Genomic DNA, 72,089 nt, shown 5'->3' with positions numbered 1-72,089 from the left:
TCTAAACTTACCCATGTAACTCTACCAGTTATCTGGCGTATTTTCCACTGTTACAGAGTAAAAATCATAAAAAATATAAATTTTACATATAACATAAATAATACCCTTAGAGTTTAATAAAATCTTCGGAATTGAAAAATTATAACTCTAATGCCCATTTTCTAAAAATGGGTCCAACAACAAATAAAATCATGCATAAGCATAAAATATCAATAATTAATGCTAAATGCCTTTACTAATCTAAATTATAATCATGCAGCCATTACATGATACTAACATAAAATAATGTGAGGAAATTTTTTTAAAAAATATTAGGAGTAATTTTTTAAAATTATTTAAGTTTATTTTTTTTAATAATATGCGTACTTATTATTTTATGGGGTGCAAATAAAACTTTTTTTTATTTAATAAATATCTAAAATTCTTGATAATGTTTAAAATAATTTAAAATATAAATATGAACAATAATTTATAAATATCTGTACATCTATAAAGCAAAACACAATTTATGTGAGTACTTTTGTTATAATTATTTTGCTCAATTTTTATAATTTAACTATATTTTTATACTAAAACTCAACATTTTATATAAAACTAAAAAACCACAAAACATATAACTAATAAAAAAATTATCATCAATATCAAATGGTGTTAATTTTAATAATTTATATCTATATACCAATATAAAGGATGAAACATAGAGTGATGATGTGATCCCTTCTAAAAAATTAGTAATGTTAAAAAATTTATACAATTTTAAGACTTAATTATCATTAAATAAAAAATAAAATTTATTTCAACTAAATAATTTATATTTTTTAAAATATCCCTTGTACGCAAATTGTTTACCAGTTATTAAATTATCTAACATAAGTCAAATAATTCAATATTAATGCTTAAATATGTCTAAAGTTTGTTTGTAATCCAACACTACATTTTTTGTAACGATGCGAAAATTGATTTTTTATGACATATATAAAATGTGTTGAGAATTGTAGAGTTCTATTTCAAAATTAATTGGTGATGAATATATTTTGCTCAAACTATTATATTTAATTCATGTGGAATAATGTTCTCAAATAAAATGAATAAGAATAAACAGACTAGACACATCCTTACAAATAATTACTAACTCTAGCATAAGCAAATTAATCAATACACATTTTTATATATAAAATATACTATTTACTAGAAATTATTGTTTTAATGTTATTTTTGTTATAAAATAATATAAAGTAGATAAAAAGAAAGAAAAAGAAGATGAAGAGAGAAAGAGAACGTGAATGGGAATTTCTGAGTTGTTTATTCCAATGGGGTGAACCCCTATTTATACAAATACAAAAGTGAAATATTAAGAAACTAAGACAAAGGGAAACTAAGAAAAAGAGGAATGTTGATTACAATTAATGGTAATAAATAAAAGATTTGGACATCCACATAATTATTAATATTTATAACACTCCCCCTTAGATGTCCATAATAACTGCCTTATTAAAAATCTTGCTGAAAACTTGATCAAAGGAAAAATAGTATATTGTAAACTAACTCCCCCTCATTTAGGCATTTGTGGATATCTTCTAATCGACGAATTTCGATTGTATCTACCGTCTTCTCAAATGTTGATGTTGGTAATAACTTTGTGAATAAGTTTGCAAGATTGACACTTGATTAAATATGTTGAACACCAATATGTATTTTCTTGAAGCGTATAAAGAAGAATTTGGTGAAATGTGTTCTAACTCTATCTCCTTCAATGTACCATCCTTTTAGTTGAGCGATGCAAGCAGTATTATCCATAGAGAATTGCTTGGGTTGATACTTCTTTATTGAGTGCAATCCATATGTTTCCCGAATATGCTATGTCAATGATCTCACTCACACACATTCTCTACTTGGTTCATAAAATGCAAGTATGTTAACATGATTTATAGTTGCCTTGTTAAAAACCTTGCCAGAAAAACTCATTGGGACAAAATCTGAGCTAGGGAAAAGAGTACAATATATATTTCATATTCATAATTATTTGTAAGTTGTCTCGTTAAAAACCTTAACAGGAAAACCCAGTGGGAAAAAACCTGAACTAAAGGAAAAAGAGTGCAACATAAATATGTCTCCCCCTCATGCACATATGATCCATAATTCTTTTGGTTATAATAGATCTCATAAGATTATTGTTATCACTTTTAAAATATCACCATATACAATCTTTGATCATATATTTTCTATAACTCTTTCAGAGTATGTGTGGACTTCTAAATTATAGATGAGGGGTTTGTAACATTAATCTTTATCCAACTAATTGTATCATTCATGTGTGCACACAACTTTGTTCATACTAAAATTTAAAATTTTAAGTAGATATGAACATAACACATTAATAGTACTATAAATTTTCATTTGTGACAATGATGGTACTCCAAGACCATATATTTGTTCCATCTTGTTGTATGATCTTAATTTCCATATCAAATGATCATACATCTATAATTCTTGATACATATAAAGTACTTCAGGACTTCAATACTAATGAACAAACTTTAATATTTTTCGATATACAAAAGAAATAAAAGTTTGTTTTGCAATTAATGAAAAACTCTTCAAGAGTCTATCACAACGTATAATTTATGTATTTATACTGCACAGACAACCATACGTATTTTTCAAACAATAATTTACTTACATGTCTTTATTTCATACAAAGATCTTTGTCATATATTGCGTGCGACTTAGAATTTATATCACTTAAGACATGTATTAAATTCTTCTAGAATTTTTAGATAAGGCTTATTTCAAATTCTCACTATATTAGGAGCTCCAAATAAATAACTTTTTGTTGCAACATTTATGTGACACTTATAAATCCTCATAAAATATATTCCAGGCTATAATCAAATCATGATTATATTTTCTCAATATTTAAGCCTTACTTCAATCAATCTCATGTCTATGCAAACTTTGTACAACAATTCATTATGTACAAATACATATATGGAAATTTCTCATTAGAAATATTTATTTGCACACTGTAACGCCCTTACTTATATAAAATAAGATGCCATAAATAAACTGGCGTTAAGATACTAATGTTGCCTTTATTAAAAAAAAAACAATTTTCAAAACATGGGTACCCAGTTGAAAATAAAGTATTTCCACTTAGGGAAAAGTAGTAGAAAATTTAAACGACAAAATCCTCGATAAGTTTAATAAATTAAAAAAAAAAACTTTCAGCGGAAGATGGCCAAGACCACACGCAGTTACATGATCACACGATATACACCCCATGCTACCCAGACTCAACTTGTCACCGAAAGCTTACAGGCTTACTTATCTGCACATAGGGGGTAAATAAGGGGTGAGCTGCAAAGCCCAGTAAGGAAAAACAAAATACCATGTACCAGCATTCACACATCATAGCACAAACATATACATCAAACATACAACAAACTAATCATAAGTATAGATAGAGGCAGCCACACAAATACTGAAATACCACACACTCACACTCCAGCTTCCATACAAATCTGGAGTGTCTTACGTTCTTAATCGGAACGCAGTACCAATAACCAGTGCACCCTTACGTACACTGCCTCACTTTCCACATCACCATACATGTGTGGTTTCCAACCACTTCCAAGTACCTGGAACATAATTAAACAGCCATATACAATCCATCGACAAAACACTAATATTTCACCGAAACTATCACATTTCACAGTTTCAATACAATTTATTCAAGCAGTCATACTAGATACTCAAACCATATAAAAAGCAAGTATAAAGTATAATTATTTTTCCTTACCTCAACTCCGCTGTAATTAACTCCTACGATACCTTCTAGGCCCTATAACAATTAGTGAAACCCTTAGTCCACCGATAAACTCAATATATTTATTACTCTTACTGTACAGCAACTTTAGCCTAGAATTTGACTTATAAAACGTTTGAATTAGAAGTCCTACTGTTCACAAAGTTTTAAGTTAATTGAAAGACCTTTCTAACGGTATAAAGATCATCAAAATCGGAGCTATAACCTAGGAGTTATGCATGTTTTCTCAAAACAGTTTCTTTAAAATCCTGGATCACACCGATTTCTGAATACAGCCTAAAAATAAAAGTTTTAAAAATAGTTACACCCCGATCTAGACAATACTTTCTTCATAAAAAATGTAGCTATGTTTTTACGCTTTAAAACAAGATAAAGATCTTTTAAAATCGATCAAAAGTGAGAGAGATATTGAATTTTTACTGAAGACACTTTTTCTAAAACAAAACTTAAAACGAAATACCATAACCGAGTAAAGATCCTAACTTTTCACTGGTAAGAACTCCGAACTAGGGAAAGGTTTCTTCAAAGAAAATATGGATTATTGAATTATCTTTCTAACAGTACAAGAATCGCTGTAAAATAATAGATATCGAGAGAGATATCACACTTTTACTAAGGCAATATCGGAAAGAAATTTTAAAAAGCTGTAAATCGACAGTCAGTGTAAAACATGAATTTTTTTGACATCGAAATAATTAGAATTAGGAAAGAGTTTCTTCATAAAAAATATAGATCATTAAATTATCTTTAAAACGGTACCTAGATCACTGAAAACGGACCTATGGGGAGAGAGATATGATAGTTTTATGAAAGTCTATTTTTCTGAAAACGAAAATAAAAACAACTACGAATTTTACCTGAAGATTTCGAAGACACGGAACGATGATCGGTTGATTGCTAATCCCGAAGCTCTTAAGATTAAAACAATTGATTTGGTTCAATAGAGAGGATAAAAAAAAATTGAGAGATGGTGAGAATAAAGGAATACGATACTATCTGGCTGCTAGGGTTCTAGAGTATATACGTATATAACATATCGTATAATAGGTTTAAATTTGAAAATAAAAATCTAACTAATCAGATAAAATTATGATGATTTAAATTTAAATTTTAAATTTTAAACTAACTAACTAATCTAATGCTTCACTATTTATTTATCTCACTATTTAATATATGTATCATTTTTTTTCCCAATCACACACGCACAACAACAACAACAACAACAACAACAACAACAACAATAATAATAATAATAATAATAATAATAATAATAACAACTGAAAAACCGAGTTTTTGCAAATGTCAGTTGTATATAAGAAAATATAAAAACTGTAAGCGTTTGCAGCAGCAGAAAGTAATTCTGCTACAGCAAAACTGAACAGGCAGAATATAAAATATTTTGCAGAAAAATAAATAACTTGACACAAGAGATTTATACGTGGTATCAGTGTTCTCACGAACACTCCTAGTCCACGGGGCCACGCCCAGAGAATGAAATCAATTAATAAAGTATCAAAATTACAAAGACAATTGACTTAAACAAGTTTAGACTCCCTCTAAAGTATTGCCGCAATCCTTTGTAATCCACTTTATGAATCTGACTTCTTGAAACACCTTCAAGCCCGAACTCCCTTCGTCTTTGAAGTGTGAGTGCTTACTTCCTCCCGAAGTAAGGCTTTAGTAAGTCTTCTCCCGAAGACCAAGTGCTTACTTCCTCCCGAAGTAAGGCTTAATCAAGTCTTCTCCCGAAGACCAATCTCTTGTTCAGTCAAGTAGTTCTTCACAACCTCTAGGATAGAGTAAGAACAGAAATAGAACAACTAGAACCTAGATGAACAACTAGGCTCTCACAAAACAAAGAAACACTCTCTTCTCACAAAAGATAAATGCAAAAAATGAATAATGGAAGAGGTCATTCGAATGGTTGCTCTCTAGGCTCTATTTATAGATCATAGAAACCAAAGAGGCAACCACAACTTCGAATTAGCAGCTGTACAAAAACTTTCCAAAAACAAACACGATCTGCTACATCAGATTCGGTTGCTGACGAAGCAGATCTGCCCAGAAACGGGAAACTTACTAAAATCGGGTCCGATCTTCTTTCAAAGCTTGATTCCTGCCAAAAACAGATTAGATATTCTGATTGTATCAAGATACAATCGAAATCAATAAGGAAAAAGCAATAAACAAAGTTTCCCTAAAAAAGGACAACTTTCCAAAAGAGAATTCCTTCTCTTTTGAGAAGTTTTCAACAAAGGAAAGTTCAGCTGAAAGTGCAACTTTCCAAACAAGGAAAATAGCAACTAAAACCGAATAAAAGAGGAAGATTTCGAAAATGAATGCAAGGCAATCTTACCATAAAAAGGAAAAATTATTTTGTCACCTAACTTGCCAAAAAAGGACTTTACAATCTCCCCCTTTGGCACTTTAGATGAACAAAATAATTTTTTTTCATAAAGTACCTGCAATGCAAAGTTAGCAAGAGCAAACGATACTACTCCCCCTGAGTAACACAATCGAATAACACAACAGAACCAAAAAACATGCTAACTTTAAATATTAAGAAACATTAAGTTCACAGGTACTAACACACCACAACTCCCCCTGAAAAAGAGGGTCCAGAGTTGGGCAACAAACCAAAAAATAAATATCTCTCCCCCTTTTTGTTTATCGGAGGGCCAAAGTAAACAAAGAACAAAAATAGACCAAAGTTTAAGTAAAAAGAACCAAACTATAAAACTTTAATTTTTGGAGAGTTTAATCAAGGTGGTCAGTTGCCTGGACATGTCAAGCTGGACATCAGCCATTGCTTCAAGACGAGTGTACACATTCTGAAGTTCAGACTTGACTTCCAGGAGCTCTGCAGCAGCAGAGCCTGAACTTGCACCAGCAGAAGCAGCAGCAGCACCAGCCTTTGGCCGTTTTTGGAACACACCATCAAAATATTCAGAAGGTTGGAATGTAGGGCCAGTGATGGGAGGCTCCAGAGTTTCATGTTCTTGGGCCACATTCTTCTGAGAAGATAAAACCTTATAGATGAGATTTGGAAATACAAGTTTGAAGGTTGGCTTTTTACCTCTTCGAAAGGAGACAATCTGGTTGAGAATATGAGAAGCTAGATCAATGGAAGTTCCAGAGGTGATGCGGTATAGGAGAGTAGCCACTTCTTGAGACACCACGGTCTTGTTCGAATTTGGAACCCAATTGCTTAGTGCAAACCGCATAAGGGAAGCATGAGCAAAAGTGAGGTGAGTAATTCGAAGACTCTCCCCTGGTTTCAATTCTGAACGAGCTCCAGTGAGTTCAGAGTGCATCAAGTCACGATCCATGGACATCACAGCATTGGAAACATTCTCAGGCAATTGCAGAGCCTGAGCAATGTCCTTTTCAGAAAATGAGAACCAGTGACCTCTAACATACACTCTTCTATACAGTCTAGAGTTCTCATCAAGGAAATCATCAGTAAGATTAGCATAAAACTCTTTAACAATGTTAGCAATGAATCCAATAAAACCAGTAAGAGTGTGTTCCCATTGATGAAATTGAATGAACTTGACAATACCATATACTCGATGGGCATGCAAATCATAATTCCTCTCACTTTCAAACTTACGAGTTGCATAAAGATTCCAGTCACGCTCATTGTCTCGATAGTAAAAAGTTGGACAGCCAGAGATAGAGGAAGGGATATTACCAGATGGAGGATCTTCCAGGGGCTGCTTGCCTTTGGCAGCAGCAGAGGCCTTTGCTGCAGAAGCAGTTTTTGAACGAGGAGGCTCTGGCTCGAGTTCTGTGTCTTCACTGTCCTTCTCGGCATGCGGAGATACGGATTTGTCTGAAGAGACTTCCATTGGATCCTCTTCTTCAGAACTGGAACTTGAGGAAGCCGAGGGAGGATTAGTCTTGAGTTTCTTCTTGGCTGGAGGAGCAGTCTTCTCTCGAGATTGAGAGGCTTGAAGTTCTTTCTCAGCCGAGGCTTGCTGGGCTCGAGTTCGAGTGGAAGGGCCTGTTGGAGTGGTGCCGCCCATTGATGCGACGGGGAGGAGGAACAGCCAATGGAGGAGGAGATTCCTTCGAGGATTCAGAAGAGGAAGTCCAGGTGCGATAGGGCCTTACAGATTTGCGAGCAACTTGCTTGGGTGGACGTTTTGGCTTCACGGCTTGAGATTCACGCTGGGGAAGCGATGAATCTCCAGGCTTTGCAACAGCAGGAGGAGGAACTGAGGCAGCAGGGGGTGCACTAGATGGAGTTGGAACGGATTCTTCTAATTTTTTAGAGTGCCCTAGATTCTTGGTTCTCACCATTTTGAAACTGAAAGAGAAGATGAATAGTGTTTGACAGAGAAACAAGAAAGGGGGTTCGGGTAGGTGGTGAAATAAGTGACAAAATTTGGTTTATATAACCGTGGAATCAAAACAAGAAAAAGGAAACCAATTTTTGAAAATTCAAAAGGAAACCGCCAGCCCATGAACCAAAAGAGGAAACCGCCCACTTCTCAACTCCTTTCCCCTTTTTTTTTTTTTTTTTTTTTTAAAAAAAAAAAAAATAAAAGGAAACTAGAAATACCAACAAATTTTTCCAAAAATAAAGCAATCTTTCAAGAATAAAGACACATTACCATATAAAGATTAATCTTTACTTGGAAAAATATCATAATAAATCAAAGAAAGAATGAATGTTGATACTTACCATTTATGCACAAGATTTTCCTTGACCCATGAAGCAAGTCACACGCCTCCCTCTTTTTTTTTTTTTTTTATTTATTTTAACATAAAACCGAAACTAAAAAAATAATGTGTACAGTGAGTATATGTGATTCGAATCAAGCAGAGAAATCAAATATCATTGACAATTGACAAAGTAGATTACATGTTATGCTTTCAAGGAAAATAACTAATTAGAATCTCATGAGATGATCATACTTAATTGATGTTGAGGAAAAAGATATGCATGTTACTGAGAATTGTGAACCAGGATTATTAATTTAATTTTAATAGAGGAGACTTACAGAGTTGAACACACTTGTCAGACATAAGTGTGTGCAGTGAAAATAGGATCATTGTCCTTGGCATGATTTTTCATTTTCGCCTTTTTCAAATTGATCCCGCAACTGGATGCTTTCACACCATACTGAAGGTAGCCCTTTTCTATGGTAGTGCATCCTCATCATAGTTGCTAATTACAATGTTCCAGCTTACTCATCAGATGGCTTTCACACTTCAGTATGGGTAGCTCTATTCCAGCAAGGGGCCTGACAAGCATGAAACAAAAATTGCTCAACTCGGTATAAGAACATTATTTAATCCTGCATACACAAATAAAGAGTAACATGAATCTTTTAACACAACACCACAAAGAATGATCAGACAGAGATCCTAACTAATTATATTCCAAAAGCATAAACATGATTTGTCAAAAACAATGATAGAAGAATTAGAGCTAGAGAAGAATCACACAACACTATTGTACATGAATGATGAACAGATAAAATTAAACAATGCAAACTCCCAAAGACTTTCTGAGGGAGTCAAAGCGACTTGCATCTAGGGCCTTTGTGAAAATATCAGCTAATTGTTTTTCAGTATCAACATATTCTAATTGCAATGATTTATTTTCAACAAGTTCCCTAATAAAGTGGTGTCTTATATCAATGTGCTTTGTTCTAGAGTGTTGAACAGGATTTTTGGAAATATTTATGGCACTAGTATTGTCACAAAAAATAGTCAAAACACCCAAATCAAACCCATAATCAATCAACATTTGTTTCAACCACAATAGTTGAGTGCAACAACTGCCAGCAGCTATGTACTCAGCTTCGGCAGTTGATAAGGAGATGGAATTCTGTTTCTTGCTATGCCAAGATACTAGATTATTCCCAAGGAAGAAACACCCTCCACTTGTGCTCTTTCGATCATCAGCATTTCCTGCCCAATCTGCATCACTAAAACAAGCAAGATTTGAATTGGTATCTTTCGAGTACCAAATTCCATAATCAGGAGTGCTATTAACATATCTAATAATCCTTTTTACAGCTGATACATGAGATTCCATAGGATTACTTTGATATCTAGCACACACTCCCACACTGTAACATATATCAGGGCGACTAGCAGTTAAATACAAAAGACTTCCAATCATGCTACGATAGAGTGTAGTGTCTACCTTTACTCCATTCTCATCTTTTGTTAATTTCAGTGTGGTGCTCATAGGAGTACTTACCTGCTTAGCCGATTCAAGGCCAAATTTCTTGACAAGGTTCTTAGCATACTTGCTTTGAGATACAAATGTACCTCCTTCCATTTGTCTCACTTGAAGACCAAGAAAGAAATTAAGCTCACCAACCATGCTCATTTCAAATTCACTTTTCATTTGATCAACAAATACCTGCACTTCATGGTTAGATGTAGACCCAAAAACTATATCATCAACATAAATTTGAGCAATGATAAAATCAGATTTTATATGTTTGATGAAAAGAGTTTTATCCACACTACCTCTGTGATAGCCATGAGAAAGTAAAAATTGAGTCAACCTTTCATACCAAGCTCGAGGAGCTTGTTTCTGACCATACAAAGCTTTTTCAAGTTTGTATACATGGTCCTGAAATTGAGGATCTTCGAATCCTTTTGGTTGCTCAACATAAACTTCCTCATTCAAAATACCATTAAGGAAGGTAGATTTCACATCCATTTGAAACAATTTAATATTGAGAATACAAGCAATACATAAAAGTAAACGAATTGATTCTAATCTTGCAACAGGAGCAAAAGTTTCATCAAAATCAATACCTTCTACCTGAGTGTACCCTTGTGCCACCAAACGAGCCTTGTTTCTTACAATTGTACCGAACTCATCACTTTTATTTTTAAACAACCACTTTGTTCCAATAACATTTATACCTTTTGGTCTTCGGACCAAAATCCATACCTTGTTGCGAACAAATTGGTTGAGTTCCTCTTGCATTGCATTGAGCCATTCCTCAAAGGTCATGGCTTCCTTCACATTTTTCGGTTCATATTGAGAAACAAAGCAAAGAAAGCTGATTAAATTAATATACCTTCTGCGAGTTACCATGCTTTCTTCAGGATTTCCAAGGATGAGATCTTTTGGATGATTCAGTTTGACTCTGGTGCTTGGTTCTTTCGAATAGAGTCGGTGATGATGTTTGGATGAGTCAAGATAGGCGGTTCGTTCTTCGGTTTCGGTTGCAGCAACGGATTCGTCATTTGCGGCATCGGCAATGGGTTCTGTTGCATCGGGACTGCTTTGTTACAACTTTTGGAGGAGTATCCATGAGACTATCTATCTTGGCTTCGTGGAAAATTCTGAAAATCTCTAACATCATCAACAACCACATTAGGCGATTCCAAAACAGCTTTGAGTTCTCATGTTATAAACACGATAAGCTCTCTTGTTTAAGGAATATCCAATAAACACACCAACATCACTTTTAGCATCAAATTTACCAATATGCTCACGATCTCTATAGACATAACACACACATCCAAAAACATGAAAATGACTTACATTGGGGCGCTTACCTTTCCAGATTTCATAAGATGTTTTTGAGGTACCTGGACGAATAAACACTCTGTTTATTATGTAGCAAGCTGTGTTAATAGCTTCAGCCCATAATCGCTTAGTCAACTTCTTGCTATTTAACATCACTCTTGCCATTTCCTGCAAAGTTCGATTCTTCCTCTCAACAACTCCATTTTGTTGAGGAGTTTTGGGAGCTGAAAATTCATGAGTTATACCTGTAGACTTGCAAAAATCATCATACACAGAATTTTCAAATTCCTTACCATGATCACTTCGAATTCGAACAATTTTCCCAATATTACAACCTTTCTCAACTCTTAATCTCAGACAAAGAGTTTTAAAGGCATCAAAAGTGTCAGATTTTTCTCTTAAGAAATCTACCCAAGTAAAACGAGAGAAATCATCAACACACACAAAGATATATCGTTTACCATTCAAACTTTCAACTTGGATTGGACCCATAAGATCCATGTGAAGCAATTCCAATACCTTTGAGGTATTGATATCGGTTTTCTGAGCTTGTGAGTGATTTTTAATTGCTTTCCAAGTTGACACGGTTCGCACTTACCTTCACTTTCCTTACCAAGCTTGGGAAGACCTCGAACAATACCTGCATTTGACAATTTTTTCAGGTTTTTAAAATTGATATGCCCAAGCTTGGCATGCCACAGATCTGTTGTGTTGTTGATAGCTGAGTGACAAGTAAACACAGGGGTTAGAGTGTAACAGTTATCATTGGATCGAAATCCTTGCAAGATACATTCATTGTCATCATTCATAACATAACAATGATCACTATCAAAAGAAACAGTAAACCCTTGATCACAGATTTGATCGATGCTAAGTAAATTAGCCCTCGGTCCTTCAACTAACATCACATATTTCGCTAGGTAACCCTTCAAAATTTAGAGTTCCCATACCAACAACTTTTCCTGATAAGCCATTACCAAAAGTGACTTCTCCACATTGCATAGGCCGTATGTTAGTCAAGAAATCCTTGTCACCTGTCATATGTCTAGAGCAACCACTGTCAAAGTACCACATTTGAGATGCAGCAGTTTTATCAGAAAAACCAGCTAGACACTTCTTTTTCACCCATATTTGTTTCAAACCTTTATGTTTCTTTTGAGATTTTTTCAAATTATCAAAATAATTTGTTTTAAACAGGTTGTTCAATGTGAAACATTTAGGTCTGATATGTCCTTTTCTACCACAAAAATGACAAATGGGAACAAATCTTTTTACCTGAGATCTTACCCTTTTCGAAAATCCTGGAGATTTTACAGCATCAGAAGCTGTTCTTGCTGCCACAGGCTGTGAAACTGTTACGGCAGAGTTTGTAGCCTCATGGTGATTCGTTGGAACACTAGATTTTACAAACTTCGTGACTCCAGAACTTTCCATTCCATTAGAACCAAGGCCTGCAAAACCTCTCTGACCTGTATTCTGAGCTTTTTCAAAAATAGAAGATCCAGGATTAAGCATTTGAACATTTTTCTTAAAGTTTTCAAGTTCCTTCTTCAATAGAGAGATTTTTTCATCTTTATCACAAACACTTGTCTCATATTCTTTTATTTTCAACTCACACATTTCAATCTGATGAGACAATTTTTTATTCAATTTATTCAACTCTCTATTTTCAGAAGCAACCTGAATCCATTTTTCATACATGACTTTGTATGATTCAGCAAGAGATTCTTCACAGATTTCAGACTCATCTGAATCTGATTCCTCTTGTTTGGTGGTATTATTCGTACATACCAATCTATCTTTCACTCCGTGAATCACACAACACATTAGTCATAACAGAGGTTAGGGCAACATTTTCAGTGATATCTTCATCACTTTCGGTTTCATCATCACTCCAAGTGACATTGAAACTTTTCTTATTCTTTTTCAAAGTGTTTGCACACTCAGATTGAATATGCCCAAAACCTTCACATTCCCTGCACTGAATTCCCTTTTTGTTAGAGACAGAAGGTTTAATGAAAGTATTACCTTTTGAACCTTTCGAAATATTCTTTTTATTTCCCATCTTTTTCATATATTTCTGAAAATTCTTAGTTAATAAAGCAATCTCATCATCACATTCACTATCAGAATTTTCATTATCAGCAACTTTCAAAGCAATACTTTTACCTTTATCAGCAATGGATTTGGGTTTGTCCTTTTGTTTAATCTGTTGATTTAATTCAAAAGTACGTAAGGAACCCATCAATTCTTCCACTTTCATAGTGCTAAAATCTTTAGCTTCCTCCATTGCCAAAAGTTTCGTATCAAACCTTTACGGAAGAACTCTAACAATTTTTCTCACAAGAACGAGTCATCAAGCTTTTCTCCAAGAGCAAAATATTCATTAGCAATGTCGAATAATTTTTCATAGAATTCGGTTAAAGTTTCATTATCGGACATTCTAAGCTCATCAAATTTAGTTTGAAGCATGATAAATCTAGATCTTTTCACATCAGAAGTTCCTTCAAACCGAGTTTGAAGAATCTCCCAAGCTTCCTTAGCGAAACACAAGATGATATAAGTTTAATGTAACCCTCACCTACACCATTAAAGATAGCATGCAAGGCTTTGCTATTGTAGGCGGATAGTTTATCATCTTCAATAGACCATTCCGGTTCGCATTTTATAATAGTATTACCTGAAGAATCTGTCTCAACTGGAGGAGACCAACCTGATAGAACCATTCTCCACGCCTTCTCATCTTGAGATTTGATGAAGGCTCTCATTCTAACTTTCCAGTAAGGATAGTTAGAGTCATTAAGCAATGGTGGTCTAGAAATAGAACTTCCTTCTGCAAAAAATGACATTCTAACAAAAACGTTATAGGACCACACTAAGAGTTTAGTGTCCTGCTCTGATACCAATTGAAAAACCGAGTTTTTGCAAATGTCAGTTGTATATAAGAAAATATAAAAACTGTAAGCGTTTGCGGCAAGAAGCGAAGAAAGTAATGCCTTTCTGCCAAAGCGGAAACGAGCAGAATATAAAATATTTTGCAGAAAAATAAATAACTTGACACAAGAGATTTATACGTGGTATCAGTGTTCTCACGAACACTCCTAGTCCACGGGGCCACGCCCAGAGAATGAAATCAATTAATAAAGTATCAAAATTACAAAGACAATTGACTTAAACAAGTTTAGACTCCCTCTAAAGTATTGCCGCAATCCTTTGTAATCCACTTTATGAATCTGACTTCTTGAAACACCTTCAAGCCCGAACTCCCTTCGTCTTTGAAGTGTGAGTGCTTACTTCCTCCCGAAGTAAGGCTTTAGTAAGTCTTCTCCCGAAGACCAAGTGCTTACTTCCTCCAGAGGTAAGGCTTAATCAAGTCTTCTCCCGAAGACCAATCTCTTGTTCAGTCAAGTAGTTCTTCACAACCTCTAGGATAGAGTAAGAACAGAAATAGAACAACTAGAACCTAGATGAACAACTAGGCTCTCACAAAACAAAGAAACACTCTCTTCTCACAAAAGATAAATGCAAAAAATGAATAATGGAAGAGGTCATTCGAATGGTTGCTCTCTAGGCTCTATTTATAGATCATAGAAACCAAAGAGGCAACCACAACTTCGAATTAGCAGCTGTACAAAAACTTTCCAAAAACAAACACGATCTGCTACATCAGATTCGGTTGCTGACGAAGCAGATCCGCCCGTAAACGGAAACTTACTAAAATCGGGTCCGATCTTCTTTCAAAGCTTGATTCCTGCCAAAAACAGATTAGATATTCTGATTGTATCAAGATACAATCGAAATCAATAAGGAAAAAGCAATAAACAAAGTTTCCCTAAAAAAGTACAACTTTCCAAAAGAGAATTCCTTCTCTTTTGAGAAGTTTTCAACAAAGGAAAGTTCAGCTGAAAGTGCAACTTTCCAAACAAGGAAAATAGCAACTAAAACCGAATAAAAGAGGAAGATTTCGAAAATGAATGCAAGGCAATCTTACCATAAAAAGGAAAAATTATTTTGTCACCTAACTTGCCAAAAAAGGACTTTACAACAACAACAATATAATTGTATCACACTTAATATACCAAATACCAATATATGTATATAAACTGGATATTACATTCTACCCTCCTTAAAGGAAATTTCGTCCTCGAAATTAGACTTACCAAAAAGTTCGGGGTACTGTTCTTTCATGTCTCCCTCCATTTCCCACGTTGCCTCCCTTTCTGAACGGTTGCTCCAAAGAACTTTTACTAGAGGAATACTTTTGGACCTTAACTCATTCGTTCCTCTCTCTATAATGCGAACTGGTCGCACTTCATAACTCAAGTCCTGCTTTAGCTCCATTCTTTCATAGTTCAGCACGTGTGATGGATCCGACACGTATTTTCGTAGCATAGAAATATGGAACACATTATGCGTCTCAGCTAATACTGGTGGCAATGCCAGTCGATAAGCTACCTGTCCCACTCTGTCCAATATCTCAAAAGGACCTATAAATCTTGGACTTAGCTTTCCTCGCTTTCCAAAACGCATAACCCCTTTCATAGGTGACACTCGAAGGAACACTTTATCACCCACTGCAAATTCCACATTCCGTCTCTTTGCGTCGGCATAACTTTTCTGGCGGCTTTGTGCAGTTACCATTCTATTTCGAATCTTTTCTACCGCTTCAGTGGCCTCTCTTACTAGGTCTGGGCCTAAGTATCGCTTTTCGCCAACCTCATCCCAGTGTAGTGGTGATCGACACTTCCTCCCATACAACATTTCATAGGGTGCCTTTTTCTATTGTAGATTGATAGCTATTGTTGTACGAGAACTCCATTAGTGGCAAATAGTTACTCCAGTTACTTGGGAAATCCAACGCACAAGCTCGTAGCATGTCTTCTAGTATTTGAATAGTTCGTTCCGATTGTCCATCAGTTTGAGGATGGAATGCTGTACTCAACTTCAGTTTTGTGCCCAAAGCACTTTGCACACTTTCCCAAAACTTAGAGGTAAAAACTGAACCTCTATCAGATACAATGGTCTTTGGGACTCCATGTAGCCTTACAATTTCTTTTACATACAGTTCAGCATATTGCTCTGCGTTGTAATTAGTGCGCACAGGCAGAAAATGTGCTGATTTAGTGAGTCTGTCGATAATCACCCAGATAGAATCCTGTTGTTTGCTGTTCTTCGGTAACCCCGTCACAAAATCCATAGCAATATCTTCCCATTTCCAACTCAGGAATATCAAGAGATTGCAACAACCCTGCAGGTCTCTGGTGTTCGGCCTTAACTTGCTGGCATGTAAGGCATTTTGCCACAAATTCTGCTATATCATTTTTCATACCCGGCCACCAATACCTACCTTTCAGATCATTGTACATTTTGGTTGATCCTGGGTGTAAAGAATAGGGTGTAGTGTGCGCCTCTTGCAAGATTTTTGATTGCAACTCCGCTTTATTAGGTACACACACCCTTGCCTTGTATAGTAGAATACCATCTTCATTAACTGAGAAGTCTGCGGCTTTCCCATTTTGTAGTTCGACCCGCTTCTTGATTAAAAACTCATCTTGGGCTTCTTCTTCTTTGATATTCTCTAATAAATTTGATTCAATTGTGAGGTTAGCTAGCTTTCCTGTTACTAACTCTATTCCAGATCTCTCGATTTCCTGTTGCAACGGCACTTTTAATGCCCTTAACATTGATAAGCTTGCATAGTTGCGTCTGTTAAGTGCATCCGCCACTACATTTGCCTTTCCAGGATGGTACAGTATCTCACAATCGTAATCTTTTACCAGTTCCAACCACCGCCTCTGTCTCATGTTGAGCTCTTTCTGCGTAAAGAAGTATTTTAGGCTTTTGTGATCTGATAATATTTCACACTTCTCTCCATAGAGGTAGTGCCTCCAGATTTTTAATGCAAAGACCACTGCTGCCAACTCTAAGTCATGAGTTGGGTACCTTGTCTCATACTCCTTTAGCTGCCTAGAGGCATAGGCTACCACCTTCTCATTCTGCATCAACACACAGCCGAGCCCTTGCTTTGATGCGTCGCAATATACTACAAATTTGTCTTTGTTAGTTGGAACACACAGGACGGGTGCTGTTATGAGTTTATCTTTCAATGTCTGGAAGCTTTCCTCACATTATTCTGTCCATGCAAACTTTTATTACTTTCGAGTCAGATTCGTCAACGATGTGGCTATTTTCGAGAATCCTTTAACAAATCTCCTATAATACCCAGCTAGTCCAAGAAATCTCCGAACATCACTTGCAGTTTTTGGTTTTGGCCAGTTTTTCACCACTTCAATTTTCTCAGGGTCCACCTCTACTCCATCTTTGGATACTATATGCCCTAAAAACGCTACTTTCTCCAACCAGAACTCACACTTTTTGAATTTGGCGTACAATTGGTGCTCTTTGAGTCTACTTAGAGTTAGCCTTAAGTGCTCCTCGTGCTCTTCCATTGTCCTTGAATAAATGAGTATGTCATCAATGAATACCACCACAAACTTGTCAAGATATTCCTTGAATACTCTATTCATTAAATCCATGAAGGCTGCTGGGGCATTGGTTAACCCAAATGACATCACTAGAAATTCATAATGCCCATACCGTGTTCGAAATGCCGTCTTTGCTATATCTTCCTCTCGGACTTTCAATTGGTGGTACCCAGATCTCAAGTCGATCTTTGAAAAGACGATCGCCCCTTGTAACTGATCAAACAAATCATCGATGCGAGGCAAGGGATACTTGTTTTTTATAGTCACTTTGTTCAGCTCTCGATAGTCTATACACATCCGCATACTACCGTCCTTCTTCTTGACGAACAACACTGGCGCACCCCAAGGTGAGTAACTTGGTCTAATGAACCCCTTGTCTAAAAGATCTTGTAGTGAGCCTTCAATTCCTTTAATTCATTGGGAGCCATGCGGTATGGAGCCCTCGAGATTGGTGCTGTGCCTGGTGCTAACTCAATCACAAATTCTATCTCTCTATCTGGGGGTAGCCCTGGTAGGTCTTCCGGAAAAACTCTTGGAATTCACATACTATGTGGACATTCTCTGGCTTGAGGGTGGTTTCTCTTGACTTGTCTACTATGCTGGCCAAGTATGCTTGACATCCCGCACGTATCATCTTTTGTGCCTTCAGGGCTGTAACTAGCGGTAAGCTTGACTTGACTTTGATTCCTTCAAATATGAATGCCTCTCCAGATTCAGGGGTGAAAGTCACTGTCCTCTTTCGGCAGTCTATTGTTGCTCCATGTCGTGATAGCCAATCCATACCCAAGATAAGATCGTAATCCCTCATCTCCAGCTCTATCAGATCTCCACTAAGTTCCTTGTCTGCAATCCTTATTGGCGCATCCCGCACTCCTCTAGATGATATCATAACCTCGCCCGAGGGCAACTCCGTCATGAACTTATAACTAAAGTTTACATACGGTAGTTCTAACTTATCTATCATCTTTAAAGCAATAAATGAGTGCGTAGCTCCAGAATCAAATAAAACAGTACATAGTTTTCCAGAGATAGAAATCTGACCTGCAACCACAGTGTTACTAGTCTCAGCCTCCCCTCTGGTTAGTGCAAATACTCGAGCTGGGACAAGTTTGTCATCCTTGAGTTGATCACCCTTTTGTGGACAGTCCTTCTTATAGTTGCCCACACTTGTAACAAGTCTTGCCTTTCAGTCGACATTCTCCCGGATGTTTACGACCACATGTTGGGCATAGGGGGTACTCCACATATGGCTTCTTCCCTTTGTAGTTATTGGACCCTATCTTGTTTCTCTTGTCGGCTTCGTTGTGTTGGTTACTTGGCAGTTTTCTTTTGTTATCACCACCTCCATTACTGGCCTTTCTGGCCTCCCACCTTGCTGTATTGTCTTTCTGTATACGACTTTCACACAACTCAGCTTCTAGGGCTTTTTCCAGTACCTCAGCATACGTGGTTGCCCTTATTCCTGACATCGCTATGTCCCGACTTATTCGGGAGTCGAGCCCTTCAGTAAAACGATGAATCCTCAAAAACTCAGTAGGAACCAGATCTGTGGCAAACTTTGCTAATCTGTCAAATTGGCGAGCATACTCTGTAACTGTAGACTTACCCTGCCTCAGGTTCGTGAACTCATTAACTCTAGCTGAGCGTATTGCTTCACTGTAGTATTTTTTGTTAAAAACTTGTACAAAGTCAGCCCAGGTCATTGCGGCCACATCCTGCGTTTGTTTAATAACATTCCACCAGGTGCGGGAATCCTTTTTCAATAAACTAGCAGCACAAGCTACACTATCTCCGTTACCGAGCCGCATGTACTCAACAATACCTTCCACTGTTCTTAACCATTCCTCAGCTTCCATTGGATCTGAGCCCCCTTCAAAATTTGGTGGGTGTTGCTTGCGGAACCTTTCATATATTGGTTCCCATCGACCCTCCGGCACAGGCATGTATTGCACCGACAAAAATCGATGTTGTCCTTGATTGGATTGTTCCTGACGGTTGTGAGCCTCTTCATCTCGCTTCCTAATTTCTTCCCTGAGACGAGCAACTTCTTGCGCCAAATCTTCTTGTTGTGGTGGCACCACTACAGGGGTGTTTTGGTGTTCTTGACCAACTACCCCAGCAGGGACTTCGTGGTTGCCCCCACCTTGACCTGGTTGTTGTCCATTTACTGGGGCATTTTGATTCTCCTGGATCACCGCCTCGGCAGGGACATGCTGGTTTCCCCTGCCTCGACCGCGAGCACTTCCTCGCCCTTGACCTCTAGCTCGGTCTCTTACAGCCGCTCTTTCATTCAACCGGGTTGATCTTCTGGGTTCACCGCTTTCCATCAAATCCCTTAACTTGTTCTTCAAACGAAAGGAGATGGTATGGATAAGAAAAATAACCAAAGATGTATCTCGCTCAAAAAGAAAATATCTATACACTAAATTATATAAACTTAAAAAAACGTAAATATCCAAGCAACAATTCACCATGTAAAATAAATAAATAAATAAATAATCTTCACTCATATAAAAAAAAAATTACACTAATAAGAAAATTGTTTGAGTTATACTAAAATTCTAACTCCGAAGAATCAGTTAATTATTTCGATTAACCATACCCTAAACTTCTAGCTAACTAAAGGAAAATCAAAAGATAAAGACTAAACCAACTTTAACATATAAGACATAACATATATAAAGCATACATACTTGATGACAAGTTGATCCTTTGCAGCGATGGTGTGTATGTCGCGTGAATTCAAGATCAATGTAACTGTGGCTCTGGTACCATTTGTAACGCCCTTACTTATATAAATTAAAATGCCATAAATAAACTGGCGTTAAGATACTAATTTTGCCTTTATTAAAAAAAAAAACAATTTTCAAAACATGGGTACCCAGTTGAAAATAAAGTATTTCCACTTAGGGAAAAGTAGTAGAAAATTTAAACGACAACATCCTCGATAAGTTTAATAAATTAAAAAAAAAAACTTTCAGCGGAAGATGACCAAGACCACACGCAGTTACATGATCACACGAGATACACCCCATGCTACCCAGACTCAACTTGTCACCGAAAGCTTACAGGCTTACTTATCTGCACATAGGGGGTAAATAAGGGGTGAGCTGGAAAGCCCAGTAAGGAAAAACAAAATACCATGTACCAGCATTCACACATTATAGCATAAACATATACATCAAACATACAACAAACTAATCATAAGTATAGATAGAGGCAGCCACACAAATACTGAAATACCACACACTCACACTCCAGCTTCCATACAAATCTGGAGTGTCTTACGTTCTTAACCGGAACGCAGTACCAATAACTAGTGCACCCTTACGTACACTGCCTCACTTACCACATCACCATACATGTGTGGTTTCCAACCACTTCCAAGTACCTGGAACATGATTAAACAGCCATATACAATCCATCGACAAAACACTAATATTTCACCGAAACTATCACATTTCACAGTTTCAATACAATTTATTCAAGCAGTCATACTAGATACTCAAACCATATAAAAAGCAAGTATAAAGTATAATTATTTTTCCTTACCTCAACTCCGCTGTAATTAACTCCTACAATACCTTCTAGGCCCTATAACAATTAGTGAAACCCTTAGTCCACCGATAAACTCAATATATTTATTACTCTTACTGTACAGCAACTTTAGCCTAGAATTTGACTTATAAAACGTATGAATTAGAAGTCCTACTGTTCACAAAGTTTTTAGTTAATTGAAAGACCTTTCTAACGGTATAAATATCATCAAAATCGGAGCTATAACCTAGGAGTTATGCATGTTTTCTCAAAACAGTTTCTTTAAAATCCTGGATCACACCGATTTCTGAATACAGCCTAAAAATAAAAGTTTTAAAAATAGTTACACCCCGATCTAGACAATACTTTCTTCATAAACAATGTAGCTATGTTTTTACGCTTTAAAACGAGATAAATATCTTTTAAAATGGATCAAAAGTGAGAGAGATATTGAATTTTTACTGAAGACACTTTTTCTAAAACAAAACTTAAAACGAAATACCATAACCGAGTAAAGATCCTAACTTTTGACTGGTAAGAACTCCGAAATAGGGAAAGGTTTCTTCAAAGAAAATATGGATTATTGAATTATCTTTCTAACAATACAAGAATCGCTGTAAAATAATAGATATCGAGAGAGATATCACACTTTTACTAAGGCAATATCGGAAAGAAATTTTAAAAAGCTGTAAATCGACAGTCAGTGTAAAACATAAATTTTTTTGACATCGAAATAGTCAGAATTAGGAAAGAGTTTCTTCATAAAAAATATAGATCATTAAATTATCTTTAAAACGGTACCTAGATCACTGAAAACGGACCTATAGGGAGAGAGATATGATAGTTTTATGAAAGTCTATTTCTCTGAAAACGAAAATAAAAACAACTACGAATTTTACCTGAAGATTTCGAAGACACGGAACGATGATCGGTTGATTGCTAACCCCGAAGCTCTTAAGATTAAAACAATTGATTTGGTTCAATAGAGAGGATAAAAAAAAAATTGAGAGATGGTGAGAATAAAGGAATACGATACTATCTGGCTGCTAGGGTTCTAGAGTATATACGTATATAACATATCGTATAATAGGTTTAAATTTGAAAATAAAAATCTAACTAATCAGATAAAATTATGCTGATTTAAATTTAAATTTTAAATTTTAAACTAACTAACTAATCTAATGCTTCACTATTTATTTATCTCACTATTTAATATATATATCATTTTTTTTTCTCAGTCACACACGCACAACAACAACAACAACAACAGCAACAACAACAACAACAACAACAACAACAACAACAACAACAACAACAACAACAACAACAACAACAACAACAACAACAACAACAACAACAACAACAACAACAACAACAATAATAATAATAATAATAACAACAATATAATTGTATCACACTTAATATACCAAATACCAATATATGTATATAAACTGGATATTACACACACCCTACAGGTCTTACTTCACTTTATGTGAGTAAACTTGCCTGGACTGCGTCATAATATTTTGGCCAAAAAAAAATGTATGTCGATGATTCTCGACAAATCTAATACCATGATCCTTGCTATCTCATGTTAGTTTATTGCATATGCACACATTCAACATCTATTGTCGACAAAAAATTCATTATATGATAATTTCCTCCCATATTGACATAACTTATGGAGATCTCTTTAAATTACATATTTTTCAAATATGTTTATCATTTATAGGTACCTATATAGAATCACTTCAGGGATTCAATTATGATCAAATGTGTTATGTCTAACTTCTCTTGGGAGTCTCTTCAAGTACCGTTTTCATCACGGTTATTATTTTAATCATCAATACTTTATAACATTAATGTATCTCCATGAGTACTCCTAGATTTAACAACTTCAGGATAAATCAAATGAGCATTTATTAATAATTTCTACATTGTTCATTTACGCTTCAGGCGTTTTCAACTCATTCTATCTCAACTTTGAATAATATTGATTTGCAGTTGGTATATATCATTTTGAACTATATTGTTCTTATATACTTTGTGCAAGAATCATTTTTCAAAAATTATCATCGATCCCAACTGCTTCTCTCCCCCTAATCGAGAGAATTTTAAAAAATTATGATATCTAATAATATTAATATAGCTGTAGGGATTTCAATATATCACAATGAATCAATATTTATTTAAACTCATATATATTATATGACATTGAACTTCAGGTTCAATAAACTTCAATTTCAAGTTCAATCCTTATGAACTTAATTCATTTCTAAGAATGAGTCATACGTGTATAATTATAAATACATAAATTTACACATTTTGTAAATGCATGATCATATAATCTTATCACATCGATAAGAAATTATGCAATAAAAATATAACAATGGCTCAAGATTGTTAAAGAAATATAATTTAAATATTTTCTATGTGCGAATATATGCACATTCTTCTTTTAAGCCTTATAAATTAACAATGAGAAGAATCTTCTAGTTCTTCAACAAAATTTAGTCAAATCATTTGACAATTTATTGCATATGATTGATCATGTAAAAATAATTCAATTCATGAACTTCAAGTTCACTATAATTTGTGTTTCAATGAAACTTTCAAAAGGTAATGTAAATTCATTACAACATAATCATTACAAGTTTCATTTTTATATACACGAATAATATAATTATATTATTCTCCAAAACATATACACTCTTCAGGAGTCACTATTATGTTTATCAAACTTTATATTTCTTCAGGAATCACTATCATCAATTCAATAATGTGTATAATTTAAAAGATACATGACAACTTTATCATGTTATTGTAATGGTCAAATAGATATAACCATAATATATCATTCACTTTTCTTGGTATCTTTTTAACAAGTCGTTTAATTTATTAATAGACTATTCATTAGTCTAATTATCATGACTTGATATATTATATATTTAAATGTACAACCAGTACATATAATAAGTTATTTCTTATTACTTTCATAACTAGATAAAAGTTATACATCTAGGTACATACAAATATATTTTAATACTCAAAGTAGCAATTGTATGTAAGACTTCTTCAGGAAGCTTTTCAAATAATCATTTTGTGATTCTTTATCACTTTGATTATATTAGATCACTAATAAATATTAGTAAGTTATATATTCACTTCTGAGAATATGCAAACTGAATTAAATAGTAATTGCATCTATACATATCTTGTACCAACAATAGTTTGAAACTATTGATTTCAAGAAATAATAAAATATGTATATATTAATTTGCTTCTGGCATTGCCAATATATGTGAAATCTATATTCTTTGAAATAGAATTTCATATATATTCATTCTCTTGAGGGAATGATATTTAAATATTCTAAATGTACAATAAATTTCTACAATTCACATTCTATTAAATAATCAAATATACTTTTATCTTGATTATAAGTGTGTCCGTACTACAGTTGCGCGACCACTATTATTCAATTCCACACATGATATATAGATTTCATGAACTTTGATTGGGTGTGGTATCTCATTTTTTGGTTGTTTTCACTTTCTTCTGGAAATATTTGAGGAGTAAATAATGTTATTGATTATTTAAAATCATTACATTCACTTCAGAGAATGACGTTGAACAAGTAGAACATTATTATAATATTTCTTAAAAATTTATTACTTGTTCACCCATAAAAATATAAGAAATTATTCAGTAATTTCTTTTACGATATTTCAAAAAATATATTAATTTAATTTTTGCATAGTCTCCGATATGTATGCAAAATTTAATCTTTAATATATGTCAGATTCAATAATTTCCAACATTGCAAGTAATAACAATGTATAATAAGATGACTAATACGAACAATCTTTAAAAGTAATTGACTTCAATTCGTATCATTCTCTGCAGGGAATGATGGACAATAAATACATACCTCATATATTTAAATAACATTGGTCATGCTCATTGCTATTCTTATTTTAATACAATTTTCTTAACATTCTTTTTGGGTATTCAAAACCCACTATAAAATTGCATCAATAATAATTATTTTTAATGATTCTTTAGTTGTATTCACATAAATACAATCATTTTTTTCGACAAATATAAAACATTTACTTCAGGAAATGTTTGTCAAAATCTATATCGATATTAGATTACTTTTCATTGTCCTCAACGAATACAAGAATATATATATATATAAATATGTATTCTTATCTTTCATTATATATCCATCAACTATATAATGAATATTACGTTTGCATAATCTTCAGGATATATGCAAGATTTTATTGAGGACGCATAATCATTAAGATATATGCAATATTTTATCGAGGATGCATAATCTTCAAGATATATGCAATATTTTATCGAGGATGCATAATCTTTAGGATATATGCAATATTTTATCGATGATACATAATCTTCTAGATATATGTATAATTTATATAGATTTTCTTTATCATATCATAGACACACATATATTGTAAATATTAATGATAAGAACATAATATATATATATATGAAATCAATAATAAATATATAAAAACATATACATACATATATAATATATAGATATATACATAAAAAAAAAAACAAATGATTCTTGAAATTGTTTCATAGATAAGTATATATATAAATTATATTTAGTGTATCATGACCTTGAAACAATTCAAGAACTTTAACAAAATGCTTACATTGGGGCTTGGGCAGAGACTCATGCTTGAAGCTTGAGCAGAGACTCAAGCTTGAAGCTTAGGCAGAGACTCGTGCTAATAACGTGTTATAAAATAATGTTGTAATTCAACAACACATTAATTCAACATGAACAACACCAATTTAAAACAATAAACATCATAAAAGAATGAAACTTAAAGCAAGAAATCAAGGACAAATTTTTATCCAGGTTCGGCCAAAAACAATGCCTACTTCCTGCTAACCCCTTTGGTATTCATTCCATTCATTTGGTTCAAAGTTACAATGAACATCAAGTTAGATACACAGCCTCAAAGTTTGTACAGGAGACAACCCGATTCTCTCACTCAAGCACTCCAAGAAACTCGACTTGGACAGTGCCTTACATCAACTTTGCACTCTGTTTTTCACTCTCCAATCAGATCACTCACTCTCTGATTTTCTCTCTCTCGCTTTTTTAATGAGTTCACATGCCTTTATATATAGGCTTACAAGATGAAAAACTGAACACCTAACTAACCTAACTACCCAACAGTGAGGACTGTGAACATAACAGAAAAAACTAACTTTCCAACAAACTTGGAACTTGTCAAAGGTCAACTTGTTTACTTGCTTGGATTACAAAAACCTACAAATTCCACCTTAATCCAAACACAGTGAACAAGATGAGAAAGACCATAGGGGGTATACCAGTCAACTTAGGTAGAAGTTATGTTAAGCAAATCCAAGCAATGTTTGAATTTGCTAACAGATAGGACTTTGGTGCCTGCATCTGCAGGGTTTTCTTCACTGGGAATCTTTTCCAGTTCAACTTCTCCTTCTTCTACCTTGTCTCTGATCCAAAACAATCTAACATCGATGTGTTTTGACCTCTCATGGTAGACTGGATTTTTGCAAAGATGAATTGCAGACTGACTGTCTGAAAATACAGTCACTTTTCTAGGCTTCATTTGAATTTCACTCAAAATTCCTTTTAGCCATACTGCCTCCTTAAAGGCTTCAGTTGTGGCCATGAACTCAGCTTCAGTTGTTGATAGGGCTACTACTGGTTGGAGCTGAACTTTCCAACTGATGCAGCATTCATTTAATTGAAAGCAGTAGCTGGTTATGGACTTTCTAGTGTCTCTGTTGCTGGCATAGTCAGCATCAACAAAACCTTCTAGTTTCATCTTAGAACCAGTTTTGTTGAACTTTAAACCATAGCTTGCAGTGCCTTTTAGATATCTCAATAGCCACTTTAGTCCTTTCCAATGCTCTTCTCCAGGATTGGACATGAATCTACTTAAAACACTCACTGCATAGGCTATATCTGGCCTTGTGCTTATCATGGTGTACATGACACTACCAATAGCTTCAGCATATGGCACCTCTTTCATTTCTTTTTGTTCTTTGTCAGTCTTAGGAGACTGATCAGTAGATAGAATGAAATGGCCAGCAAGAGGCACATTAACCTCTTTAGAGTCTGACATTTTAAATTTCTGCATTAATTTTTCAATGTAGGGACTTTGAGACAGTGTCAGTTTCTTGTTCTTCTTGTCTCTTGTGATGTCAATGCCAAGTATTCTTCTTGCTGGTCCCAAATCTTTCATATCAAACTCCCCATGAAGTACTTCCTTTAGCTTAGTTATTTGACTTGAATCCTTTCCCATTATAAGCATATCATCAACATAGATGAGTAAGAAAGTGGCTTCTTCAGTTTCAGAACCTTTAAAGTAAAGACAAGTATCATACTTTGATCTGGTATATCCAACTTTAGTCACTACAGAGTTGAATCTTTTATACCATTGTCTAGGAGATTGCTTTAATCCATACAAGGATTTTTTCAGCAAGCAAACCAGTTCTCCTTTATCAGATTCCACCTCGAATCCTTCAGGTTGTGTCATATATATTGTTTCTTCAAGTTGTCCATTTAAAAATGCTGTCTTTACATCCATTTGCTCGATTTCCCAGTCATTCTGAACTGCAAGGGCAAGCATCATTCTGATGGTCTTCATTTTAACCACAGGTGAGAAAATCTCTGAGTAATCCACTCCTTCAACTTGTGTGAACCCTTTTGCTACAAGCCTAGCCTTGTATATAGTTTCTTCATTCTCTGTAATGCCAGGTTTGTGTCTATAAACCCATTTGCAGCCTATTACTTTCTGCCCTTCTGGTTTTATAATCACTATCCAAGTTTTATTTTTCCTTAGTGAAACCATCTCTTCAGACATAGCTTTTTTCCATTTCTTAGCATCTTTCCCTGATATAGCTTCCTTGTAAGTTCTTGGAGTTGTTTCTGCTTGCTCAGTGACAACAGCCAGTGCATAAGCAATAATGTCAGCTTCTGCAAATCTAACTGGAGGCTTGATTTCTCTTCTGCATCTGTCCCTAGCAAGTTGATAATCTTCTAGATTTTCATCTTGAGAGTCACTTTCAGTTTCAGAATTCTTCTCAGTTTCTGTTTGAGTTTGCTCAGGTTCCACCTCAATTTGCATACTGGTTTTTGACTTGATTTCATTTCCTGCAGCATCAGAAAAACTACCTTTCTCATTTCCTTTAAAAGGAAAATCAAGTTCATTGAAAATAACATCCCTACTTATGATTACTTTGTTATCCTCAGTTGATAATAGCCTATATCCCTTAATACCATTTGGATATCCTAAGAAAACACATTTAACAGATCTTTTCCCTAGTTTGTCTTCAACTTTGTGTGCATAGGCTGCACAACCAAAGATTTTTAAATGAGTTAGGGAAGGAGGCTTACCTTTCCATAGTTCTTCAGGAGTCTTTGCATCAAGTTTTCTGTTTGGACTTCTGTTAATGAGATAGCAGGCTGTGTGTAATGCCTCTCCCCAATATTTCTTGTTCATTCCAGCCTCTAGTAGCGAACATCTAACCTTATTTAGCAAGAATCTGTTCATTCTTTCAGCAATGCCATTTTGCTGAGGAGTCTTTATCACAGTTCTATGCCTTTCTATTCCACACTTCAAACAAAGCTCATTAAATTCATCATTAACAAATTCAAGACCATTATCAGTTCTTAGCACCTTAATCTTTGAATTTGTTTGAGTTTCTACAAGTGTTTTCCAGTTTTTAAAAGCTTCCAAGCAATCATTTTTATGTTTCAAGAGAAAAATCCAGACCTTTCTACTATAGTCATCAACAATGGACATGAAATATTGATTACCTCCAGTTGTTTTGATCCTACTAGCTCCCCAAAGATCTGAGTGTATATATTCAAGTACTCCTTTGGCTCTGTAGTTGCTGTTTGAAAATTTTATTCTGTGTTGTTTTCCCTGCACACAGATTTCACAAAATGGTAAGCTTGCATGTGAGTAATTATTTATTAGACCTTGCTTTGACAACTCTACCAGTCCTTGTTCACCAATGTGTCCCATTCGAGCATGCCAAAGTTGAGTTTCAGACACATTTTTGTTCACTGTTGCAGCATAGGCAGGCATGATTGTTTGACCATTCAAGAAATACAATCCATGCCTTTTGGTGCCTTTCAATATCAGCATAGAACCTCTAGTTATTCTCATAACTCCATTGCTTGTTTTGTATTCACATCCCTCATCATCAAGGGTTCCAAGAGAGATTAGGTTTCTTTTTAAATCTGGTATGTGCCTGACTTTGGTGAGAGTTTTCACAGGACCATCAAAGCTTCTAATGGCAATAGATCCAATTCCAGTTACTTGACATTTGTGATCATTTCCTATAACTACACTTCCTCCATTGATTTCCTCATAATCAATGAACCAATCCTTGTTAGGACTCATGTGGTATGTACATCCACTGTCTAAAATCCATTCATCACAGTTCTTTTGCTGCAGAATGTTGCAGGCATCACCATTTTTCTGACTAGAGTAGCATTCATTTATCACAGCAAACAGATCACCATCTGAGCTATATGTCTCATCTACTACAGCATTTGAATCATTTGACTTATCTTCTTCATCCTTCTGTCTCTTTTTCTTGTTCTTGATTTCCCAGCAATTCTTGATCAGATGACCAATTTTGCCACAGTGGTGACATTTTCTTGTCTCCTTAGGCCTGGACTTTGATCTTGAATTTGATCTAGAGTTGCCTCTGAATTTTGAGTTGCTCCTTCTATGCATTCTGCCTCGAACCAAAAGTGCATCATCGTTTCTTGATTCTTGCTTGGCTGCTTTCTGCCAATTCAATTCAGCATCACTGGACCTGAGAGTGCTCATGACATCTTCCAAGGTCAGTGTGTCTCGACTGTACATTATCACAGTCCTCATCTCCTTGAATTGATCTGGAAGACCATTCAATATGATCACAGCTTGATCTTCTTCCTTAACTGTTTCACCCATATTAGTAAGAGACAACACAATTCTATTTAACTCATCAAGATTTTGTTCTAAAGAATTAACAGGATTCATTTTAAAACCATAGAACTTCCCTTTCAGAAAAATCTTTGTTGCAGTCGATTTGGCCATGTAGAGATGATTTAGTTTAGTCCAAATTCCTAGTGCAGTCTTTTCTCCAATGACTTGCCTTAGTACATTATCAGCTAGATTCATGATGAGTGCTGATCTAGCTTGTTTCATTACAGTTTCTGAGTCTTCTTTCTTGACTCCATCTGAACCTTTTTCTGGTTTTTCATCCTTTTCAGTTCGATCTTCAATGGCTGAATCTAATCTCTGATAGATTAATATAGCCATCATCTTCTCTTTCCATAAACTGAAGTCTCCAGTCCCATCGAATCTCTCTAGATCAAATCTTGTTGATGATGAAGCCATTGCAGCCAGCTTCTTTGAGTTCTTGAATTCTTGGTGTTCTTTAGATGTTGAATCTTAGAGATCTTCTTCTCCTTCCTACAAAACCGTAGCTCTGATACCACTGTTGTTTCAACATGAACAACACCAATTTAAAACAATAAACATCATAAAAGAATGAAACATAAAGCAAGAAATCAAGGACAGATTTTTATCCAGGTTTGGCCAAAAACAATGCCTACTTCCTGCTACCCCCTTTGGTATTCATTCCATTCATTTGGTTCAAAGTTACAATGAACATCAAGTTAGATACACATCCTCAAAGTTTGTACAGGAGACAACTCGATTCTCTCACTCAAGCACTCCAAGAAACTCGACTTGGACAGTGCCTTACATCAACTTTGCACTCTGTTTTTCACTCTCCAATCAGATCACTCACTCTCTGATTTTCTCTCTCTCGCTTTTTTAATGAGTTCACATGCCTTTATATATAGGCTTACAAGATGAAAAACTGAACACCTAACTACCCAACAGTGAGGACTGTGAACATAACAGAAAAAACTAACTTTCCAACAAACTTGGAACTTGTCAAAGGTCAACTTGTTTACTTGCTTGGATTACAAAAACCTACAAATAATATAAAGTAGATGAAAAGAAAGAAGAAGAAGATAAAGAGAGAAAGAGAAAGTGAATGAGAATTTCTGAGTTGTTTATTTCAATGGGGTGAGTTGTTTATTCGAATGGGGTGAACCCTTATTTATACAAATACAAGAGTAAAATATTAAGAAACTAAAAAAAAGAGAAACTAAGAAAAAGAGGAATGTTGATTACAATTAATGGTAATAAATAAAAGATTTAAACATCCACATAATTATTAATATTTATAACAAATTTATAATTTTACCTATTAATTAACTTTAACCTAATATATTATTATTTGTTTCAAAAAAAAATATATTATTATTTAATAGAATATTCTTAATCAAAAATTATTATATATCTAAAAGTAGTAATAAATATTAGGAGTTGCATTTTAGACAACTGATCGAGATTGTTCAATGGCAAACTCCTCGAATCTCTTTCTCAAATTCTCAATCCATGATCGAATTTTGGTTTAATGTTTTTATTCCTTCATCTTCTAGCCACATTCTTCTTGTTTTCCATATAGTATCTTGTGTGGCCCCTTCGATGGACGATGATATACCTTTGGTCATGTGGGGATGGGCGACATTAAGATCCAGGTTTTATGAGAATGGAACTTAATAGAATCGATCTCCACGATCGCTTCATTGCCGATAAAATTGTTCCAGAAGCTCCTCAATCGACCTCTCTCCTTCTCCTCCTCTGCTGAATTTCAGTCCAATGGATTTGTCCCCAGGAAGATCAGAGAAGACAGCCAAGATCTGTTCAAGTTTTCTGGAATCAGCTACATGATCATCCTTTCTCTGTGTGTTTACAAATTTGAGGTGTTTATATATGATCAGGCTTATTCTCAACAAATATAAAATATTTAACTCACTAAAATTAAATTAAATAACGTGTACTTTAATCTTTTTTGTTTCGATCAAATAATATAATAACAATAACATATATATATATATTATTCCTCTCTCCAAACACAGATTTTTTTTTGAAAGCAAACTCCAAACACAGATTAATTTTCTTATAACAAAGAAATTAGTAAATTTATTTGTTCAATCGCCACAACAGCCATTCCTCCGATCAAATTAACCAAAGAAAAAAAGCTCAATAATTCAAGGTTGATTTCTCTTGCAGGAATTTAAATAATTATTTACAATTTTTTTCTTAAAATTATGAAGTGACTTAATAACATTGTGACATGTGACTACAATAAATTCTCTGAATCATTTCATAAAACCTTAGGCATTATTTTTTAATTTAATTATTACTATATATATATTTTCATCACTTTATGTTAAATATCATTTTATTAGGAAAATAAAATTTATTTAATTAATTAATATTTTAAAAAATAAATATTAATCTAATATATATAATCATCTTTTAATGATTACATATACATACCTTTTGAATTACATGACACCCATCAAATGAAGAAGATCTAACCAATAAACTTTAGGCTCAACCTGCAAACTATCGAAGAATAGAGGGTTTTCATATGATTTAAGCCGAAATAGATGAAGGGCAACTCTCCTTTGGCGGGTCATTAATTACATTAATTAATATAATATTATAAGTTATATATATATAATATATATATACACATTAAATATATATTTACAAATGAATTTCATTATATAATTGCCTGCCAAAAGAGAGAAGCCCTACAACTAGATCGCTCAGCTGCTAAATATGTTGATGATTTGGCTTGTGGAGAGAGGAAGAGAGTCATGGAAGGCCTTATATATAGATGTTAATTGAAAAGATATATATAATCATCAGAAAGAGGAAAGGTTTGATTAGAGATAAAGAGATATAAATATATATAGAATCTATGTAGCATATGCTTATGGATATCCAATATAATTTGGTGCGATCTGCTTTCTAATTAAGCATACATTCTTCTCCATATTTATGAAAGTGGCAACCATATTACCTTTCTCATATATCTTCTCGAAAAGCTATCTATCTAATTCAGCTATCTCTCCTTAATTGTACGAAGAGGAAATAAAATTGAGATTCTGTTTGAGCATTTTCTTTTTGATCTCTTTATAATTCTGTCCATGATTGAAGGCAATGGAGAAGAAAAAATAAAAGTCAAGAAATTATATGCTTTGTGGCAGAGAAATATGGGACCTCTTTAGGGGATATCCATTATTCTGTGTCATATCCTTTACTCTCCCATTCTATTTATTTATATTTTATGACTTTTTATTTTCTCATAAATTTTTGGTCCAATTAGATCATGTAATTAACATGTGCCAAAGACTACTATACATATACAGTAGAATTTCTATCCAAGAATACATCTGAACCAAGAAAATAATATTCTAATTGAGAGGTTATAACTAAATAGAGTTATACTTAAAAAAAATCAAAATATCAAAAAATATCAATGTAACAAAATTACCAATAAATAATTCTTAATACTATATTATATTAGAATTATTTTCGAATACATATAATATTTATACATGTACTATAATTTGAAATAAAATTATTAATTCTACATAAATAAATTTATAAAATATATGTATATATTTTTTTAAGATGTAATTATTCTTATATAGAGGTATATTTTATTAATACGGGACTTAAAAAATGTATAACTAATTACAATATAAAGGTTATTCCTATTTATAACTGGTCCAAATTGGGACTTCATTTTTTTATAACAAATTAAAAGTTATTTTTGAATAAAGTATTCTTAAATAGAGTTTCTATCCTATAATATATAGGTAATAGTTTGTCCTATTCAAATAAAAGTAGATATTTTATCTACATTCATCACTTTTAAGTTTATGTTAAAAATAAAAACAATAAAATAAAAAGCTATATAAAAAAGGAGAGAGTAGAACAATTTCTGAGGGAAAGAGAGTTGGGTAAATTTAGTAAGCCAATTAAGTAATATCTATTCTATATAAAGTGTGTCTATATAACTGAATTCTTGGTTTATGAGAAATTCGTGGGAGACTTTTTATTTATATTAAAAATAAAATGATTTATTATTAAAAATAAAATAGTTTATGAGAAATTCTGGGTCACTTTTTATTTATATTAAAAATAAAATAATTTATTATTAAAAATAAAAAAGTTTATGAGAAATTCATGGGTCACTTTTTATTTATATATAATAAAATAAATAAAATAAATCCCATTAAATCTAAAAAAAAAAAACAATTGAATTTTTGTTGTTGTACATTTATGATTTTTCTCTTCTTCTTCTCTTCTAGAATTACCATTTTCCTATAAAAACACTCACTAAAAGAAAAAGTTATATTTTAGCACATACAGTATAACTAAGAAGTCATAAAATTTATAATTTTGTCTTCTGTTAAATAAAAATAATAGCAACTTGAAGCATTATTATAATTATGCTGCTTTGTACATGCTGTGACAAAAAAGAATGTCAATCTTATTAATTTTTCCATGTTCTAGCTATTAATGCAAACCAGAAAAAGAAAAACATTTACTAAAACCCACCAAAATTTATCATAATTAAACTTGAGGCATTAGATGCAAAAAAAAAAAAAAACAAATCAGAGAGTACATTACAACACTGTTTTTGATCACGTGCTCATAAATTAGAAGCACAATTAAATATATTAGCGAAATAGTGACTAACATCCAAATTTCAGAGTTGATGTAGAACTTTAGAAGCACAATTAAAGTTTTATATTTACTTTATAAAACTTTTGTTTTAATATCTTACTATTATTAACACCATTTAATTTGGATGTAGAAAAAATATTTTTGGATTGAGGCGGCAATAAAAATAACTGATACTGTCCAGAGTTTTTATTACATGTTATGTGACGCATGTCATAAAAAAATAGATTTATACAATCGCAATGAAAAAATTATATGTGACAAGCCATCATGCAGCCAGGAAGGATTTCTTACACCACGGTATATTACAAAAAACATATGATGTTATTGAAATTAAGTTAAAATAATAATAAAAAAAAGATACTAACAATCTTATTATGCATTTTACAGTGCTATAGCATATGTTGAACTTGATGACAATACAAAGAGCCTATCTGCTGTCATGTTCGCAGATATTGTGGAAAAAATATTTTCGTGTACTGCTGCCCAACTAATGAAATATACCGCAAAGGTGTAATTTTAAAAAAAAAATAAAATAGTTTTACATGCCTTTCATAAATTGATTTTTTTAATTAAATAAGCTATGCACACCATGTCTAATCATTTTAAATGAAAATACATCACGATTTGTAGGAACACCGCCGCTTTGTCGACACTACCATATTTAATTTATCAATGAAAAAATGGACAATCCAGATATATGCGGACCCGGCTAGAATGAAAAGTGCAAAATACAAAAATTACACTATTGTCTCTATCGAAGCAAATGAAGATTGAAATCCACCAATGACTATCATTAGTTTTCTTATCTACAATTTTTAGACAAATACTATCTTCAATTATCAACAATTTAGAGATTGATTTTTAATTTTCTTTCTATCTTACACCCATTTAAGTAATGTTTCTTTAAGTATTAGAACATCACCTTTTAATTTATTTTTGGATTAACTTAAGAACATATTTAAATCATTAAGCTTTCTTAAACACTAAATATATTACATTCGGTATTCACTTTTAATTGACAACATTATAAACTATAATATTTAAATACACATAATAATAATCTCACCTAATAATTAATAATATTTTTTCTTTAATTTTTAATTGTATCATTTTCAAATAACATAGAAAAAAACTAGCATAAAATTTAATATACGTGCCTCGCACGTAATTTTTGCTAGTAATAATAAAGTATACTATCGTTCCGAGGGAGAGTGATTATCAATTACTAATTAATTTATTATTTTTTTATTTAATTAATAAAAATATTGAAAAAAAGTAAATAAAACAAAACAATAATTAAAGCTTAAAGAAATAATAATAATAAAAATGAAGATTATTATGATCTCCAACTGTCATGTCCATATTTCTAATTAAATATGGACATGACACATTGATACTGGCCTCAAAAATTAAGGGAATTTATAAATATAAAAGTTATCTTATCTCAGAAAGTGTGGCAATCAATGAAGTATTGTCCCACATTATATTATGCTATAGTTGTCAATTAAAAGTGATAAGATTACGCGTACAATGATTAGTGAAGATAACAATATCATTAGTTTATTTCAGAACCCAACCAAAATGAACGAGGCTTGCAAAAAAAATATTATATGATGTGTTAAGAGGAAATGGTAGATAAGGAGTTTCTTAAGAGGTTGCAACTCATTGACGCACATGAGTATATTGAAAGACTAAGGGCCATGGTCTAAATAGAATCTGCCTCACCATCTTCCATCAAATGCGAGAAAACCAATCAAGAGAAAATTGCTTTGGATCGTTTTCTAATGATACGATGGGGGAAGTATCAAGTTATCTCGTGATGTTCATCTCAATTACAAAAGGACACGTTGTTTTTAACAAACGACCTGTCGTTTGTGTCGTCTTCAACAGCCAAACTGGGTCGTTTTGACGCGTTTTTCAGTCACGCGGGTCTGACGTACCCGAGCCAAACCCGATCGGAAAATGTGTTTCCGACGACCAAAAGACTCCAAATCAATTCCAAATGAATCTAAATGCAAAAATTAAGACATTCATATAGATTTCATGCATCGAAAACACGTGAAACAAAGTCTTTAAAATCACCAAAAATCTTTGGGTCCGGAAAACGTTTTCCAGAAAATTTTTGAGATTTCTTTGTTTTTCAAAATGAGTTTTCATGCTTAGAACAATATATATTAATATATGAATATATTGATTCAGAATGTTTAATGCATATATAAACATATATACATATATATACAGAAAAATAAAAATATCGTATGTATATATATAAACATGAAATGCATATTTGTATATAGCATTTAGGTATAGAAACAATATATATATACAACATATATACGTAATGAAATGAAGAAAAATATATATATGTATACTGTATATGAATATATATATATATGAACGAATGAATAAACAAGTATATGTATGAAAATATATATGTATACATAATTGGGATTAAATGAATATGAATATATATATACACGAACGAAAATATATATATATGAACACTGAATTAAATATATATATAAACACTGTATATACGAGTATATATATATAAATGAAACTCAAACTAAAATCAAGGCAGAGATAAAAACTGCTCTGATACCAACTGTTATACTATAATATAATATATGAAATAACATATATATAAACGATATGTAATGCGGAAATAAACTATAAACATATCGTAAACATATGCAATGAAAGATCGATATACCTCCAGCCATTGATTCTTGAGCTTCAAACCCACATAAGCTTTGATCTGCAAAGGAAACTAGTTGATGTGGGTAATCGGGCTTCCTCGCTCTCTCAACTCTCTTTAGATGGAATTTTGCTGTTATGAACAGAATGAGTGAGGAGCTCGGGGACCGAGACCCTATATTTATAGGTGAGATACTCTATCAGTATCTGCGCCACATTAATTGTCAGAATATTTTGACAATTAATTCAAGAAATCAAATCGAGTAATGAATATAGAAATCTGACCATATATAGAATATTACATAATTGATTTTGTCTAGATTCAATGAATATAAAATATTCATTTATCAGAAAATCAATTATTTATTTTATTTCCTTAAATAGAAATTTATTTCATTAAATAGAAATATATTTCCCAAAAAATAAAATATTCTTACACCATGGTCTAAATAGAATCCGCCTCACCATCTTCCATCAAATGCGAGAAAACCAATCAAGAGAAAATTGCTTTGGATCTTTTTCTAATGATACGACGGGGGAAGTATCAAGTTATCTCGTGCCTCAATTACAAAAGGATATGAGACAACTCTGATCATGCCACTTCAGCAAAAATTCGTTACTTTTAGATAAGATTAAAAAGCGATTATTATCAGTTATTTTATTTATCCCACGTGTTGTAAATATAAAAAGTGAGGATCATCCATATTTCATAAGGTCAAGAAGGAATAAGTTGTTGGGTTTTATGCCCTAAATAAAACTCTTGACAATCTGATTAGTAATCAATATAAGAAATTTGAAGTGATTTATGTTTGCATGAATTTTACATGCTAATGGTTTAATATGTTTATTACATTTACACACAAAATCAATTAAATCCAGATCATATGTTTATTCACAATTACAGTATCGTCAACACAGTGGAATGTGATTGTGATCATATGAATCAAAAGTTTTGGTCCCTGTTTCATCAGTGTTATTGGATTTACACTAATGTGATAATCAGCGATGATGTATACTTACACTTGGAGTAAGTGTTATGTTCTTTCCAGGACATTAGTAAAGTATACTAGTTTCGAATGTATGGAGTATACATTGGACTGGACCGATATTGCAACTTAGTTAAGATATTACAAACTTACCGTTATATCTTTCCAAGTCAATATCAGTAGTTGATCTTAAGGTTAAAAGAATCTAAATCCTGATATGCTTAGGCTCAACTCAGGAGTACTATTAATGTTCTTTGATTTATTAGTTAAGCCTACTTTTGGGTTAGGGTGATACGTATATTTTGGGAACATGATAGTATGATTGAGTGGGAGTGCTGAACATAAATATGAAATCTATAGCTTCTACTGGTGTATAGAAGTCAAGTGATGATTCCCTTCGAGCTTAGCTAAATAGAAGTAAATGGATGAGCTCTTGTTTAAGTGACTAATTCTTAGATCACTAAACATCATTTACAGGTAGCTAAGTGTTTTAAGGGGCAAAATACATTGAGGGGTGAGAACGGTAAAATTATCCCATCTCGATGTAAATCATCTATATGGAAGATCTTTGATCACAATAAGATTATAACAATGGTTAAATGAGATAGCATATCTATATCGTGGAACATATAATATGCTCTATATAAGTCTGAGAGTGCAATTCTAAGTTCTAAGAGTGGTTCACTTATTGGAAGCTCAGCATATAGATCCATGGTCCCCATTCTAGTTGAGAACATACTGCTTGTAAGACTCAATAGTTGATTTGTGATTAATAAATTATAATTCTAAAGTTAGACTATGTCTAATTTGTGAATTTTCACTAAGCAGGGGCAAAATTGTAAAGAAAAGAGATTTTAGGTTTATTTATTTATTAATAGACTTTATATGTCTAATTAATAATTAAATTAAATGACAATATTATTTAATAGTCTATTTTGGTTATTAAATAATTAGTTTTGGCATTTAAATGGTTAGAATTAGAAAAATTAGCGTTTTTGAGAAAATAGAAATAAAATTTGTGAAAATTGGAAAACCAAGTGGGGCCCATTATACACACCATGGCTGGCCACTTAAAGTGGTTTTTCAAATTTATATTTTCATTATTTTAATGCCAAATAATTTCTAACCTAAACCTAGTAGTTGCCTATAAATAGAAAGTGATGGCTCAGTCAAAACACATGCTTTCATAACATCTTCTGACAGAAAATTCTCTCTTCAGAAAAACTGAGCCTTCTCTTTCTCTTCTTTGGCCGAAATCATTCCCTCTCTTTTCCTCTTCATAAATTTCGAACCTTAGTGATAGAGTAAGTGCCCACACACAGCAAGTGGTAACTCAATCATATAGATTGGAAGACTGTGAATGATCACACACAAAGAGAAGGGCATTCGGGCTCAGATCTTGATAATACTCTGCGACAGAAAGGATACAAGGGTTAGAGATCTGAGTGGAAGGAGACATTAATTCCGCTGCATAAATGTAAGGTTTTCTTAACTTTATATGTGTTTATTTTATCGTTTTAGAAAGTTCATATTTAGGGTGTTAAACAACATACTTGTGAGTAGATCTAAGATCCTGGTAAAATAAATTCCAACATAAGTGTCATATTAAAGAATCCTATAAATAGGAACAAAGACCTATGAAGAGGGCAATCTATTTTTTTAGAAGCAAAAACTTTGAGAGATTAAGAAAAAATCCAGAGACATTCTCTTGTATTCAGAAATATTATAAAAATATAATCAGAAATAATATTGACTCGTAGAGTATGTAGATTTAACTACAAAATTACGTAAAATTTCTTTTTATTTTATTTAAATTTGATCTAATTAATGCTTTAGTTTTATTTAAAAGACTTCATTATTGTAAACGAATTTTTATGTTAACAATTTGGTACTTTAATTGAAAGCCTTTTGTTAAAATCAAAAACTCAAAACACATCTCCCTAATATAACAAAACTTCCTCATCATGGAAAATACTCAACATGATGAACTAGTCATGGAAGAAGAGATAATTCATCGATCGGTAAAAGAGCCCCAAGGAATACAAACTAAAAACAAATCAAGCCAAAGAAAGGGTTATGCGAGCAGATAGTATTGCATCAGATCTTAGAGAGAGATTAAATAGAAACTCTCGCCAAAAATATGATTAGGTTAACCAACCAATTGATAACTCTATTCAACGAAGGGTCATTCAGTTGGAGGACTGGTTTAGAAAATACCGAGATAGGGAATACGAGAAGCTCCCAGAGTATCATTCTAATGACAACCCTGAGCCTTTCCATCCTAAAATTTTGAATTTACAATTTTCAAAAAGATTTAAAAATCCACATGTGATTCCTTATGATGGGACAATTGACATAATGCCTCATATAAAAAATTTCAACATAATAATACGAGCTAGCAAAGTGGGAAATAACTTGCAATGCATTCTATTCCCAACATTCGTCATCGGAGCTGCGAGCAGCTGGTTTGACAAGTTCATCGAATATTCTATTACCTCTTGGAAACTGTTGTCTTAGGACTTTTATGCCGCTAAAAATAGAAGACCTGAGGCATCATCTTTAACCAATTTATAAAATAACAACCTGATGAATCCTTGAAGGCCTTCTTGAGTTGTTTCAACACCACGACAGCCAAGGTTAAATATTTGAATAATAGCACTCACCTAACTACCCTACAAGCGGGAATAACACCAAGAAGTGAGCTTTAGGATGATACACAAGTATGCCCAGTAAGATCAATAAGTGAATTCAACGACCGGACACTTATATACGTCTAAAATAAAGAGGCTTTATCCGAACTTAAGCTATTAAAAGATGGCTCGAGAAATAAACCTAGCTCTAGCAACGCCAAAGAAAATATTGAAAACACAAGCATAAGCAATGAGCCACATGGGAAAATAAAAGATGAATCCAATGAGTAATCCAAGGAAAAGAAGCAAAAAAACATGAGAAAATTTAAGTTAAACAGAAAATCCAATGAGTCCAAAGTCAATATATTATCTGTATTTACCCCATCAATAAGTAATGTGTACATACTAGAACTCTAGCACTATGAATATGAGAAAATTCATTCATTCAATAGGTTAGAATCTCATTCTTTGAATGCTCAGGTAAATTCTAGAGTTTAAACACTTGGCAAAATACTTGTATCAATTAATAAGATTTTTCTAGTCTTATCTTGACTTAATTATAGACTAGAGGTTATTAATCAATGCACCATAATGTGAAATTCAAATACTTTGACTTGTTCCATTTTGTAATGTAATCAGTACAAAAAGTATTAATATTCTCATCAAATATATTTGGTAGTAGCAAATATACTAGCTATCATATATAATGGATTCATTAGATGGTAAAACTAAACATATTTTGTTATGTAAAAGGTACCAATTTTTTTGTTGGAACCATTCAAGTTAAATATATAAGTACTGTAATCTTGAAGCTTAACATCAAATAGAAAACATATTGAATGATCACTTTGACTCCTCCATAGCAAGTCTCTCACTTAATATCTTCATTCCCATGTACCTACAATATAAAAACATTATTAATACGAATTAATTGGAAAAATATATTTTTCATCATATTTTTTCTTAAATAAAATAAAATAAAATGTGTCTATTTACCTTCCAAGCATCATAACAGTGGCCTGAGGATTGGTTCCAGGAGAGTAATTAAAAGTAGAACCATCAATAACTCTTAGGGCATCAACTCCAAGAACCTTATAATCTGTATCAACAACCCTACCAACTTGGCAACCTCCATGGTAATGCCATATGGTCATCACTGTGTCCTTACAAAACTGCTCCAAAGAAGTTGATGAGTTGACATGTTTAGGCAACAAATTTATAGGTGAACTGGCTGTCATGTTCAGCAATGTAGGCACTGACATGTAATCGTATCTGAAACTAGAAAATGATTTTGAGTCTATTATCTTTTCTATGATTTGAATGCCTTGTACACATCTTTGTAAGTCTAAGGGCTCTTTAAAATAGTTAAATGTCACACTCGGGTTATCATTCGGGTTTCGGGTTCGGAGCTCCAAGTGCCCGGTCGATACTGGGCCCATGATTTTTTCAAGAATGAAGCCTCCCATAAAGGCTGCATCCACAAGACTATCCATTAGCTGTATAGCTTTGGCTAAGGCTTCTGGGGTTCTTTGTTTTGGTGGCACAGTAGAAAGTTGCCCTATCTGCAAATATCAAACAAAATATCACTTGTTTTAACAATGCCACTTATTTTCGCTATTAGATTTATACCATTTTTACGTAATTTTATGGTTTACTGGTCAACGGTATATTTGGATTGTTGAATGGACCTAATTCAATAAAAATAATTGAAGAAATTACATTGTATACCTATTTTACTTTATTAATTTTAATTTTTATCTTTATTTCTATATTCTTTATAATGTACTCACTTTTATTGATGATGTTTCCATTATACCCCTTTAAATTATGTGCTAGACTTAAGTGGATCGTGAGGGTATGTTGGGCAACTTACTCATAAAAGTAAATACTTTTTAATGAAATATAATATAAGGGTATTTTTGATTAATAAATACATAAAAGAGGTATTCTTCAACTTATCCAAAAAAAATTAGGTATTTTTCAAAATGACTATTTTCTATGTTGTTTGAACATTTTTTTTACAATTTCTTCAAAGGATTATATGTTTCAAAAATAGTACTATTATGGAAATATGTATACCTCATATGTTCTAACAAAAATGTACTTTTAATGTAAATCATATAAAAAGTTATTGTTTATTTATTTTATCTTGGTATAAATTTGTGATACCTTAGGAGAAAACATCCCATAATCTCTTCCGGTACCACCAGCGAAGTTCTCACCACCGGCGGCTTCAATGTAGCTACCAAAGCTGGTGATGCCAACTACTTCAATGAGTGAAACCTCTACAGGGGAAGGAGATGGGACAAAGATTGCATTCATGGGATTGTCTGACATTCCTTGGCCAATCATGGGCTGATCCAACACCAGGGTGATGTTATGGGCCCGAAGATGCTGTGCTGGGCCCACTCCACTGAGCATTAGAAGTTGTGGGCTTCCAAGTGCCCCAGAGGATATGATAACCTCGTTATTGGGCCCATTTCTTAGGTAAGCTTTGTGTCGGTTCCCTTCTGAGTCTCTAAAGATCACTCCGTGGGCCATGGGCCTTGCTCTCCCTTTTAATGGTTTATAACCAAAAAAAAATTAATGAATTGATTAAGCTAGTACCCCAAATTAAATAAGGATAATTCAATGAAGTATAATTTTTTGTAAAAAGAAAATACATTTTTACATTCAAAGTTTTTTTTTTATATATTATTATGGTTTTTTTTATAAAAACAACACGAAAACAATAAAAAAATTACATAAAAGTAACAGGAAAATAACATCCAAACAATAACAACAACCAAAAATAATATACAAATAAAAAAAAATTAACAACAAAGTAACAAGAGTACAACATAAAAATACCGTATTTTTCTGTAAATAAAATCATAAAAATCGTAAAAATATTTAAAATTTCGTACAATCTTATTTTTGTAATTTTTGTTGTTTTTGTGTATTTGTTAAATAATTCCAATTAAATAAGATTAATAAATTCTTATGCAGACCACATATCATAGCATAAGTTTTAATTTTGAATAATATAAGTTTTTCACAAAAAATAAAATGAGAAAAATATTTTTAAAAAATGGATTAAATTTGATATTTAAAATTTTGTTGAATTGAAAATTTTTAAAATTTATTTTTAGTTTCGGAAAAACTAGTGGAGACTTATTTATTTAAGAATTTCTTTTGCAAAAAGGACACTTCTTGAGATATTAAATACCAAATCCTCCTATATTAGTATATGATGCTCCTAATATACGTTAGAGATAATAAAATAGAATAAATAATTTTCATTTCATTCATTTATTTAGTTGTATATTAAAGTATTGGAATATAACATTCCAATTGAATGGTCTTTCCACTATTTTGGTTGAATGACTAATCCATTTTAAAATCGAAAGAAGAAACCATTCAAATGTATGATGAGAAAAAATTTAATAATTTTTTTTTGTGCATTTTTAATTTTATTCTATTCTATTCTTACTATTCTCATTCTCATTCTTATTCTTATATTTTCATTCCTCTCAACCAAATGTCACCATGTTAAAATATAATGAATATTCTCATTCAGTCCTTTTTTCGTGTCAGGTTCTCATTCAATTATTATACAGTAATCTTGTCCACTCATAAATTATATACAAACTTAGTAAGTAAATTGAGATGAATACCTCTAATTCTAAAGAGGATCTTATGAACAGGAGCATGCAAGAGGACAGTGAGGCCTGTGGGGTTGGCATATTGAAGTAAGTTAGCAGCAGTGTGCCTATGACCCTCCCTGTCAAAGATAGTGCCTCCAACCTTTGTGCCAGTTATATGGTCAAAAGTGAACCCATTGTAGGGCCCAACCCCTACCTCCAATAGACCGTTCCTCACCGCCCTCTGCCACCGTCCCATTGGCGGCTTGAACGCCACCACCCTCTCCACCCACCGGTACGACTCGTTCACCAGCCGCCCATCCCATCCTGCTGCCCTATTCTCACCATGTTTCACAAAAACCACACATATGTGCTTATTCATTTCCTTTATATAATATTGAAGTTTTACTATAGATTACTATTTTCTGATTCGATAAACTAATATAGCTGAATACAAATCACTGTACGTACACAAATTTATTTTCATACAAACTCCGTATAAAAATAAAAAGTCATCTAGCCTATAATGGACTCATTAATTGTACAATTAGAGATTATTGTTACATTGTTTAATTAGATTTCAAACATATATATTATTTTGGTGTCCAACTCCACGAGTACCATTATAGTATTTTTCAAATAAAATACACCAATAAATATATATATATATAAAAATTATATTAATATTTTAAAGCTTATATAAGTATAACTCTGATGTTGGATCATATTTTTATTGAAAAATATATTTAATGTCAAATAGTAATTATGAGCACCTTGAAAAAAATTTCTTTTTTTTTTTTGAAATGGGAAGCAATGATTTTGTAATTTGTATTTGTACAACTATTATTTTGAGTTTATATTAACTTTTTAATTATTTTATTAAAATATATGACGAATAATTTTTTCGGACGTCGATATAGTTAGTGATTTAGTATTTGTATAAAGTTTAGTTGAATAGTTAACTGATCAAAAGGGGTTCAATCTAATTAGATTTTATTACTAGGTCATCTATCTAACTCTATAAATATATACTCACATCAAAATTATATATTTTTGTTGATCTAATGATGATTTGCTTCAGATTTAGATTTAAAAATCTAAGAAAAAAGACTTAAATAGTAGGTTAGTTTTGCGCTATCAACCTTCATTATCTTTTAATTATCCTAGTAGATAAATATTCAAGTATGTCTTATATATTTTCAAAAAAAAAAATCAGAAAAAAGTATGCCTTTTATATTATTTAATTAAATTATATTTTGTGTTTTGTGGTGTTTTATACATTTCTAACACTATCGTGTAATGTATACCAACATATAATCATAATTGAGAAGAAAAAAAAAAAAGGATAAATATAAGTAATTAAGTCCTAACTTGCTAACAATGACCCAAAATAAATTAGATTCCACTAATTACACTAGAGGTATTATACACTGAAAAGTAATATATGATCCCAACATTATTACCTAAAAAAATAATTATAAAAAAGCAACTTTAAACTTTACTCCTTTTTAATAATTTTCTTCATCTTGTTTTCATACTTTTTTTTTATTTAATACAATTTCATAAACAATAAAACTTCTATTTAAAAATACTCTTAGAACTAAATTACTTATATTTTAATTGAGATGTTATAAGTAATTAGAGGTATATTAGTAAAATAAAATCAAAACATCAATTGTAAAACATTAACAATAATAAATTCTTAATTAATATCTAATATCAATAAGAAATTCTTAATATTTAATAAAAATAATATATAAAAGAAATTAATATTTGATATGTATGTATTGTTGTTTGACACATTGATTTTTTCTTCCTATAGTTGAGTAGATATAATATAGACATAATATTTTTTTTGACAATAATATAGACATAATATTATACATATATTATTACATGTTATTTAAATATGGAATAAGTTTTTTGATTCTACACATATATTTGATTAAGAAGTAATTATACTGGTTATAAAAAAAAATGAAAAAAGATTAACAAAGATTAACAAGTAATTATATTGTTATCTAAAGATATAAATTTTTAATACAAGTTTTAAAAAATGAGTATAATTAATTATAATTTAGAAGTTATTTTTATTTATAGGTTATTATTTTTGTCTTAATATTGAAAATACATGAGTATAATTAAATTAAAAATATTTTCAAAATAAAAATAAAGTGGAGGTGATATATAATTATATATATATATATTTGATTTAAGTGTATTTTCTTTTTCAAAAAATAAACAAAAATTATAGAGAAGCATTTGACTTTCTTAATTAATGATCATAAATGTAAAACCACTAATACTAGCTTAGTGGTGAGGGAGGAATGGGAAAAAGGGGAAGTCATGGGTTCGAACTCAAAACTTTTAAACTATTAAGTTAATATATAATTGTAAAATACCATTAAGCTACACTTAAAAAAATTATCACAAATGTATGTTATATAAGGTACCTAACATAATCAGGGGCGGCGCGTGTATAGAAGCCGGCATTGAGACAGCTGCCGCCACCCAAGACACGGGCGCGTGAGTTGATGACGCCATCCTCGGAGATGAAGCGTTGGGCGGGGGAGGTGGGAGAGAGGTCAGATAGGGCGGCGCCAAAGGCAGATAGGTTGGTGATGTTGGAGTTGCCATAAGGGGATCCACCTCGTTCAAGCAACAACACATTGTAATGCTGTGACAGAGTCGCCGCCAAAGGACACCCCGCCGTGCCACCTCCCACAATTATGTAGTCGTAATATGATACTGCTGGAGCTACCGTTGCATTGTGCATGAAACTATAGTTGGGTCCTTAATTTATATAATACATAACAATATTTCATCAGTAATTATCTTTATATCTAATATTGTTTAATAAAATAAATAAGGGGCTTTTTTATTTTTACATTTCAAAATAGTTTTTTTTTTTTTTACATTTTTACGGAATTCTACATAGAAACTCACATTGCAACTAGCGCTGTAACCTAAATCGCAACAAAAAATCGTATAAAAACTCTTATTGCAACTAACGCTTTAACTAGTTTAGACACTCAAACTGCACGTAAATTTAAAAAAAATATTAAAAAAATAATATATAAAGTAATTCTCCAATAAATAAATAAATAAGCATATATATGCCCTACTACATATTCAACTCTTGAAAACCTTGGCCGTGTCTGACTTGTATTATTTATATAATTATATTAATATTAAGAAAAATCCACACATATCAATTAAGTTAACCAAATAGAGAACTTAATTTCTACAGTCACTCCTGAATAAAAAAAAAAACAATTTTGATCAATTTATTATTTCTGCTCATTCTTAATTAATTTTGTGGAGTTGCATGAGATGAAAACATTTATGAGTATAATTAGATCAGAACTTCTTTGAAATTCTTTTTTGTTTTTGTTTTTGTATTATATAAAAAGGAGATAAATATATATATTATATATATATATGTATAGCTAATTAACAATCAAAATAAAATAAGTGTAGTACCTCTTTCAGAGCTACAAAATGCAGAAAAAAACAAAATAATTATCGGAGGAAGAAGAGCTGCAAGGAATCTCCACCGTCCAACATCCATTTGTAATTAGATATAATAAGATAATAATTAAGCGTTATTAATAATTTGAGTAGTTGGATAATGAAGCTTGGTAGCTTTGTCAGCTTATTATATATACAAATGAATTCAGATAAGTAGAAAGGGAGAGAGAGAGGTGAATTTGACGATCTCAACGGCGATAACTTTGAGGGGCACAAAGATTTCTTCTTGCTTTCATTGTTTGTTGATATATATCTCGAAACGATTAAAGACCACAAAGTTAATCACGTACATAACAAAGTCCTCAAAGATCCAAGAAAATAAAAAATGCATGCATAATATTTAATTATTTATACAGGAAAATATATTATTAATATGTATATATACGAATACATGGACAACTAGTCCCTATATATATTTGTTCGCCTGGCTAATTGATATCCACAAAAATAGAATAAGATCTAATTTTATGGTGTGAGAAAAGAGAGCTAGGTACGTAATTAATATTTTGCTACCCATTTTTTATTATTATTTATTATTAGGCTATTTGAAAGGCAGTTTGTTTTGCTAATATAACGTGACCAAATTTGATCAATTGGCCCAGTTAAGTTAGGTGCAACATAACTTCTCCTCCATTATCTTGTTTTTGCTTCATTTTCATTACTTTCTGGTCACTGGTGAATTGGACTCACCACTAAACTAAGTAATCAATTAATTAGAAAAAAAAAAAATTAAATTGGGAAGCTCGTAAATTATATTATGAGTAATGGTATGTAATATAAAATATGCACCAATACAATACACATAGTGATATGGTAGAATTTTTCAGCCACATCTAATTATAATAAGATCCACATTTTACAAAAGCACTAAACACATTACTATTTGGTGTAGTATTATTTTAAATGAATGTATCACTAATAATAAATTAGATAATATAAAGATGTTTAAAGTCCAAAGTGAGTAGTGTGTATAATTATGAGTTTATGACACACAAAAAAATGTTTAGTAATTTATAGTTGATTCTAATGATTTGTGTTAGAATTATAAGATGCATTATATAATTAAAGGATAAAAATAATTAAAGGGTATTAAAATAATTCTATCCTAATAAAAGTGAGAACTGATAAAATAATGCGGCACACAAAAGGGGAAATGTACCATTTCACTAAAAAAAGAAAGAAAAAGCTGAAGAGCGAAACTGAGTTCGTAATAGCTTGAGGAAATGAGCTCAATAAGCAAAGCAGAGAAGAAAGTGTACGAGGGAATAGGACAACAGAGCCATGTGGAGTAATTCGAGAAGAGAATAAAGACTAGGCAGAACGAACTCCGAAATTCAAACAAAGCACGAATTCTTAACCACACTATTCCAGTCGAAACATTGCCGAATTGCATCTCCAAGAATACACTCACTACAAGAAATGCCACTTTTGCCAGTGCAGTTCGCTACAGTACTGGTAAAAGTAACTTTTACCAACACATCTCACAAACTACGCTGAACAAAAGGTAAAAGTTTTACCAGCGCACATTTATAGTGGCAAAATTCTAACTTTTACTAGGGCATTTACGTGCTGGAAAAAGTTATTTTCGCGAGCACTTTTTATTTTATGCCAAAAAAAGTTCTACTACCAACGTTAATTTTCCAATACATCAAAAGTAGATTTAATTTTGCCAGCACAATACCAAATTTTTGCCAACGCAAAAATGTACTGACAAAAGTGACATTTCTTGTAGTGACTTCACTCAAATCTGAGTTCGCTGACCAAAGAGAAGAATCACCACTGATTTAGAAGAAATTGTGTAATATAGCAAAGTTGTAATTTTTGATTGAGATGATCCTATTGTAAAGAATTTGAAGTGCAATCAAAAATTTATTGCTGAGCTGATTTTCAACATGAACAACTGGCATCGTCTGTGGGAATCAGAAGAACAAAAAGTTGAAGAGTCGGCTACAGTCTAGGATAGGATCCAAAAAAGCGTCGAATAATGTGCAGAAAAGTGTGGTTACAAATGAAAGAGACTCATCAAATTGGATCATTGATATATCCAACCACTACTTTGTTGCAAGCAAAAGAGATGCGAGAAATAAACCGAAGAACGATTTCACTAGATAAGTATAATGAGGAACTACGACGTCTCTCCCAGAAGAGAAATTGTTGTAAGAACAACGTATCACTGAGGAGAGGCATCAACATGATCAAGATAAAACTCAACAACATTCATCAAGGCGTTACTTAGTGTTAAAAAATTTTCAAGCAATAAATGGTATATATGTGTACAAAAATGAACAAAACATAGACACTGCACGACACTAGACAGACGAGAAATGGAAATCTAGTAAGTAATGAAGAGAGACTTTAGGAGCAATTGCAACAACTAAGAACCTCTCAAAACATTGTGAAAGAATTAAAAAATGAACCAGAGGTGATAACAATTAATAAAGATTTTCTTAAAGAGATAAGATCAAATATTGTAAAGAAAGGAGGGTTTGCTTCCTTGTCAATTTCTAAAAAACACAGATGGAACAAAACAAGCACCTCAGAAGCACGTTTGACAAATATGTAACGACAAACAAAAAGAAGCGAGAGCATGTTATGAGAGAAGTCATGGCAAAAATTGGAGAAGAAAGAGTCATGGAGCTAGATGATTCAAACAGAGTGGCCGTGAGAAATGTAGCGAGATCTCCATTTGCCAAATAGATCATTGAAGAGTCAAAACTTAAAGACTTCACAAAAATAACCTTCACATTGTTCAATGGAGAAGGCAATCTATTAGAACATGTGCTTAAATTTGGACAGAGGATGGTATTTGAGACAAATAACACTGCGATCAGATGCAAAACCTTCTCCACCACCCTAGCAGGATCGACTTTGCTATTATTCAAGCAGTTGAAGGAAGGGTCAATTAACTCATTAAATGAGCTTGCACTATACTTTTCCACACAATATGAGAGAAATGCCAAAAGTAGATTAAAACATAAAGACCTCTACCATATTAAGTCGAAAGAGGGAGAGCATCCCCAAAAATTCTAGTAAAGGTTCTTCAACATATTGTATCAAGTGAGTGAAGTGAGTTGAAGGATGCAGTTAGGTATTTCACCAAGAATCGGCTTAAAGAATCATTATTGAGTGAGTAGCTCATACTGAAATAACTAAAAATAATGGTAGAGATAATAGCGAGGGCTGAGGGAGTCTTTGAGCTGATGGAACAAAGAGAAGAAAGTGCATGACGGAATAGGAGAATAGAGCCATGTGGACCAATCTGAGGAGTGAATAGAGACTGTGCATGTAACGCCTTTAAAAAATTATGCACGCTACCCAATTTACTTAAGAAAACCATAATCCCCTAAATGGGATTACTAACAAAATTAGCCCGAAAATTAAAATTTATTAATAAACGAAATGAAAATAACTTGTAATAGTTTAAACTTTATAATTTAAAAGTTACAAAAGTTGGGATACCAAAAATATTTACAAAATACTATTACAAGTCCTTTTCCTTCGACCGACCTAGCCGGCAAAACAGAGTCTCAAAATGCATCACTGGATATCCCAACCCGCTTGGTCTAGTTTGGCTCGGACATGTACATTCTTCATCCAGCTCCTACAATCATGGCTGATCAGAAATAGCTTTACCCTTTCCTGCACAGTAGAGCACCCGTGAGCCAAGCCCAACAAGACAGTATAAAATAATGATAAACATAGTTATCACACTATATAATCAGTAATGCCATTCACATATGTCTGTATGACACAGACCGGCATGTTACGCTCACATGCCTATTTATGTCTACGTAGCGTAGACCTACGTGTTGCGCTCACACGTCTAATTACAATAAGGCCTTAGAACGGTTCCTCTCGGTTCTAATTACCGAGTCCAATCTGGTTATGCCTTGAACACATAACCCTAAATCTTACATATTCATATACATATATCATGGCATAGCATTCATACAACATATATCACTAGGGTAATAACCCTAGGCAATTAAACTGCTCATGTTAGGGTAATAACCCTAATCCCAGTTATTGATTACTCACATATATCATTTCCAATATAAGCGCCACCGCGCATAACTCAACGTGCTAACTACTATCTTACCTGACGTCCCGCAATAGTAGAGATTCCAAATCCATGGGTGCTCCTGACCAGGTGCCAGTAATCCTAGTCACAATACCGGGATTTTACACAATAAGGGTTAACCCCTGATTTAACATTCATAAAATATTCACATGGCATTTAAAATTTAGATAATCACATAGAGCTCGAAACGAGCTTTCCAACAGTATAAAGAGCGCCCCAAACAGAGTCCCGAGTCAAAAGTTATGGAAAAAACAAAAACTCAAAAAAATTAATAAACTACCATTATCATGGTCGCGACCAGACCTATGATAGTCGCGACCACTAGGTTTAAAAACCCAGAAAACTCTGTTTTGAGCTACGAAAATTATGCCCAAAACACATCAAAACCCAAACCAAAAATTAGAACCATCACATAGATTTTCAATCATTAAACAGAGAGTCTAAAACACCATTTCATCCATTAAACATCAACATAAAACTCTCAATTTCAGATTGCACACTCAACTCAAAATCATGCTCAAACTCACAACTCTTCAAGCTCTAAAACTTGAGCTTTATATCCTTCAATCTCATATATTTTTCCAGCATCATATCACTAATTAAAACACCAGAAAGCTTCTAACTTCTGTAGCTGACTTTCGTGTTGGCCAATCCCGAACAGCTTCAATTTTGGCCGGATCCACCAATGTGCCCTAAGAAAGAGACACGAGATATCCAGAATTCACACTTTTTGAATTTAGCATAGAGCTTATTATCCCGCAATCGTTGCAAAATTGCTTTAAGATGAAACTCATGCTCTTCTTCTGATTCAGAATACACCAAGATGTCATCAATAAACACAATCACACATCTATCCAGGTAATCCTTGAACACCCGATTCATAAGATCGATGAATGCTGCTGGGGAATTGGTGAGTCCAAAAGACATCACAAGGAATTCATAATGTCCATACCGAGTACGAAATGCAGTTTACAGGATATCTTCCTCTCGAATTCTCAACTGATGATAGCTTGAGCGAAGATCGATCTTGGAGAAGACCGTCTTCCCCTTCAGTTGATCAAACATATCATCAATTCGAGGTAAAGAATACTTGTTCTTGATAGTAAGCTTGTTCAACTCCCGGTGATCAATACACATCTGTAGAGATCCGTCTTTCTTCTTCATAAATAATATCGGAGCACCCCAAGGTGAGTAGCTCGGTCTAATGAATCCCAGATTCAGTAACTCTTATAATTGTATCTTCAATTCCGCTGGAGCCATTCAATATGGTGCTTTTGATACTGGATTCGGTCCCGGAACCAACTCAATTACAAATTCAATATCCCGGGTAGGTGGCAATCCCGATAAATCTTCTGGAAAGATGTCAAGGAACTCGCACACTAATCTTATATTCTCAGGTCCTGATGTCACAGGTTGGCTGGTATCCACTGTAGTGACTATGAATCCCAAACAACCTCTACTCATCAGGTCCTTAACTTTTAACAGTGTTATTCTTGGTATGCGTGTCCCCTGAACCTTACCCACAAACACCGTTGGGTTAGCACTATCAGGCTCAAACACCACCATCTTTCGCTTACATTCGATCGTTGCCCCATACTTAGACAGAAAATCCATTCCTAGGATTATGTCAAAACCAAACAGTTGCAATTCAATTAGATTGGCGGTCAATTCACAACCGTCAATCCAGAAGGACAAAGACCGAATCCACCAAGTGGATACTATAAGGTCTCCCGAGGGTAACAGGGTACCAAACCCCAAAGCATAAATATCACATGGCTTATGGAAACTTTCTATAACTGACCTGTCACTACTGACGGACTAGCATCAGCGTCAGCCTGAGTCATAGTAAAAAGTCGCCCCGGGTTCTGAGTAGCATTCTTCTTGGGTTCCTCTTTCTTGGCCTGAGGACAATCTCTAATAAAGTGGCCCACCAAGCCACATTGAAAACATGTCTTCGCCCGACACTCACTCGGATGGTGTTTCTTGCATTTGGGACACTCGAGATATGATCGGAATGAAGACCCGCGGCCCTGACGGCCACCTCTGCTTCCCTGGAACTTTCTATTACCCCTTGATGCTCCGGAAGCCTTAGCCTTCCGTTTGTGATCAAGGTTGCCACTGTCGGTCCCATTACTGACATTACCACTAGCAAGCGGGTTCGATGCCGTGACGACATCCTTTGCGGTATGCTCTTTTGCTACATGTTGCTCAACCTCCTCAGTAATCAAGGCTAGCTCTACCACTTTCTTGTACAAAGTGTCATGTGAAGTGGTAATCTTCAAGTCCTGACTAATTGTGGCATTCAGTCCTCTCACATATTTCTGTTTCTTTGTGAAATCTGTGGGTACCAGATCACCAGCAAACTTTGACAGCCGATCAAACTCTAGAGTGTACTCGGTCGCTGACATTTTCCCCTGAGTAAGCTTCACAAAGTCTTCCACATGTGAAGTTCTCATAGCAATGTTGTAAAACTTTTCTTCAAACAGATTTTTAAATTCCTCCCAGGTCATTACACTGCCATCCCGGGTTTGACCCACAATATCCCACCAGACGCGGGCATGATCTTGTAACATGAAGGCTGCACAATTCACTCTCTCAGTTCCCGTCACCCCCATATTGTCAAGGATACGGGTAATAGTGCTCATCCACTGCTCGGCCTTTATTATATCAGTACCTCCCAGAAACGTCAGAGGTTGCAGCCTCACAAACCGGTAAAATACAGAATCTCGGTGCGGCATTACATACCCTGGTTACCCACCACTGGCACAGGTTCTGGTGGTAACACTTGATCAACAGGGGCAGCCCGTTGCCTTAATCTATGCAACTCTTCTTCCTGATGAAGTATGATACCTCGCATTTCTTGGAACATTTGCTGCCAGTCGGCAAGAGGATTAGCATTGCCAACTCCCGCATTATCCCCCAAATTCTGCGGAGGTGGAGGCAGTGATGGTGGATCGGTTTGGGAAACCTCAGGCTCTACTTGCTCGCCCTGTGGTCTAGATGATTGCGGAGGGTCCATTACTAGTACCCCTATCATCAACAACCCCAGCGAGTTAAGCACCAATACCACACCTATGCACCTATTGCCTTAAACCCTATACTGATCTATTTACCCCATATAAATAAACACTTAATCATATAGTATTTTAAAGCATGGCATCACATAATACATAAAGACTCTAGATGCTTGCATACTGCCTAAAGTGGAAAGCGGTAAACAGACGATCACATAAACAGTAAAGTATTTACTCTCAATACTTACTTCACCATGAGTAGAGCTTGTCTCTGACGATGAATGTACATGTTCAGGCTGATCTACAGGAAGTTTAAAAACCTTGGCGCTCTGATACCAAATTGTAACGCCTTAAATAATTAGGCACGCTACCCAATTTACTTAAGAAACCATAATCCCCTAAATGGGATTACTAACAAAATTAGCGCGAAAATTAAAAATTATTAATAAACGGAATGAAAATAATTTGTAATAGTTTAAACTTTATAATTTAAAAGTTACAAAAGTTGGGATCCCAAAAATATTTACAAAATACTATTACAAGTCTTTTTCCTTCAGCCGACCTAAGCAGCAAAACAGAGTCTCAAAATGCATCACTGGTAGATCCAAACCCGCTTGGTCTAGTTTGGCTCGTACATGTACATTCTTCGACCAGCTCTTACACTCCTGGCTGATCAGAAATAGCTTTACCCTTTCCTGCACAGTAGAGCACCCGTGAGCCAAGCCCAGAAAGACAGTATAAAATAATGATAAACATATTTATCACACTATATAATCAGTAATACCATTCACATATGTCTGTATGACACAGACCTGCATGTTACGCTCACATGCCTATTTATGTCTACGTAGCGTAGACCTACGTGTTGTCCTCACACGTCTAATTACAATAAGGCCTTAAAACGGTTCTTCTCGATTCTAATTACCAAGTCCAACCTGGTTATGCCTTGAACACATGATCCTAAATCTTACATATTCATATATATATTCATATATATATCATCGCATAGCATTCATACAACATATATCACTAGGGTAATAACCCTAGGCAATTAAACCCCTCATGTTAGGGTAATAACCCCAATCCCTGTTACTGATTACTCACATATATCATTTCCTATATAAGAACCACCGCGCATAACTCTACATGCTAACTACTGTCTTACCTGATGTCCCACAATAGTAGAGATTCCAAATCCCCGGGTGCTGCTGACAAGGTGTTGATAATCCTAGTCACAATATCGGGATTTTACACAATAAGGGTTAACCCCTGATTTCACATTCATAAAGTATTCACATTGCATTTAAAATTCATATAATCACATAGAGCTCGGAACGAGCTTTCCAACGGTATAAAGAATGTCCCAAACGGAGTCCCGAGTCAAAAGTTATGGCAAAAACAAAAACTCAAAAAAATTAATAAACTACCATTATCATGGTCGCGACCAGACCTATGATATTCGCGACCACTGGGTTTAAAAACCCAGAAAACTCAGTTTTCAGCTACAAAATTATGCCCAAAACACATCCAAACCCAAACCAAAAGTTAGAACCATCACATAGGTTTTCAATCATTAAACAGAGAGTCTAAAACACCATTTCATGCATTAAACACATCAACATAAAACTCTCAATTTTAGATTGCACAATCAACTCAATATCATGCTCAAACTCACAACTCTTCAAGCTCTAAAACTTGAGCTTTAAATCCTTCAATCTCATATATTTTTCCAGCAGCATATCACTAATTAAAACACCATTACCAACCTAGAAAATACACAAAACATCTCATCCAAACCCAACAATTTAACGCACAACAATAACTAGCAATTACACACCCAAATTCATCAAAACAACACCAATTCATTAAACATGCAACACAACATCATTATCAACTAATTTCATGCTCTATCATCAATAAAATTCATCAAGGAAGACAAGGTTAAAATCTTTAAAAGCTACCTCAAATAAAGCTAGAACTTCCTTCCATTCTAAGCTCAAAAATTCACAAATTCCAAGCACCAAATCAAGTCAATTTTCACCAATTCAACTTTGAAAATCAAAGAGGGTTTGAGAGGGTTGGTTGGGGCTGTGACAAAACTAGAAAATTCTTTTTCTTTTCTAAAATATTCACTTATTTTATCATTTATCACATAAAGGTCAAAAGACTAAATTGCCCCCAAGGGCCAAATAAAGTCGATGCATAAACCAAGGGCAAAAATGTCCTTTGACACCTATTTAAACTCAAATATATTTTCTGATTATACATCAATAATTAAAATTCCAATAATTCAATCCCAAATTGCATTTCGGGCCCGAAACCCGGTTCGGACCGAAATACCTGGTTGTGACTATACCGTGCCAACCTGTCAGAACACACCTAAAAAAGACAACACAGGCATTCTATATAATAATATAGTTCCATAAGCACGTAAATAAATTAATTCTATTGTTTTACCCTTCCCGCGTCAAAATTACTAAAATGCCCCTGGCTCACCAACGGGGTCTTAAAATATCATAAATCATATAAATTCACATATAATAAATTATATAATAATATAATTACTCAATAATACATAATTCTCTAATTAGGATTTTGCTAATCCAATCTTATAATTCTAGGGTATTACAGCGCAGTACCAACTCCTCCCTATAATTAGAAGACCCCAACATTCAAATGGAGCACAAATTCTTCACCACACAGTTAGTCAAAACTCTCCCTAATTGCATCTCCAAAAAAGCACTTCACTCAAATCTTAGTTCGCCGACCAAAGAGAAGAACCATCACCAATTTAGGAGAAATTGTGTAATAAAGTAGAGTTGTAATATTTAATTGGGATGATCTTAGTGTAAAGAATTTTCAGCATCAACAATTGGCGCTATCTATGAGAACAAGAAAGCAAAAATAGACAAAGAGTAGGGAGAGTTGGATCTCGACGCCACCAGAAGGGAATCAGCCTCCCCGTACTGGAGAGAAATTCTACAAGAGCTCTAATTTGAGACCAGAGTACAATTAAATTAAGGGGATAGAGAGATAAGAGTCCATGAATCGAAATAGAACTTGAAGTCGAACTCGACGCATTGCCTATTTAATTATATTAAAAAAATAAAGACAAACCAATATGGAGGAATCCTTACAAAATGGTTGCACCAATCGAAAGAAGAGATCGACCGAATGAAGCACTGTGCCTTTCACAATGATGTAGGTCACTATAAAAATGATTGCAGGTAGCTGATCAGGCATATACAATTAAAGATCAAGGTAGGAGGCCTCTGACATTATGTGAAAAAGAGTCATGATAGGCGAGTTGAGAAGCCTTACATTGAGAAAAAACTCAAGGATAACTGAGGCAGCAAGCATGGGTGGAGCCCACATCATTCAAAGGAAAAGCGACAGTGTTGAAACATAATCCCATGTTTCTAGGGAGTGTAGAACCAGCTATTCACTAGGAAAACATCACACATCAAGAAAGGAAAGCTATTGAAAGGATAAAGAGACTCTGAGCTCACCAACACGAAGTCAACTACATTTTACCTGAGGAAAAGTATTTTCTAGCTGCTCTAATTACTTTCACCAAAAATGATCTCTGAGGGATAAAATTACCTCGTCATGATGCTCTAGTAATCCAGCTGTAAATACAAGGTTCTCTCTTAGGCATAATCTTAGTAGATGAAGAAAAGTAGAATGGATATCACTACAAGAAAATTACATTTTGCCAGCGAAATTCATGAACTGCGCCGGCAAAAGTCAACTTTTACTGGCGCAATGAACTTTGCCGATAAAAGGCGGCACTTTTTCCCCTAGATTCTCTATGGAAAACACCTTTGCCGGCAAGTTACTTTGCCAGTCAAAGGATTCTATACCGGCAAAACTACTTTACTTCGTCAGCAAAAGGTTCGAACCAATAGCCAAATGGAGCCAAAAATTTTACAGTATATTTTACTTTTATTGGGGCATTACTTAGCGACAAAAGTGTTGGAAAACTAACCGCCAAAAGTTTTCAACTTTTGGTTGTTCATTTTTACTTTTGTCAACGCATAAATACGCCTGCAAAACTATTGCATGGCGTTTCAATTCCCACTTAGTAAAAATATGGGGGTAAAATTAGGTAAAATATTATATTGGCGCAATTAGCCTCATTAGAAAGTTTTTTTACAATAAATTAAACTCTATGTTTTAGTTTTTTTACTTAAAAACTTTTGTCCGCGAGCCTAGCTTTGTTGACAAAAGTCAATGCTGAATAAAATTCATCACCGAGCCTCTTTTCTTCTTTTTATTCTTTCTAATCCACCCTTCACCGCCACATTTTGCCACCGTCATCTCTACCACCCACCTCCCTCTCTCTCTCTCTCTCCTATCTCCCTCTCTCTCTCACATCTCCATCTCTCTCTTTGTAAAAAAAATTGAAAGGGAGATTTCGACTGCCCACTTTCGGCCACCGCTGTCTGAGTCGATCCACATCACCGCCTCTCCCGCTCTCAGTCAAGATAAGATCTAATTTTTATTTTTATTTTAATTTTAATTTTTATTCGTGTATATTTTTATTTGGGTATAATTTGTATCGATATATTTATATTGCTTTAATTTTTATAATTTTTTATATTAAATTTGTATATATTTGTGTATAGACTACGTATAAATAATATATATATGTATTTTTATGATTGTGTATATAAAAAAATTGTATGCATTATATATGTATCATAGTATATATATTTAATATATGTTATACATATATGTATTCTTTATATAATTTGATTAGTGTATATATAATTTTATTTTATGTATATATTTGTGTGTATATATATTAGTGCATATATATTTTTTTTTGTATGTTTATATATATATTTGTGTGTATGTATATATAAATGTATATGTATATATACATATATTAGTATAGAATTATAGTTATTATTTTTTTATTCTAATTTGTTTTGGTAAATAAGTTTTCGGTATAACTTTATCTGTTGTGTCGATTGATCATCTGTAACACCCTAACTAGCATAGGCGTATTAACGTGATTTTAAACATACTATGCAGCTCGTTGCGAATCAACGAGATTAATGAAAATCGTGATTAATTAAAATTTTGCTATTTAATTAAAACTTATAATATTACATACAAAATATTTCGCGATCCCGCTTACAAAATACTTTACAAAAGTTTGCTAGTCATTTACAAAATATTTGTCGCCCAGTGACTAATAACAAAAGCCCTGATGTCCTGAGGATCGTACGTTCCAGGCCTAACCGCCCCGACATGTACAATCTTCATCTGCTCGTCCTCACGGTTCCTCGACCTTAGCCTTGCCCTTACCTACACATAAACATAGAACTGTGAGTCGACAGAATCAGTAAGAAAAGCATAAATCATATAACATACATATATCCCGGATTATGATCAGACGCCCATACCCCTGACCATAACTCTAATCCCCGTGTCCCACACGGTACTGAGTCTAGAACGTTCGTACGACGGTACTTTTGACATTGTAACAACCTATACTTGGTATGCTAGTCATACTCTAGCCGTACCGATGTGATACTGTCAAATAGCACGAAAGCCAACATACATATCTAATGTAATCTAACAGGCTTACTAACATGCACGCTAAACATGTAAATACATATGCACACTGTTATATTAATCTTACCTGGATTCCGAATTCAGGTGTACCGGTCAACCTGAGTGGAACAATCTGCTCGGCGAATTACAGGCTCCTAAATCACATCAATCACAACACTGATAAGCAATACGCTAAATCACTCCCCGGGGACTTAAACTTGAAACTAAAAGTTTTTCTATCGATAAATAACATGGCAATACCCTAAATAACACAAAAATGAGAAAAACTAGGATTCCCAAATTTGCCCCAACCGGAATTCTGGTTCAGGGAAGAAATCCTGGAAGCCAACCGGAATTCCAGTTCGTACAGACCTCTCTGAACCAGAATTCCAGTTCAGTGCAGGAAACATCAAAAAACTCATATCTCAACCAAATCAACCCCAAACAAATTCAAACTTTCCAGACCTGCTAATTAGACCCTAATGAACATTTCTAAAGCAACAAAACAAAGCTTCATGCACAAATACAAAAACCACCATTAATGAGCCAAGCTTGAGTTCAAAAACTCCAAGCTTGCTCATCCAACTAATTAGCCCATAAAACCTGCTTAAATCACTTTAAATAAACATAATATAACTACAGAAAATATCATTTAATCACGGCAGCAAGAACAGCAAGCTAAACAATATTTCACCATTAAAACCAAAGTTTGATTTTAAAACTCCAAACTTGAATAAAATAAACTAACAACCACCACAACCTGTTATAATCCATTCATCTGAACATAATTAAGCCTAAGAAAACAACAATAAACACATACAGTAGCTGCAGCAAGTAAAACTTCAAAGCATGCAAAAATTTCTTTTTCTTCCAACTCAAGAAATCAACAAAAGCTACAAGAAACTTACCACGAACTCAAGATCTCCAAATCCCTGCTGGAACAAGCTTGAAATGCAGAAAAATAACCAAACCCTAACTGCTCTAAAGGGTGGCCGAAAGAGAGAGAGAGAGAGAGATAAATGCTTTTCTCTTGAATTTTCCAAGTTTCAACTTTTGAATAAATGAGTAAAATAACATAATAATTAACTTACTTCAGCCAACATAAATTAAAATTAATCAAATAATCAATTAACACTAAATCCACTTAAGGACAAAAGCTTATGGGGTAAAATGACCATTTTTCCCCTCCCACGCTAAAGGGTTAAAAGGCACTTAAGGGTATTTTGGGAAATTCTAAATTCCCGACCAATCCCAACATTCCTAATATCTAACTATACCACCCCGCTATATAAAATACCAAGATGTGATTCTACTGAGCCATACACTGCGTTCCAATATTGCCAGGCACTGAACATGCAAAGATATGAAATTTCACTACATGACATATAAAATGCATTCTGAATTCAAATAAATCAACATAAATAATTATTTAAATATCAATAAATAATTTTCATAATTAAACCCTAATTATCTGCTAATTTCCAAATTTAAACTAAGCGGTCTTTACATCATCACTCCTTGTTGTATTTGAAGGTTAGTGTAAATTTATAATATATTATTGTAGTTTTAAAAAATTAAAATATTGCCTATTAGGAGAGAGTTTGATCAATATCTTATGTATTCATCTATAGTAGGGCTGAACATCGGGTGGGTTTGCCGGGTTTCAGGATCGCGAGTTTCGGGTTCACGAGTTCACGGGTTTCGAGTTCAAAAAAATGAAACCGAACCCGAACCCAAATAGAGAACGGGTTGGCAGGTTGGCGGGTTTCAATTGACCGGGTTGGTGGGTTGACCCGGTCAACTCTTTAAAAAAATTAATTTTTTATTCAAATAATTATTTCTTGGGAAATTAATATACTGTTTTTTTAACTTTTCTTTTCAAATTTACGGTTTGGGTTTCTAAAGTGGTTGCAGCGCTAGTTGCAATAGGGTATTCTATACGATTTTTTGTTGTAATTTAGGTTGCAGCGCTAGTTGCAATAGGAATTTCTATGTAGAATTCCGGAAAAAAAAAAAGTGTTCTGAAGTGTAAAAATGAAAAGGTCCCTTATTTCTTTTATTTTTTTATATGTATTAAATTAAACATATATAATATAACAATAAAACATTACTATTATAATATACAAAACATGCACAATATCAATACTATTATAAACAACAATGCCTTCATATATATAATTTGGTGGTTTAATTTTGTAATTTCTGCCAAGAACTATTGAGTATTGACACATAGACAGAATAATAAAAATCAATTTAAACCAAAAAACTCACAAAAACTATATATATAATAATTTGGTGGTTAGTGTTATCTTTTAGGGTTTTTTTTTATTTTTTAATTAATAATTTAATATATATAAACTATAATACAAAAATAAAAATATATATAATATATTTAAATTGCGGGTTGGCAGGCGGGTTGGCGGGTTCAGCCCGAAACTCGATAGCCATAAAAACTCAACATGTGAACCCGCCCGAAGTGTACCGGGTTGAACCCGACTCGCCCAAACATTTTAAAAAAAAATTGCGGGTTCATTGGTTCGGGTTCGGGCGGGTTGCTCGGGTTCGCTCAAAATATTCAGTCCTAATCTATAGTGAAGTAGGTTCCGTGAAAAATATATTGCGGTTGGATGGCTAGCAAATATTAATATTTAGATTTTTTTGGTTTTGTATTTATAGTTTTGTTTATAAATATTGAAAATTTAGGAATAATTAATTTTAAGATGTTATGCTATCGAATTTTCGGAAGCATAATTTTTTCAATTTGATTATTATTTATTTTAAATATATATTATGAATTAAATTTTTTATAAAAAATAGTTAGATTTTTACTAATATTATATATGGGTGCACTCTTAAGGGGTATTGCCCACGAATGGGTAAAATCAAAAAGATTTAAGTTTTTATGCTCAATTTTTCTATCTAATTAAAAAAAAATCTCTCATTTTTACATCATATAGGCTGAGCTTGTTCCATCGGTAAAAAAAATTATATAAAAAAAAATTAACAAAAGAAAAAAAAAAAGAAAAGAAAAAAATGAGTTTGACTTAAATATGTTTTTTTTTTTTTTTGAAAAAGAGGAATCTTTATTCAAAAACAAGCAAGAAACAAACAAAGGCAAGAGGCCACAACAACAAACCAGAGGCAACTGCTACAGCTAGCAGCCCCACAACAAAAGCTACCACCTATTAATTACATTAAGTAAATAATTGTTCTTTGAGTAATTGGCGGCTAAACCCTCCCAATTCTTATTTTACTTGCACTTAACCATCCAAACTCAAATTTTGGTGGAAAAACCTACCAAACTATAATTCTGTTTGCATTTTTAAGGTGCCGTTTAACAAATTCTGTTAATTTGTTATTTTGCTTATGTGGCTAGTGACACATCACTATTAGAATCTAACGTGGCTGCCAACATAGATTGTACTTGTGTACAAATACACACGTGTCACACTTAGATTGGTCTAATTAATTTATATTATCTAAAGTTAAAAAATAAAAACTAAAGTTTAAATATAAAAATTATTTCAGATTCTTAATCCTTACAAAAAATCAAATCCTTATAAAAAAATTAAAACAAAAACAATTAATTAATAATTAAAAAAACTAAGAAAAAACTTAATTTGTCTCTCTTTCTCTTTCACTCTCGTGTCTTCTTCGTCAACAAGCAACCATGCTCAAAGACAGTGGCTAGATGGGAAGAAAGACAGTCATGCTTAATTCTTGACTCATGCATCAATTCTTGGTTCGGAGTTGAGTCTGAGCCAAGAATTAATGCATGAGTTAGCTTTTGGGATAGAGAAATCTGGGTTGACGTTTATTTGGGTGATTAACAATCGCCCATTGTGAAGAGAAATCGGGTTCAGACATAATTCCACCTGGGTTTCAGATCGCGGTGTGACACGGTGGGATTGGGCTCCCCAACTTTGTTTCTTGGCTCTTCAATGGGTGGGTTATTGTTTCATTGTGGTTGGAGTTCGGTGATTTAGGCACTCAGATTCGGGCACGCATTGGTTCTAAGATGAACAAATCTGGGCAAGTGCGACACTAATTCCTCCTCTTCCTTCTTGTCGTTTGGAGTCTCGCCGGAATATGCAGGTCGTACATGGTGGCTTATGCTCAGATCTGTAATTTTTCATGTTTCTCTCTGTGTTCGGGATTGTGGAGATCTCAGATCTGAGATCTAAGTTTTGGTGCGCTGCGTTTGATTAATGTTGAAAAAATAAGAGTTTGTAATTATTATTTGGGTTTTATTTTGTGATTAGAGGTGTAGTGGTGGTGGGTGGTGGCAAAAATGGTGGTATTGTGATGGTAATGGGTATGGTGTTATGGTAGTCTGGTGGTGTGGTGTCGACAGAAACAAGGAAAGAAGAGAGAGAGAAAGAAAGAGGAAGAGAGAGAGAGGAGAGAGAAAGATAAATTAAGTTTTATTATTATTATTAAGAGTTAATACAAATATTTTTTAGTTTTAATTTATTTTTAGATTTAAAATAATATAAATTAATTAAATCAATTGTACATTTGTGTAAATATGTACCATTTATGTTGGCAGCCACGTTGGAATTAGTGGTGATGTGTCACTAGCCACGTAGACAAAATGACAAATAAACAGAGATTATGGGACGGCACCTTAAAAATGCAAACAGAATATGAGTTGGGTAGGTTTTCCCACCAAAATTTAAGTTTGGATGGTTAATTGCAAGTAAAATGAGAGTTGGGAGGGTTTAGCCGCCAATTACACTCTTATTCTTTTGGCAAGCTTTAAAAGGCCCCTTGCTTAGGATTCTCAACCGAACCTCCTTCCTAATATTCAAGCTCAAATGACAAGGAGAAGTACAGCACAAATAAAAAATGCATCTATTTCTATTCTTCTACAAGTTATACAAAGTCGCAGCCAAGATTGCATTAATGATTCGATTTTGGAGATTCTTCATCCCTTTTCTACTTTCAAGCAAATCCTCAATAGATTTAGGCAATTGAAACTCTCCAATCCAAGAGATGTTTCAACCACTACCTATTTAGCAAAGGAACAAGTAAAAAATAGATGTTCATGAGTTTCCAACTCTACCTCACAAACTGGGCATAAAGCGCTCGAGATGGTCATGATCTGAGAAAGAAAATCTCTAGTAAGAAGCTGGGTATTACCTATTTGCCAGAATAGGAACCTGTGTTTAGGCACAATAAGCTTATCCCAAACTGCTCTAGTATAATCTACTTTGTCCACCTCCACCAACAAGTCATAGTACCTTTTAGCTCTAAGCTTGTTCCCTTTCACCGCAAGGCACATTCTATCTTCATCCATTGTTTCTCGAAGGCTAAGATTCTTTTTGAAGTACCAGCTGTCATCCATCTTTTGTGGGTAGTTCCAAATGTCATGCTCTTTCAGATAAACTGAGTTGATCCATTTAACCCATAGGCAATCCTATTTACTAGCAATTGCCCAAAAGAATTTAGCCAAAAGAGCCTTGTTCCACTTTTTACCTTCTCGGAATCCAACCCCTCCAAAATTTTTAGGCAGACAAACCTTTTCCCAAGAAGCTCGGTGAAGCTTACTTCTATTCCCAATTGTTCCCCAAAGATAATCACGACAGCTCTTATCAATAGCAGCCGTAATCTTTGAAGGAATGATGAAGATACTCATCCAGAAGTTCCTTATTCCCAGGAGCACCGAGTGAATCATTTCAGCACGACCTGCGAAAGACAAATTTTTGCTAGCCCAGCAATTAAGATTCTTATTTACTTTATCCAGAATAATACCACAACCAGTTACCTTCCACTTTGTTGGCCGAAGATTCACCCCAAGGTATTTTAGCGGAAAACTACCTTCTTCAATGTGGACTAAATCAAGGATCTTGGATTTGATTTCTTCACTAACCCCTCCAAAGTAGATATGAGACTTTGAAGTATTGGCTGACAAACCTGTTGCATCACAAAACTTCTGAAAAGCTTCAAAAGTAAGCCTCACTGAATTATAGTTCCCTTTGCAGAAGATAGCAAGATCATCAGCGAAGCACAAGTTAGTCAATCTCAGATGCTTACATAAAGGATGGAAGCCATAACCCTTCTTATCTGCATAAAAACTTAGTAACCTTGTGAGGTAGTCCATAATCAATACAAAAGAGTAATGGAGACATTGGGTCTCCTTGACGAAGTCCCTTTTTTCCTTTGAAGCTGCCTTGGATTCTTCCATTTAACAGCAGATGGTAAGTGGTTCCCCTTAGACATGTCATTATCCACATCATGAATCTAGAGGGGAAGAAGAGCATCCAAAGTAAATCTTCTACAAACTCCCAGTCCACCGTATCATAAGCCTTGCTGAGATCAATTTTCATGATGCATCTAGCGGAGACATTCTTCCTAGCATAACCCTTTAGCAGATCCTGGAATATCATAATGTTATGGGCCAATAGTCTATTCTTAATGAACGCACCTTGGTTATCACTTACTATAGAGGGGAGGACTTCTGAAAGTCTAGGAAGCGGTTTGACAAGCGCCACCCATCCTTTGCACCTGAACCCGGAAATGTGAGGTTGGGTTTGTCCACTAATGGGTTCCATCTGTTTGGTAACATGAGTAACTCTTACAGTATGTGGCCTGTTATCTTAATCTTGTATATATTACCCCCTTGGAAGTGCATCAAAGTGGAGTCATTAATATTGTCTCTAATGATTTGAGGGCGCACTACGACTGCAAAAGACATGGATGTTTTCATGAGACCATTAATTGATGAAATAAAAGAGTTGTAGGAGTCAGGTATCCAAGCTCAAGATGCTTAGAATGAGATTTTGTTTACAATGTGTATTGCTATTTTGTGGACCATTAATTACTTCCTAGTGTATGCTTTGATGTTTGGTTAGAGCACCAAAGGGTACAAGGCGTTCCCCACTTGTAACGAACACACCCCTTCTATTGGATTGCACAGCAAGATTGGTTAAGTTGGACAAAAATGGTTTCTTCAAATGGACGACCCAAGGCGGAGAAGAAAAAAATATAATGGTGTTAACCCGAAAACTTTTCCTGGGGATGTGGATATCAATGTTTGACACATGGCATGAAGGATGACGTCATGGAGTTGAGTAGACTCGAGTCATAGCAGTCAACCTGGAAGGAGAGCCTAGCCCTGCGCCCAAGTTGACTCTAAGATCTCCAAGATGGAAGTTTGGACTTTAATAACTTGAATCCAACCCACTACCTTTTAGTATTTTGTACCATGAAGACATGAAATAACCGAATCTAAACCTTGGGAGTGGAAATTACACAAACTTGCAACCCATAAGCCAACCTGGGCACCTAGGGTTTCACATGGCGCCGAAGTTGACATCCTCAACTATGGTTTCGATTTTTGAGACTGTCTTAGTGCAAAGTGGTCAAAACTTCCATTGTGATATCAATTAGACATACCACAGACATATTTCTTGCATCAAAATAAAAATCAAAGCAACTTGATTTTTGAGCACTCGAGGCCTTAGGCCCTGGGGCCCTGAGCACCTAGCACCCAGGTTGACAATCTGTCAATTTGGGCACCTTAAAAGTGTCTGATCAAAGATCCAACTTTTACATTGAATTTGTTTGCATCAAAAATGGAGAAATAGGTCCTTTTGGAGGAAAAACAACAACTGTTGGGCACAAATAACAGGGCCCAACGCTAAGGTTTACACTTGGGGCTGGCCCTGCGCCTAGATTGACATTTTGTCAACCTCAACCATTTAAAAAATGGAGTTTTCACGAATTATTTTGAGCATCTTCCCCATATTTAGAAAATATTGAGATTCAACTATTTTTGAGGACCAAACAAAATTTCCAAAAGGGAAAAACTGGGACCTAGCGCCCTAGTTGACATTTTGTCAACTTGGGTTGTTTCCGATCAATTTCAAAAAAAAAAGTGTTTTGGGAATTTTTTCGATCATAATGAATAAAAAATATTCAAGTAAACTAAAAGTGAAAACCACAAACCCGAGTCCCTGGAAACGGGACCCATTGCCCAAGTTAACCTAGGGTTGGGCCCAGTGCCTAGGTTGACAATTAACCTAAGATGCTGCCTTCAATTGCTCAAATGCCAAATCTAATATGACCATTGAATCTGACATGGTAAAAGACGGGGGAGGAGACTCTGTCCTCAAGTTCAGAAGCCTTGGAAGTATCGAAAACAGAATCCCAGGAGCTCGGTTGAAAGGGCCCAATGCCCAGATCAACAAATGGCCTGGTGTACTGGGTTCTGCTTATTCGAATCTGATGCCATTTCAAATTTTCATCTAGTTTTTCACAAATACAATGATCAATGAAGTTAGAGGAATCAAATTCACAACTTTGCATTTCTCATTTCCAACACTTCCAGAAATGAAGAGTTTCGAGTCTCCCATTTCTGCAAAATAGCAACATCTCCGAGAATCGATGACTAGCTTTGCCAAAACCTATAAATGGACTAAGTGGTGTCAATCTAACACTTGGGCATCTTAAAGGACATCCCTGTTGGGTTTGTGCCCTAAATAAAACTCATTTCAATATAATCAGATTTACTAATTAATAAAAGATCAGAAATCGCTTTTATGTTGCATGGTTCACATGATTTATTTCATGATTATGTTTAATATATAAATTCTATTAAGTCTAGAATATATATAAATATAAATATATATTTGTTCATGATTATAGTGTCGTCAGCACAGTGGAATATAATCATGATTATATCTTCAAAAGTTTAATTCCCATGATTTGTCAGTTCACTAGATTTAGACTGGCATGATAATCGGCGATACACTTACACCTTGGATAAGTGTTATGTCCTTTCCAAGGCATTGGAAAAGTTTACCATTATCAGATGTATGGAGTATACATTGGAAGGGACTGATATTGATCTTGAATAAGATATCATAAACTACTGTTATATCTTCCTAAGTCAATATCAATGGTTGATCTTAGGTCTATGGATCTTAATCCTGATATGGTTAGGTTTAACTTAATCGTATTATTTATGTTCTTTGAGGTGTTCTTGGAAGCTAACAAATGGTTCTGGCATATATTTACATCTTGGGAACATAGTTGTTCAATTGAGTGGGAGCGCTGATCGTAGATATAGAATTTATAGCTTTGATAACTATTTAGAAGTGAAACGATAATTTTCTTCGAGCTTGGCTGAATAGAAATAAATGATTATGGCCTCATTTCAGTAATTATATTATTTTACTGAAGTATTATTTATAGGTAGCTTAGTGTTTTAAGGAAAAAAATACATTGAAGGGTAGAACGATAAATTTGTCCCTATTCAGAGTAGATCATCTATAGAGGATCTTTGACTATTAGGATTGTAACAATGGATAATCATAACGTATGTTTATCGTGGTACATATAGAGCGTTCTATATAATTGAGAGCGATATTTAATTCCAAATCTATAGTGGCGCAAGGCAGAATTAATAAGTTAGGGAATTTACTTGGTAAATTCTAGATCTACTTATTGAAAGCTCGGTTATATAAGCCCATGGTCCCCTCACTAGTTGAGATAATACTGCTTGCAGGCTCAGTTAATTGATTTTAATTAATCAATTATAATTCTAAAATTAGACTATGACTCCGTTTGGCACAGCTTTTGAAAAAGCTAAAAGCTGCTTTTTAAAAAAACTGTGATAAAAATGTGTTTGGTAAATAGTCAAAATATAGTTTTTTGAAGAATTTTTGGAGAAGCTACAGCTAAAAGCTGAAGCTGCTCCAACCCAACTTTTAGAAAAAGTTGTTTTGATTAAAAGACTATAATAATTTTTTTTTGTACTAAAACCATATTTACTTATTTATTATATATTAAAAAAATTAAAATAAACTAATTATAATAAAATAAATAATTATTAAATCTCTATTTTTTTTTAAAAAACAAATTAATTTATATTTTATTTTAATATTAACAAACAACATCAACCTAGAACTTTTCTTATATACTAATTGAGTTTCTATTTTTTTTTTACATTTGATAAAACATAATAAAAAAATAATATAAATTATTTTTATTAAATGCATATAAATTTATATTTGACAAAAAAATTAAAAATATATTAAAAAAATAAAATATTATATAAAATAAGTTTTTACATATTTGTGATTATAATAAACTAGATTATAATATTATCATTATTATTATAATAGATCTTAACAACTCACAGTACTTTGAAATTTATAATTTACCAAACACTCAGCTCAGTTTTTTTCCACAGCTTTGCTACAGCTGTTTTTCCTCACAGCACAGCTACAGCTACTTTTTCCCACAGCACAGCTGTGCCAAACTGGCCCTATGTCTTATTTATGAGTTTTCACTAAGCAAGGACTTAATTGAGAAGAAAAGAGGTTTTGTGGTCAATTTATTAATTAAGAGACTTTGTATGGTCTAATTAATAAATAATATAAATAGAAATTTTATTTGATAATTAATTATAATTAATAAATAAATAGTTTTGGCATTTATAGGATTGAATTGGAAAATATAGTATTATTGAAAGAAGAATAAGTGGTCGAAAAAAAAGGCAAAATTGTAACTAAAGATTGGTCCTTTTCATAGCCAGTCATTAAGTGAATTTTTTCCAACATTTTATTCTTTTTTAATCTATATGATTCAGCCCTAGGCCCTAGTTGAAACACTATAAAAGGAACATGATGCTCCCACTCATCCACTTGATTTTCAACCTGCCAAAAATCTAGTTTTCTCTGTCAGAAAATTAGTAGATGAGAGAGTTCCTTTTATAGTGATTTTACCTCCTTTATTGTTCTTCCTATTTCGGCCCTTAGAGATAGAGTGTCATGCCCACACATAGCAAGTCTAGTACTCAATCATAGTGAGGAAGACGGTGGTAACCAAACCCGAAGGAGAGAAAGAAATCCAGGCTCGAGATCTTGATAATACTCTGTGATAGAAAGGAACAAGGGTTAAAGATTTGAGCGGAAGGGGTCATTATA

At 33.6% G+C, this 72,089-nt stretch overlaps 1 protein-coding gene across 1 annotated transcript; it reads right to left on the bottom strand.

Annotated features, from left to right (window-relative positions):
* Positions 1 to 41,935: 41,935 nt before the first annotated feature.
* Positions 41,936 to 48,877, bottom strand: LOC115717125 (protein HOTHEAD). The gene is made up of 6 exons (XM_030646070.2): positions 48,448 to 48,877; positions 47,418 to 47,757; positions 44,998 to 45,299; positions 43,511 to 43,896; positions 42,338 to 42,903; positions 41,936 to 42,239 (listed from the first exon to the last, which is right to left on the bottom strand). Exons 1-6 carry the CDS (start codon positions 48,533 to 48,535, stop codon positions 42,185 to 42,187), a joined length of 1,737 nt encoding a protein of 578 aa, XP_030501930.2. The 5' UTR covers positions 48,536 to 48,877; the 3' UTR covers positions 41,936 to 42,184.
* Positions 48,878 to 72,089: the final 23,212 nt, after the last annotated feature.

Source organism: Cannabis sativa, chromosome 5 (assembly GCF_029168945.1).
Source record: "Cannabis sativa cultivar Pink pepper isolate KNU-18-1 chromosome 5, ASM2916894v1, whole genome shotgun sequence".
Taxonomy (NCBI): domain Eukaryota; kingdom Viridiplantae; phylum Streptophyta; class Magnoliopsida; order Rosales; family Cannabaceae; genus Cannabis; species Cannabis sativa.
This window is presented reverse-complemented; position numbering and strand designations above follow the sequence as displayed.

Bases quoted from the DNA above. Each gene is read 5' to 3' on its own strand.
- LOC115717125 (XM_030646070.2), bottom strand. From the start codon at position 48,535: ATGGATGTTGGACGGTGGAGATTCCTTGCAGCTCTTCTTCCTCCGATA. The intron at 47,758-48,447 runs GTACTACACTTA...ATATAAATTAAG, and splicing joins ATTTTGTAGCTCTGAAAGAG to GACCCAACTATAGTTTCATG. The intron at 45,300-47,417 runs GTACCTTATATA...TGGTGAGAATAG, and splicing joins GCCGCCCCTGATTATGTTAG to GGCAGCAGGATGGGATGGGC.